This window comes from Dendrobates tinctorius, unplaced genomic scaffold, assembly GCF_039654945.1.
Source record: "Dendrobates tinctorius isolate UK_male_01 unplaced genomic scaffold, ASM3965494v1 ptg000138l, whole genome shotgun sequence".
NCBI lineage: Eukaryota > Metazoa > Chordata > Amphibia > Anura > Dendrobatidae > Dendrobates > Dendrobates tinctorius.
Genome location: NW_027361806.1, coordinates 14,460,805 through 14,532,893, shown reverse-complemented (window position 1 = coordinate 14,532,893; position 72,089 = coordinate 14,460,805). Strand labels below are relative to the sequence as shown.

General features: G+C 46.1%; 1 protein-coding gene across 2 annotated transcripts; it reads right to left on the bottom strand.

Annotated features, from left to right (window-relative positions):
• Positions 1-16,366: 16,366 nt before the first annotated feature.
• On the bottom strand, positions 16,367-64,073 carry ALG6 (ALG6 alpha-1,3-glucosyltransferase). Of its 2 annotated transcripts, none has more exons than XM_073544669.1 (14): positions 63,888-64,073; positions 49,327-49,411; positions 48,245-48,334; positions 47,358-47,446; positions 45,897-45,979; positions 39,166-39,230; positions 38,523-38,693; positions 36,542-36,677; positions 32,392-32,477; positions 29,632-29,716; positions 29,387-29,457; positions 25,379-25,447; positions 25,102-25,300; positions 16,367-18,979 (listed from the first exon to the last, which is right to left on the bottom strand). In XM_073544669.1, the coding sequence occupies exons 1-14, from the start codon at positions 63,964-63,966 to the stop codon at positions 18,782-18,784; spliced, it is 1,506 nt and encodes a 501-aa protein (XP_073400770.1). In that variant the 5' UTR covers positions 63,967-64,073; the 3' UTR covers positions 16,367-18,781. The 2 variants fall into 2 exon arrangements, with proteins under 2 accessions (XP_073400770.1, XP_073400769.1); XM_073544668.1 differs by having other exon boundaries at positions 38,523-38,708; positions 63,888-64,072.
• Between the last annotated feature and the right edge of the window lie 8,016 nt (positions 64,074-72,089).

Here is a 72,089-nt window from a genome sequence, read left to right as displayed (position 1 = left end):
CAGCATTCAGGACACATTGGAGAGGGGAGAGTTTGGTAAGAGGGAGACCGATTAGAAGGGAGTTACAATAGTCGAGACGAGAATGAATAAGAGAAACAGTAAGAGTTTTTGCAGAGTCGAAAGTAAGAAAAGGTCGAATTCTAGAAATGTTTTTGAGGTGCAGATAACAAGAGCGAGCAAGTGATCGAATGTGGGGGCAAAGGAAATCTAGGAATCAAGTATAACCCCAAGACAGCGGGCATGTTGCTGGGGAGTAATAGTGGAACCACACACAGAGATGGCAATGTTGGGCATAGGTAGGTTAGTAGAGGGAGGAAACACAAGGAGTTCAGTTTTTGACAGGCTCAGTTTCAGATAGAGGGAGGACATGATGTTAGAGACAGCGGTAAGACAATCTATATTTCTAGCTGTAAAATGAGTTAACTGAGTATTGGACCATGAGCTCATTCCGACAATACTTTGCTTTGTTTAACTTGCTCAACTTCTCTCTGCTGCTTTATAATCCCATGAAAGTTCAGCTTTCCTCAAATGTTATGTTCACAAATCAGAGAGAGAGAGACGAGCACAGCAAAAGACAGATAATAGAGTTAAAAACTCTCTGTCTGTAGGAGCTCACTGACTTGACAACCATTAACCATGAGTGGAGAAAAAGTTTTGGTGTTATCATTCATATTCTTGGAAAAAAAGGCCAAGAAAGCAAAAATTCTGCCTGGGGATATAAACTTTTGAGCACAACTGTATTCTTTTAGCCATATAATGTCTATATGTCTATTAAATCTTCACCAATATTTTGCCAGCTCAGCATTTTACATCATATACCCATTGTTTTAGTGGTTGGAGCCCCCCTCCCTCTCGCTCGTTACTTTGTATCAATTACAGAAATCTATTATTTTACAAATCCCCCAGCACCAGTGAATCATGCCCAATTTTAATATCTGCTGCATGGTACACAAGCGCCCACACGTCCCCTGTGGAATAATGGGCACGATTGTAGATGAAAGCCGGCCAGTGGGAGCCCAGGACGAAAGTGCTGAGGGTTTGTAGAATAGACATTTCTTTTTGGGCGAAGCGATGAAAACACATGGGTCCTGGTGTCTCCAAAAGGCCTGACTCTGAGATCACACATCCCACGTTTCGGGTGTTTATGTACATTCGGCTACAAGAACCTTATTATTGTGGCAGATTAAACAATTGTCTTTATGCTTCTTGTAGTAACAATACGTTTGTTGTTGGGCGGCTGGAGGTGTCTGTACACAGGGACTACCAGAAGCATGAAAAACAGTTGACTTTAGTGAAATCGGCCACCCAAAGAACCGGGATAAGACATCTTCTGGAGCCAGTGAGACCTTTCCCGGCTCTTGCTGCTGCAGGAAATTAAAGCACATCCTATCCACAGATAATACAACCCCCTGCCACACTCATTAACGACCCTATATAGAAAAGTAGTGACAAAAATTACATAATATTGAAGAACACTAATTCTGGCCATTATATGACTTTTATCCTGCATTTTCAAGAATTTTCCGCTCTGGAGCCTCTAGCTCTAATTCTCAGTTGCCTCCAAGCCAATGTGTGGAGATTAGCTGCTATGATGTTTCCCATACACATACATAAGAGCGTTCTGCTCCCATCTATATGTAGCACATATTCAGAAGCAGCATAGAGGACACTGTTCAACACTACCGAATAATGTAGGTGTGAATCCAGCTCTGGAATTAAACACTATAAATTACCACTATGTTGGACATTCTACAGTTGAACTGATCAGTGTAGCTGTGAATCCAACACTGGGATGAGATAAAAACACTTGTTACAAAGCAGCAGCATGGAGGATATTATACAAAAGTACTGAGTCATGTAGATGTGAATCCATCTCTGGAATGAAATAAAACACTACTTACTAGAAATTAGCACTATGGAGGACATTATATAGCAAAACTCAGAAGCATAGCTGTAAATCCAACATTGGGGAGAGATAAAACACTTACTACAAAGCAGCAGCATGGAGGATATTATACAGTAGGAGTGAGCTGTCAGTACAGCACTGGATTGAGTGAAAGAGCTGCTGCATAGATCTGTCTGTGCATTTTTCTTTCACTCTCCTTTTCTTAAGGCCCCGTCTCACTAAGCAATCTCGGTAGCGAGATCGCTGCTGAGTCACAACTTTTGTGACATAACAGCGATCTCACCAGCGAGATCGCTGTGTGTGACAGCGATCAGCCCCCCTGCCGGTATCGCTGATCGCTGGAAGAAACCTCTGGACATTTCTTTGGTCGCTGGTCTCCCGCTGGCCAGCACGCATCGCTGCGTGTGACAGGCGGGAGACCAACGATCAGGTGTAAAAAATAATTAAAAAAATATAGTTATTCTCACCTTCCGACGTCGCGTTCAGCCATCCCGCCTCTCTCCACGCTCCGGTCCCAGTGATCCTTTGCACGAATGACCGCGAGACTGTGACATCTCGCGGTCATTCTCGCAAAGGATCACTGGGACCGGAGCGTGGAGAGAGGCAGGATGGCTGAACAGGACGTCGGAAGGTGAGAATAACTATATTTTTTATTTTGATTCTATTTTTTACAGGGATGGCCAGCGATGCCGGGCACTCGGCATCGCTGTGCTGATCGCTGGTGAAGCTGTCTGTGTGACAGCTCACCAGCGATCACATAGCGATTTACCAGCGATCCTGACACCTTCATATCGGTGTCGGGATCGCTGGTAAGTCGCTTAGTGTGACGGGGCCTTTAGCCTCTCCATAGACATTAATAGGCAGCTGCAATCTGATCCTTCATTGAGCTTGGAGTCAGTCTTGTGAACGATGGATTTTAGATGGTTTTCAATGTGAATTATGAGTGCAAGAGGCATGGGCGGTGGGGGTGAGCGGCACACAAGTGGAGAAAAAATATACACTGCTGAAAAAATAGACACTAAAATATCACATCCTAGATATCACTGAATGAAATATTCTAGTTGCAAATCTGTATTCATTACATAGTGGAATGCGTTGAGAACAATAAATCATAAAAATGATCAATGTAAATCTAAAATTAATATCCCATGGAGGTCTGGATTTGGAATGATACTCAAAATCAAAATGGAAAATCAAATTACAGGCTGATCCAACTTCAGCAGAAATGCCTCAAGATAAGGAAATTATGCTCAGTAGTGTGTGTGGCCTTCACACATCTGTATGACCTTCCTACAATGCCTGGGCATGCTCCTGATGATGCGGCGGATGTTCTGAGAGATCTCCTCCCAGACCTGGATTACAGCATTAGTCAACTCCTGGATAGTCTGTGGTGCAATGAGGCTTTGGTGGATGAAATGAGACATGATGTCCCGGATGTCCTCGATTGGATTCAAGTCTGGGGAATGGGAAGGCCAGTCCATAGCATCAATGCCTTTATCATGCAGAAGCTGCTGACACTTCAGCCACATGAGGCCTAGCATTGTCTTACATAAGAAGGAACCCAGGGTCCAGTGCACCTGCATATGGTCTAACAATGGGTCTGAGGATCTCATCCTGGTACCTAGTGGCAGTGTCAGGGTACCTTTGTCTAGCTCATGTAGGACTGTGCGGCCACTGCACACCATTACTGACCTCCTGCCAAATCGGTTATGCCGGAGGATGTTGCAGGCAGTAGAATGTTCTTCGCCGCGTCTCCAGACTCCATCACGTCTGTTACATGTTGTCGGTGTGAACCTGCTCTCATCCGTGAAGAACAGAGGGTGCCAGTGTCGAATCTGCCAATTTTGATGTTCTTTGCAAATGCCAATCACCCTGCATGTTGTTGGGCTGTAAGCACAACACCCACTTGTTGACATCGGGCCCTCATACCACCCTCAAAGAGGCGGTTTCTGACAGTTTGAGCAGACAAATGGATGTTAGTGGCCTACTGGAAGTAACTTGGCAGGGTTTTGGAATTGCTCCTCCCCTTGCACAAAGGAGAAGGTAGAGGTCCTGCTGCTGGGCTGTTACCCTCCAACGGCCCCCTACAATTCTGTTGTAATGGCCTGATTCCTGGTATCTGCTCCATGCTCCAAAACAACAGCCAAAAAGGGTGAGAGCAGAGAAATGGTCTGTGGTCACCCCCTGCAGAACCACTCCTTTATAGGCGTCGTCTTGCTAATTGCCGATCATTTCTACCTGTTGTCAGTTCCTTTTGCACAACAGCAGGAGACATTGATTCACAATCGGTGTTGCTTCATAACTGGACAGATTGATTTCACAAAAGTGTGATTGACTTAAAGTGATATTGTTTAGGTGTTCCCTTTATTTTTTTGAACAGGATATATAATGTTTCTTAAATTCGCTTGTTTTATGCATGTCTTTTTTTTTTTTTTTTTTAAACATCAGCGACCAGTTGCCATGTACTCGTGGTTGGAATCTGCTCCATTTATGTAGTGCTATACAATACACTTTTGCTTTGTGATTATTGTGATTATTACACTTTTCTTGGTTTCTAATTGGTTAATATGTTTACTGTAAAATGGTAAGAACAGTCCACACTCTGCAAACCAAAGATTGGATCAAGTGTAATGGTCCCATCACATTTACCGATGCACCAGTGATCTCGACCACGATACGACCCGGTCAGGATCGCTGGTGCATCGCTAAATGGTCACTAGTGAGCTGCCAAACAGGCAGATCTCACCAGCGACGCAGCAGCGGTCGGCGGTCGTTACTTACCTGTCAGACGCGGCGATGAAGACGTCCACGCGTCGCTCGTTGGCGCCAGCAGGAAGCGGCCGACGAGAAACGGTCCAGGAAGATCTCGCGCGATCAGCGATAGACAGCAGAGGAGCCAGTCGGAGGTAAGTATCACACATAGCGATGTCGCTAGCAATATCACTGCTGCGTCACAAAATCGGTGACGCTTTAGCGATATCGCTAGCGATCTCGCTTAGTGTGACTGGGCCTTAAGATTGTATCACATGTGCGCCCACATAGGCAGACTGATCTGCACAGTCAGACATGTTTCTACGAAAGGGAGGAGATCACAGCTGGAATGAATACCCCAAACATCATTGTTTTGTCTTTTTATTTTTATAAATTATATATATATATAGGGAAACGAGCATGACTGCACCCGAGGTCACTTGAGCCTTCTTTGGCTTATGCAATCTTCTGCAATGTAAAAAAATGTCAGTGACCATTTTTGACAATTCATGCAAATCAAATCGCAAGTATTTAGTGGATTCCGAAACATGTGACTTGTATGAAATCCTTCGCTCACCGCTTAATTACAATAGATATAGAATAATGACTTTGGTGCACCTCTATTTTTTGCTTTGCAGCATTTTTAATTTTTTGCCATTTTTCAGCCTCGGTCCCATTTTCTGTGTAACCTGTGACATAAGCGCTGATATTGATAAGTACGTGACGTTCTGCTGCCGCCAGAAGATGATTAGATCAGCACGAGCCTCGTACACGCGAGGGTTATTACGACAGCGGCCTTGGAGATTTCAGATGTACAATACAGAGGCGCCGTATGGGACGTGATAAATGACCATGTACATTCATACCACTGACAATAGGAGTGGATGCAAGTAGAAATGAAGGTGATCCGACGCCGGAATTTAACATGTGGAATAGAAAAAAAAAAATCGGATACATAAAATAGAAAAAGTACAATAAGCGGAATACAGGGTGACCCCCAGAAATCGCTTGTAATCGATGGAAGAACCCGGCAGCAAGAGTTTGATTTCCCTGCAGCGCCACCACAGTGGAAATGAGGAATTACACAGTTTTAATAGAAAATAAAGCTCTGTCTGTGCAACGTATGGGCAGGAGGAGCCCTCCAGAGCAACAAAAAAAAAAAAGTCTGCAACAACAAAACACCCAGATACACCAATGACCGTGGGCTAGAGAAAATTTTTGCTCCCCTATTCAGCATAATTTTTAATTTTATTTCTCCTGAAAATTATTCTCATTTTTTTTTCTCTTTGAGTTAACGAGATTTTAACCAAAACACTTTAGGAAAAGTTGCTCAGGAAATTTAAAATAAATTTATGCTCAACTATTCTAAATGACCAAGTCCTCTTCTCTTTTACGCACAGGCTCCACAATGTAGTGACGCCGCCATTGTGTTATCCGGATCCCTTAAAGTTGCATTATATTATATTGCTCTGTATTGTACCGGACATTATGCATTATTGTTGTGTGGATGCTAAAAAGACACAAGAAAAAAAAAAGAATCTACAAATAAAAAAAAGTTTTTAGTTTTTTTATTATTTCTGTAATACGTGACAAAATAAGCGACCCTGATAAACGCACAGAACATTATCCTCTAATAAGACATAACGAGGCCATAACAGATGAAGACGACGAATTCTACTAAATGTATTTCAGCAATAAACCCGCAGCGACATCTGTCCCATGTGACTGCGGCGTCCGTGATCAATATCCAGTCCAATGTGAAGATGGTCACACTACATTAGGAATTGCAATATGATCTGCGGCTCGTTCTGCGGGAAGGACGATACTGTCAGCTATGTAGGTGAACCTCGTGTATATATACATACATTCATAACAGATTAATGCAAGGCAGCCACCGGCACCCGTCTGCAATGCGGATGAGCACTCGCAGCAAGTAACGTCAATCCCAGAGCTATAACTTTTTTATTTTTCCGTCAATGTGGCCGTATGAGGACTCGTTTTTGTGGGACAAGTTGAACTTTTGAATGACAGCTTTGATTTTACCATATAGGCTATGTGCGCACGTTGTGGATTTGCTTGCGGAAATTTCTGCATCTCTTGGCAGAAAACGCAGCAGAAATTCCGCACGGTTTTTTTGCAGATTTTATGCGCTTTTGATGCAGATTTACATGCGGTGTTGTTTGCGGATTTGTTAGCTAAATAAAGATACATTATTTAAAAAAAAAAAAATTGTGATGTCATTTCCTTGTCCAACCTCCATTGTTGATGTGCTTCAACCAAGATGGGCAATATTCTAGATTCTCCGCCCACACACTCTTCCTCCTCTGACATCATTTCCTTTGACAAATCTGCAGCGTTTTTAGCACCAAATCCGCAATCCTTTTTACACCTGCGTTTTTTCTGCAGATTTGAGTGACTCAATGGAAGTCAATGGGTAAAAAAACATTGCAGAACCGCAAAAAGAATTGACATGCTGCAGAAAATAAAACGCTGCGAATAAGGATGGAAATTTCCAGATCATGTGCACAACATTGATTAACCTTGCTTTAGTAGTCCTTTGTGTTTTTGGAGCATTTCCACGCAGAAAAAAAAAACGCTGAGGAAACGCAACAAATCCGCATCGTGTGCATATAGCCATAATGTACTGCAAAAAAATTCTAAGTGCGATAAAAAAGTGCAATTCCACCATTGCTTTTTGAGGGTTTTAAAATTTACCATGTTGAATATATGGTAAAATTGACCAGGAAATATGATTCCCCAGATCAGTATGAGTATGCAGATACCAAACATGTAAAGGTTCTTATTTTATTTAAGTGGTGAAAAAAACAAAATCCCAAATTTGTAAGAGCATTTTCTTTTCACGAGTCAGCGTTCGCAGTGACAGGCACAGGGGACTTCTGCAGACTCCAGTCTGCCATAACAACCTATCGGCACCCCGCGATCATGTAACAGGGCGCCATTGGGTGAGATTTGTGATGCGCTTCCAGGCCAGTGATTGACAGCGCGATTTAACAGGTTAACAGGCCTGGGCAGAGCACTGCTCCATCTGCGGCTGGTAACCCCTTCAAGACATATAACGTATAGGTATGTTGTCATGCGCCAATACCGGTTGCGGGTGTAATCACGATCCACTTGCAGCTACTGACATGTTAAATACCGCTGTCAATCACTGACAGCGGCATTTAACATGCTCGTTCCAGAAGACCATCACTAAACCCCACACATCGCCTTTGTCACATGATCATGGGGAGCTGATGGATTGGCATGACAACGAGGGGTCTGCAAAAGACCACCCCCGTGTTTGTCATTAGCAGATAAACATTTCTGCTACACAAAGCAGGCCTGAAGAAGACACAGCTTCAAGTTTCCTAAGGAGACTATTGAAGCCAGAATAAAAGTAGAAAAAAAATGTTTTTAAAAATATTTAATAAAATATAAAAATTCAAATCGCCCCCCCCCCCTTTTGCCCCATTCAAAATAAAACAATAAAAAAAATAAAAATACATATATTTGGCATCACTGAGTTCAGAAATGCCTGATCTATCAAAATATAAGAATCTGATCAGTAAACGAGAAAAAAAATTCAAATCTCCAGAATTATATTTTTTTTCGCTGCCGCAACATTGCAGTAACGGGATATCAAAACATCATATCTACCCCAAAATAGTATCAATAAAAGCATCAGTTCAGCGCGTAAAAAATAAGCCCCAGATCCTAAAAAATTGAGATGCTACTTGTCTCGGAAAATTGCGTTTTTGTTTTTTGTTTGTTTGTTTTTTTTACAAACTTTGTATTTTTTTTTCACTACTCAAATAGAAAAGAACCTATATATACACAGTTGTGGCCAAAAGTATTGACACCCCTACAATTTTGTCAGATAATACTCAGTTTCTTCCTGAAAATGATTGCAAACACAAATTCTTTGGTATTATTATCTTCATTTAATTTGTCTTAAATGAAAAAACACAAAAGAGAATGAAGCTAAAAGCAAAACATTGATCATTTCACACAAAACTCCAAAAATGGGCCAGACAAAAGTATTGGCACCCTCAGCCTAATACTTGGTTGCACAACCTTTAGCCAAAATAACTGCGACCAACCGCTTCCGGTAACCATCAATGAGTTTCTTACAATGCTCTGCTGGAATTTTAGACCATTCTTCTTTGGCAAACTGCTCCAGGTCCCTGATATTAGAAGGGTGCCTTCTCCAAACTGCCATTTTTAGATCTCTCCACAGGTGTTCTATGGGATTCAGGTCTGGACTCATTGCTGGCCACCTTAGAAGTCTCCAGTGCTTTCTCTCAAACCATTTTCTAGTGCTTTTTGAAGTGTTTTGGGTCATTGTCCTGCTGGAAGACCCATGACCTTTGAGGGAGACCCAGCTTTCTCACACTGGGCCCTACATTATGCTGCAAAATTTGTTGGTAGTCTTCAGACTTCATAAAGCCATGCACACTGTCAAGCAGTCCAGTGCCAGAGGCAGCAAAGCAACCCCAAAACATCAGGGAACCTCCACCATGTTTGACTGTAGGGCCCGTGTTGTTTTCTTTGAATGCCTCTTTTTTTCTCCTGTAAACTCTATGTTGATGCCTTTGCCCAAAAAGCTCTACTTTTGTCTCATCTGACCAGAGAACATTCTTCCAAAACGTTTTAGGCTTTTTCAAGTAAGTTTTGGCAAACTCCAGCCTGCCTTTTTTATGTCTCGAGGTAAGAAGTGGGGTCTTCCTTGGTCTCCTACCATACAGTCCCTTTTCATTCAGACGCCAACGGATAGTACGGATTGACACTGTTGTACCCTCAGACTGCAGGGCAGCTTGAACTTGTTTGGATTTTAGTCGAGGTTCTTTATCCAACATCCGCACAATCTTGCGTTGAAATCTCTTGTCAATTTTTCTTTTCCGTCCACATCTAGGGAGGTTAGCCACAGTGCAATGGGCTTTAAACTTCTTGATGACACAGCGCACGGTAGACACAGGAACATTCAGGTCTTTGGAGATGAACTTGTAGCCTTGAGATTGCTCATGCTTCCTCACAATTTGGTTTCTCAAGTCCTCAGACAGTTCTTCGGTCTTCTTTCTTTTCTCCATGCTCAATGTGGTACACACAAGGACACAGGACAGAGGTTGAGTCAAACTTTAATCCATGTCAACTGGCTGCAAGTGTGATTTAGTTATTGCCAACACCTGTTAGGTGCCACAGGTAAGTTACAGGTGCTGTTAATTACACAAATTAGAGAAGCATCACATGATTTTTCAAACAGTGCCAATACTTTTGTCCACCCTCTTTTTTATGTTTGGTGTAGAATTATATCCAATTTCGCTTTAGGACAATTCTTTTTGTGTTTTTCCATTTAAGACAAATTAAATGAAGATAATAATACCAAAGAATTTGTGTTTGCAATCATTTTCAGGAAGAAACTGAGTATTATCTGACAAAATTGCAGGGGTGTCAATACTTTTGGCCACAACTGTATATTTGCTATCTGCGGACTCGTAATGACAGGTCAGTTTTAGCATTTAGTGAACATGCTAAATAAAACCACAATTGTGAAATTGCACTTTTTCGCAAATTTCACCGCACTTGGAGTTTTTTTTGCGTCATCCAGCAGAAGATATAGCAAAATCAATGGCGTTGTTCAAAAGCACAATTCATCCCGCAAACAAGCCCTAACACGGACATATTAACGTAAAAATAAAAAAGGTAGGGATCTGGGAGGAAGGGGAGCAAAAAACAAAAATAGCCTGAGGGTGAAGGGGTTAAAGCCACTTGATGGCTGATCAAATCAGTCATCATCTGCAGGGAAAGATGCGGGTTCAACATTGAAGCCCACATCAAAGGTAGGGACATAACCTTTGACGTACCAATACGTCAAAGGTCGTGAAGGGGTTCAATTTTGAGGGTGCACCAAAGGTTCAAATTCCTTAATTAGGAATGGGAAAGAAATGCTAGGGTTGGTCAGATACAAAAGATCATCTGCATAAAGACCTAATTTAAAAAGTGTTTCCTTCCAATCCTTAGACCCCAGATGGCAGTAGCATTACGAATGCAGATGCCAGATGTTCCATAACTATAACGTAATGTGGGGGGACAGAGGACCACCCTGTCTTGTCCCGTTAGCAATTTGGAAAGGTGAGGAGAGGATGCTATTAATGCGTATGTGGGCTGTGGAGTTGTGGTAAAAGAAAATTCTTCCCATCATGCAATGTTTAGGGCTGAATCAAGAAAGGTCCAATTAACCCAATGGAACGCTATCTCAGCGTCAATCGAGTGTATACAGGCAGTTGTTCCAAGTCTATGTCTGAAGGAAGTGAAGAGAAAGGACATTGATATTTTCAGGAGTTTCTCTATGTTGGACAAACCCTGCTTGGTCGGTGTGAATAGATTGGGGACCCAAGCAATTAGCAATGAGGTTGGTAAAGACTGATGTCTACATCAATTATGGAGATAGGACGATAATTAGAACATAGCGGTGTGCATCTTTCCCGGGTTTAGGGATGACCGAGACTGTGGTAGATCATTAGTAGGAAAGCCATTTGGTCCGGGGTGTCTTCAATTGGGCGAATTTCCATTGGGCGAGGCATTTATACTTGCTAGAACCTCTTGTTTTGTGAAAAGTTCATCTAAGTAGGAGAACTCCCGGTCAGAGGGAAAGGAAGGGGAGTTATTGCGATGTATGAATCAACCCTTGTCTGAAAGTTCAGAGGGGATATATCAGACAATGGTCCCCTTAAATTGTATAGGGATTTGTAGTAACTGTGGAAGGGACCAACAGTTTCCTGGGGTTTATGGAGGGGGGTTTAATTGTAGGATGAAGGTGGAGGATGGAGAAATCAAGCCAGACCATTTCCAGGTTTTTTTGAGAATGCATAGCAGAATTTCCGTGTGTGATCGCGATGGCGGGTGGTGGCCAAATCCAACAGGGACCTAAGTTCTGTTCTTGCATTTAATAGCTCAGGAAGAGTTTGAGCGTCTCGGTTTTGTTTGTGGTCCAGTTCTAAACGATGAATGAGGGATATTAAGTGTACTATTTTGAAAGCTCTGTCTTTTTTGATCCTTGAACCCTGCTTACTAAGCATCCCCCTGATAACACTTGCTTCCCACTGGGAGAGGAGGAGTATCTTTGCTGTGGTGAAGTATGAACTCTGAAATGGCTGATTTTGTCCAAGAACAATGTCAGCAGTCTTGGCCAGCAGGGCATGCGATGCAAATACTGCCCTCATGCAGGAGGGGGCCCCAGGCAAGCTGAAAAGTAGCCTAGAAGTCTATGCTCTACCCCATGAATCTGCGTCAGGCCTCCGGTGGCATGGCCTTTTTCCATCATCTGCAGATAAAATGGCCTAGTGCTGGCACAGACTAGGGAGTCTTTCAGTTTCCTGAACGAGTTGAAGACTGCTTTAGGACCGAGGCATCAGGGATCCAAGTTCTGCAATACTAAAATAGGCTAATGAAGGCCTGCAGTGTCTTTGGAGTTGTTGGGGGAGCCATCTTCTCCACAGTGGTCTTCGGGTCATCTGTCAGGTGTTTCGTCTGGTGAGCAATACAGTTTCCCAGGAACGTAACTCGCTTCTGACATCACTGGACTTTGGTTTTCGAGACCTTGCATTGCTGCTCCGCCAGGTAGAGTAGGAGAGACAAGGAATGGGCTGCGCAGGTATCAACGTCAGCTGCACAAAGGAGAAGCTTAACCACGCACTGTAGGAGAGTGACCTCTGCACGTTCTGCAATATAGTTGACAAGGATGGAGGATATGGCTTTGGTGAACTGTGAAGAACTGTTCTGGGCCCCCTGGGGCATCCCTGTCCATGTGTACTGCGCCCCCACTGGTGCGTGAAGGCACACAGGTACTGGTCGTCCAGGTGAAGGGGAACACTGAAGAAAGCATTGGCCAGATCGACCACTGTGAGCACTGTTGCTGTGGCTGGCACATTTGAGAGCAGAGTATGCGGATTTGGTACAATTGGGGTTTCAAATACCGTAGCCTCATTCATGGCCCTCAGGTCATGCACCATTCTGAACTTGGCTGGTTCTCCTTTTACAGTCCTTTTCTTGACCGGGAAAAGTGGGGTATTGCAAGGTGTTGTGTAGGGAATAATGATTCCTATGTCCAGGTAAACCTTCAGTTGGTCAGAGACAGATTGACTTTGGGCGATGGACAGGGGATACTGGGCCTTACGAGGGTACGGGGTTCCTGGATTCAGTGACACCCGTACTGGGGCAAATTGAAGTTTTCTCAAGTCTTGGGGTCCCTTGGACCATAGACATTCTGGTACTATGTCCAGTACTTCCTTGGGTAGGCTTGCATCGGTTGTTTCAGGTTCTTGTAGGGCCGCCAGCAAGATTGATTCTTCTTGGGTCAGGGGTGAAGAAAGTGTCATGGTCCCAGCTTCCTGGAACACTATGGTCACCTTCAGCTTCTGCAGTAGGTCCGCTCTCAGCAGGTTGAGTGGACAGGTCCTTGACACTATGACCTGGGACAGAATAGTGTGTCCTGGCTGAGTCCACACGCTCAGGGGCTTTGTAAGTTGGCAATGTCTGACTTAACCATCAATCCCCATGCAAGACACAGGGGATTCTGATAGGTAGGTGGGGTCAGGGAGTTCGTCATATCTCATCACACCTCTGGACGCACCAGTGTCCACAAGAAGAGATCTGACAACCCCATCCACTTTCAGGGCAATTTGAGGTATTGGTCCCACTGGTGGGGTTTCGCATGTTAGGAGCATGGTGTCTTGTGGACCTGGCTTGCCCCTGTCCTATGGGCGGAGCTCTTCCCTGCTTTGTTTCTTCTTGACCTGTTCCTCTGGGCAAGCTCTCGGGTTGTATGGGTGCTCTGCACTGGTTCTGTTAATGGCCAAACTTGCCACAGTTGTAACACTTGACATTTCTTCTGTCTTTGAGGGGTGGTTGCTCTTCCAAGTCAGTGGTCACCATAAGAGGGGTTGTCTTCCACACTCCTGGTTGGGATTCAATCCCTTGGGCTACTGTGAAAAAGGTGCCCATTACTATTGACTTGTACTCGGGTCAATCAGTGGTTTCCTGATTGGTTCTCTTAGTCCATAAACAAAGGCCTGTGCCAACATTTGTCTGTGTATCTGATTAGGAATAGTGAAGCCAAAATCTTGGAAAACTTGCGTTACTCTGCCATGAAACTTCTCTACAGACTCTGTCTTGTCTTATGTCATGTAAGCTGAGAGCTTGCCCTGCCAATTTGCCCTTGGCCCACTCTCTGAGCTGCTCAATTAGCTTTTGTCCTAACTCCCTAGCGTTCACATCTAATTCTGCTGGAAGTTTGAAGTGTTCCTTCATGATTGGCCAGAATGCATCACCTGCTTTTATTTCCATTACGGCTCAGAGATCATTCCAGGTTGCTGCATATGTTCGCTGGTTCTGCTGCATTCTTCAGTAAAATGGCATAGGATGCATCTCTGGGTCTGGCAGATTATTCAGAATACTGGTCACCTGACTTGGGGGTGAAGTGCACATAGTGTAAGGGTGGTGCCTCTATCTTCCCCTGCCTTATTGGTGCCTTTGGGTTTCTTTTCCTAGTACTAATCAGAGTAGTTGTGATATTTGGACTTAGAGATTGCCTTTTTGTGTGAGGATGTCCCCTCCTCCATGAGGCTGCGGTGGATTAGGATTATACTTCCATGATGGTATAAATGTTGGCGGCTCTGTCCGGTACTGAGGTTCCACATTTTCAGATGCTGCTGCATCCCCCTTGCACCCCGGGCTGTGCTCTCTGCTATGTCTGGGGGCTACTTGCAGCACTATGTGTAGGGAGAATTTCACCTCCCGATATCATAACTGGCAATGTTTGTAGTGTGCCCGGGAATTAGAAGGTGCCTTGTGCTGTAAGCACTGGATACAGGGACACCACACTGTTTGGATTAGGCGTTGGCCCAGCTGGTAACGAAAAAGGAAAATGAGAAGGGAGGTTTAAAGAAGGAGAGGGGTGTGAGGGTATTGACAGAGGAGGAGGAGAGAGGTGTGGCAGAGAAGGAGGAGAGGTGTGAAGGAGAGAGGTGTGGAAGAGGAGGAGGAGAGAAGTGTGGAAGAGAAGGAGGAAGAGGAGGAGAAAGAAGTGAGGAAGGAGAGAGGTGTGGCAAAACGAGGAGAAAGGAGAGAAGGAGATGTGACAGAGGAAGAGAAAGGTCTTTCAGAAGGAGGAGAAAAGGAGAGAGGAGGGGGAGGAGAAAACTCCTCCCCCTCTTGTACAGCCTGAGATGGCATGGTCGGAACAATGGTGCCTCCACCTTTAGGGAGAAGCAAGGAGGAGGACATCATCGTATGAAGATGGGAGGCGCCAGATGGGAGGGCGAAACCCATCGGACCGGACCAAACACCGGGGTGAGTATAACCTAACTCTTTTTTCTTATCTTTCAGGTTACATCAGAGGCTGATCTACAGCATTACAGAATGCTGTAGATAAGCCCCTGATGGCGGTGCCGGCAGCTGATAGGGCTAAAATGGGGTGACAGATCCCCTTTAACATCAACTACCGTAACTTTTTTCCTTACATCACACCATTCTGCAGCTTGAAGTCTGCCATTCTCGTGGACTTCACATACTTTAATCAACCAACTAAAATTCTTCACATACTTAACCTTCTTATTCACCTACTGTGCCTATTCCAAAAACTTCAAAAAAGTTGATACAGCTTCTAACACTTTGTGCTCAGACACACTCATACAATCACTTCCTCTTTTTCACTGCTGGTGTATCTATAGTCCCTCAAGTCACGTATCTAAAAACAGGTATCACACAGCACAGTCACAGATACAGCTCAGTTTCAGTTCCTCAAAATTTCTATGCTACACTACAGCTAAAAATTATCTCAGAATACAAAAACAGTAAGTAGAGCAAAAAAACAGATGTGACAGTGTGCTAACAGCCAAGGGGAAGTGCAAAAAATGCTTTCTATTTTTACAACTATAAAAATTTAAAGCGACAGTATGTTACATTACAAACATGAATAGACATCCGGGAGAAATCAAAGCCCTCTTTATTATTCTGTGACACGTACAAGCCATTCTGGTAACCGACAACTGCCAATCGCACAGGGCACTCAGGTGCCCGGAAGAATCACCCTCCACTCCGGTCGTCCTGCCTGGCTCTCCGGCTACGGGAATCTGTGATATCCCTCTAAGTTATCATCATCTGTACCTGGAAATCTGGGAGCACCTGCCCCTCCGGTGCACGGGAACCTGTGATAAATTAGCAAGTGATTTGACTTCCTGTTATTGATTTCACAGCAACCACAAGCAAAATCAGTCACTGTTCCAACTATCTCCCGGATCTACACAGACATAAAACACATACACGGCACACAGCAGACACCTTGGCTTATATCCCAGGGTTTGGATAAAGGCATGGACTTTTTACACTACCTGGGAATGCGATGGTGACCACACCTGACCGGCAAGAGGTATAGATCCGGACTGGGCACAGGGGACATTCAGGTAAGATGAAAGAATTTTCTTACCTTACTTATGGAGCTGCGCAGTCTCCGTCCCGTGAGCCAAGGACGAGGCCAGCACCCCCATCTCTCCGGTCAGCAGGGTCCCTGTGCATTTCGTCCACTGCCCCACGTTGGGCGCCAGATGTTATGGAAATTTGGTTAGGATAAATCTATCCTTGTGTGCGCTGCGGCCGTTCCCAATCAGAGTATTTTGAGCGCTCAAGAATCAAGAAAGACACGGTACACCAAGGTGACAGAATAACATTCCATCACTACTGATGGTTTATTGTACATACTTGGTTTTATAATTGCGTATAGGAAGGGGTGGTTAGTTAAATACCATATGGTCAAGCTCCTTTGTTATTGGCTATCTAAATATATGGATGGAATATATCGTGATTAATGCATGGCAAGATGCTGATTAAGTAACTAAAGTGTAACGGTCGCCTTTTGGAACCAGGACAAAGTTCAGACATCTACTCATCACTTTAGCACATCCGGTGTCGTTCCTCTTTTCTTATCTTGGAAAGCCCCAAAGAGCTGTCTGGTTCATGGCAGCCATTTTAAAGCAGTGGATTATAGTGTATATATTAGCAATGATTATATATGAGTATATATGCAAGTGAGATGTACATTATATATATATATATATATATATATATATATATATACACACACACATTATATATATATATATATATATATATATATATATATATATATATATTATATATATATATATACACACATATACATACATACATACATACACACACACTCTGTGTTCCAAATTATTATGCAAAAAGTTCAGGCAGTGATAAGGTTAGAATTTGTTTGTCATTTAAACTCATTGATGGTGATGTGTGTCAGGGCTCTTTATATCACTGAAAGCAATTGCAGATACTTGTGCAAATTAGTTTGGCAGGTGTGTCCAAATAAAGGCAAGACTACTTAAGAAGGCTGTTCCACATTATTAAGCAGCCTACATTTTTTGCCAAAATGGGAAAGAAAAAGGATGTGTCGGTTGCGGAGAAGCAACAAATTGTGGAGTATTTAGGTCAAGGCATGACTACAAGCAGCATTGCCAAGACACTTCATCGTGATCATCGCACAATCAAGAAGTATGTAGCTGATTCCCAGCACACATGTGTACTTGCTGATAAGGAAAAATTGAGGACTCTTTCCAACAGGCAATTGCGTCAGGTTAAAAGAGCAGCTGCAAAAATGCCTTGTCATAGCAGCAAAGTTTTTGAAGCTGCTGGTGCCTCCAACGTCCCCCGAACAACAAGATGCAGGGTCCTTCAGAGGTTTGCAGCTGTGTGTAAGCCATCCTGTCGACCACCTCTATCCACTGCACACAAGCAGAAACGGCTCCAGTAGGCCAAACGATACATGAAGACTGACTTCCAAACTGTTTTGTTCACCGATGAGTGCCGTGCAACGCTCGATGGTCCAGATGGATGGAGTGGAGGATGGCTGGTTGATGGACACCACATGAAAACACGGCTAAGGCGCCAACAAGGAGGAGGTGGAGTAATGTTTTGGGCTGGAATCATGGGGAGAGAGATTGTCGGCCCCTTTAGGATCCCTGAAGGGGTAAAGATGAACGCCATAATCTATGTGGAGTTTCTAAAACAGCACTTCCTGCCATGGTTCAAGAGGAAGAAACGTGCTTTCCGCAGCAAGATCATTTTCATGCATGATAATGCACCGTCTCATGCTGCAAATAACACATCTGCATCTCTGGCTGCTATGGCATAAAAGAGGACAAACTTATGGTGTGGCCACCATCTTCCCCTGATCTCAACCCCATTGAGAACCTCTGGAGCATCATCAAAAGGAGTGTCTATGATGGCGGGAGGCAGTTCACTTCTAAGCAACAGCTCTGGGAGGGTATTCTGTCCACATGCAAAACAATTGAAGCACAAACCATCCAAAAACTGACAACTTCAATGGACGAGAGAGTTCAGAAGCTTCTTTCGAACAAGGGGTCCTATGTGCAAATCTAACATCACCTAGAATAAAGTTTTGACTTGAAACCTGTTTGATTTCATTTTGTAATAAGCTGATAATGCTTATAATTTCACAATTGACCATTTTTTTGTTCAAAATCAAAATAAAAAGGTTGAAAACTCTGCTGTGCATAATAATTTGGAACATGTATTTTGAGTGTTTCTTATTTTTAAAAATACACTAGGCAGTTTGTTCAAAAACATTGCAATTATACTAGAATATTAGATGACTGGAAAATAACAATGAATGCAATTCATATAGGTAATTTAGAGAAAATATGAGGAAATATTTTTTGCATAATAATTTGGAACACAGTGTATATTTCCATCACATCATATACCATATATTTAAGTAAAAAATATCCTTTTTTTCAAAGACATAAAAACTATAAATAACCCATTTATAATATCTGATAGCAAAAATATTCAAAATTCATTATCAAACATTTTAAAAATATATATTTCTTGGTCCTTATAAGTATGAATGTCTTGTCCCTTTGTAAATATCAATACTTTTTTCTTAAAGAAAAAAAAAATATTGCTCTAGGAGGAGTTGTGAATCCATATTCTTTATACAGAAAAAATAGTTTTCTTGGTCATTACAAATATACAAATGAAAATAAAAAATATATCTATAAAAACGCCCTCCAAAGACTAAGACACTTTTTTCTTATTTTTTGCATCCACACTGTCCCAAATGTGAATGATATTGAAGTAGAAAAAGAATACAAGGAAGTGACTGCAGGAAACAAAGGATATCAGGACTGGAAAGAGGTCGGGGAGTGCAGGCGGCGGAGCCAAGGCACCAGCGGCGGTCGTCAACACTGCCATCGTCAGCAAGGATGAGAAGAACTGCAAGGACAGAAGGTCTTATTAGCTTTAGTGCTGCAATGTGCTGCTAAATAGATGACAAATTAGCTTAATAGCCGGCGACTGTAGTGAAAGGGTTAAGCCCAGGGCATTTCCACATCACACATAGTTTTGATGTAAATATATAGTGCTCCAGAGGCAGATTTAGCCTCTCATGTGCCGTTCTCCAGTGACCTCCAAGCATTTCACACATCATCCAAGAAGCATCTCAGGGGCCGGGATGATTTACTACAGCGTCTTGTCTTGTAGGATCACTGGATCTTACACACCGCCAGGTTTTAAAATACACAGAAATTGGAGAGTCGACGGCAAATGATATCTAATGTTCCAACGTGTCGGAATAATCAACGCAGGCAAGTGGTCTGCTGTGTAGCATCGGGGTCACGGGTTCAGTGGTGACCAGGTCATTAGTACAGAAAAGTTAGGGTACCGTTACACTTAGCGACGCATCAGCGATCCCGACAACGATACGACCTGGTAAGGATCGCTGGTGCATGGTCGCTGTCAAATAGTCAGATTTACCAAACGACGCAGCAACGATCCGTATAACGACCTCGGCAGTCGTTCGGACCTTACCACACAGCAGCATTTCTGATGACTCCCGCCTGCGTCCATGATTTCTGAGTCGATAATGAGGTCGCTCGTCGGTGTCAAACACAGCGATGCGCGCTGACCAGCAGGACACCAGCGATCAAAAAGTGGCCCAGGACATTCGAGCACGATCAGCGACATCGCAGCGGGGGCCTGGTCGCTGCTAAGTGTTACACGTAACAAGATCGCTGGCGAGGTCGCTGGTGCGTCACAAAATCGGTGACACTTCGGCGATCTCGCTATGTGAGACGGGACCTTATGATTCCTTTCTTTTCCACCGTAAGCACATAATCCTATACTGAAGGAGGTGTAGTGCTTGGAAGGTACTGGGTCTCATTGAGGAGATACAACTGAATTACAGGCAATGCTTCCTGGGAAAGTTATGCAAATTACCTCTCTCCAAGCAGGAAGGAATTTCTCTATTGGCAGCTACCCTGCTAGTCAATGTGCAACCCATGAAAGAGATTTGAATCGTGACCGTGAGAGTCCATTCTAGACTTTTTGCTTCTCATCAGGGTTGTGGTTCACTGGGTGAGACACAGCTTTTGGAAGGTTCTGGTTCTCCCTGTGGAGATCCATCTGGATATACAAAGTAACAACCGGGCATTTTCTGTGGTGTGACATGATAGGATGCATGAGAGAGTCTGAGAACGTCTGCACATGGGCACCGGATATGCTGCAGTAATGAGGTCTACCGAATCGCATTCTCAGGTCCCGATACCATGAGGGTCTTGCAAGCTATTAATGGTCAACTCGCACGGCCAATATCCACAGACCAGTTATGCTAGACTAATGCTGGCCACAAACGTTAGGTTCGGTGGGATCCACTGACAAAGAACCTATGGGATCTGATAGCTATAGAGGCGGATAGACCTTCTCTGGGATGTCAGATCTACTAGTCACAAAAATAAGGACTCAGTTGTGGATTTACTGTGGATAAGGAGGTGCATGAGAAATGCTTACTTTTTAAATTTTAGCTTATAATTTTGTGTATACAGCTCCTATACAGATCTATGTGTCGCCATGGTAATAGACTACAAATCTGACCATTCACATTCTGTCACATGAATTTTTTACACTTCTCCCCTGTAAATGACCAAAAAGAAAAGGCAGAAAGAGTGGAGTAACAGAAAAGACTGCAGGATCAGACCATACACAGTTTGTTGTAGTCTATAGCCCTGGAGACACATAGGACTGCAAGGGAGCTCTGTACATAAATACCTTTTATATATTGGTTCAGATGTATGTAAACTGCCACTGTCCGGTCCACTGGGCGGGGCTTATTCACCTGCTCCCCCCCTCCCTGTCTTGCTCTATGCATTTCTTCTTGCGTAGAGCAAGACAGGGAGGGGGGAGCAGTTGAAAAAGCCCCGCCCATCGGACCGGACAGCGGCAGTTTACATACATCTGAACCGATATAAAAAAGGTATTTCTGCATGAAAGCTCTCCTGCTCTCCTGCTGTCTGTCTATGAAGGACACACAGTGCATCACCCAGCTTTGCACATAGACTTGCCTCTGCACCTAGCATTCACATGGTATGTCCATCCACCCAGCTCTCCTGCTCTCCTGCTGTCTGTCTATGAAGGACACACAGTGCATCACCCAGCTTTGCACATAGACTTGCCTCTGCACCTAGCATTCACATGGTATGCCTTTCAGCTAACCCCAGCTTACCCCAGTGGTATTTATGACCTTGTTTACTCTGGCTTGATCATATACATCTGGTCCACTCTTAATTGTCTGGCCAAGATGAGCAGAGACCACTCCTCTCTGCTTCACACCTGACTGCACTTAGTTGTACATATATTGCAGAGCACAAGTCTGCATAGACTTCAGTCTGCATTGTGATTGCTATAAGTGTGTGCTAGAAGTGTGAAGATTAATTTAAGAATTAAAACCAGAAGTGAACCAGAAGGGAACTGAAGGTAACTGTACAGTCACTGTAAACAATGTTTCTGTTTGTTATCACTTTCACCCCAATAATCCTTCACTTTCTGCTAATTCCCCTAATCCCTACTCCTAGTAAGGAACTGTTCATCTCTTCTTCAATCCTCCCCATCCACCTCACCTCCGCCTCAAAACTGTTCCTTAACATACAATCCTCTGTCTCCAAACACAGACAGCCCCCTCATGCCCTCTCCTGCTCCCACCTGCTAACACTTTCTCTGCTCCTTCTCACTGCTGGTGATATCTCTCCAAATCCTGGTCCTCCTCACCACATTCCCACAGTCATTTCTACCTCCCATCCACGCTCTATCACAACCTTCCGTAACCTCTCCAACCTTATACCCATTCACCCAGCCCCCGCTTCCCCAGTCCCACTAACAGGAGCTCTGTGGAACGCTCGCTCTGTCTGCAACAAGCTTTCCTACATCCATGATCTTTTTGTTACTACCAAACTCTCCTTCCTCGCCATCACCGAAACCTGGCTCACCCCTTCTGACACAGCCTCTCCTGCTGCACTTTCGTATGGTGGCTTCCACCTTTCTCACACCCCCCGCCCCAGCAGCAAACATGGTGGAGGAGTTGGTTTTCTCCTGTCAGATACCTGCTCCTTCACCCCAATCCCACTGCCACCCTCTGTTACCCTCCCCTCCTTTGAGGTGCACTCTGTGCGCATCTACTCCCCCTCCAACCTCCAACTGGCTGTCATCTACCGCCCCCCAGGGCCAGCCACCACCTTCTTTGACCACTTCACCACCTGGTTACTTCATTTCCTTTCCGCGGACATCCCTACCATCATCATGGGCGACTTCAACATCCCCATTGACACTTCCCTCTCAGCTGCCACTAAACTTCTATCTCTCACTTCCTCCTTCGGCCTCACTCAATGGTCTTCTACAGCCACCCACAAAGATGGCCACACACTGGACCTCATCTTCACCCGCCTCTGCTCCCTATCTAACCTCTCTAACTCACCTCTTCCTCTCTCTGACCACAACCTGCTCACATTCTCTTCCCTCTTCACTCCATGTCTACAATCCTCACCCCACAAACTTTCACACCCTCGCAGGAATCTTAAACACCTTGACCTACACTCATTCTCTGAATCCCTCCTCCCTCTCACAGATATAAGTTCCTTACACAATGCGGATGACGCTGCCGCTCTATATAACACCACAATAGCTGTAGCTTTGGAATCCGCTGCCCCACTTTCACATACCAAAACTCGCAAAATCAACAGACAGCCCTGGCACACCAGCCTGACCAAAGAGCTGAGGCGAGCTTCCAGGGCTGCTGAGCGCAGATGGAAAAGATCCCACTCCAACGAGCACTTCATCGCATTCAAACAGTCCCTCACTACTTTCAAGACCACACTCGCCACAGCTAAACAAACCTACTTCTCATCTCTCATATCCTCCCTGTCTCACAACCCTAAACAGTTATTCAACACCTTCAATTCTCTCCTCCGCCCCCCAGCACCTCCTCCCTCCCCACTCATCTCAGCTGAAGACTTTGCCTCATTTTTCAAGCAGAAAATTGATAACATCAGGGACAGTTTTGGTCAACAACCCCCAGAGCCCTTCCTCCCGACTTCCCAGCCCTCCACCTTCAAAACCAACTTCTCCACCATTACAGAAGATCGACTCTCCACTCTACTCTCAAGATCACATCTCACCACCTGTGCACTCGACCCGATCCCATCCCACTTCATCCCAAACCTCACCACAGTCTTCATCCCAACCCTAACCCATCTCTTCAACCTATCACTAACAACTGGTGTTTTCCCCTCAAGCTTTAAACATGCCTCCATCACACCTATCCTCAAAAAGCCCTCTCTTGACCCATCCTCTGTATCTAGCTATCGCCCTATATCACTTCTCCCATACGCCTCCAAGCTACTGGAACAACACGTCTACCTTGAACTGTCCTCCCATCTCTCTTCTTGCTCCCTCTTCGACCGCTTACAATCTGGCCTCCGGTCACACCACTCCACTGAAACAGCCCTTACTAAGGTCACCAATGACCTCTTAACTGCCAAGAGCAAGCGACACTACTCTGTCCTCCTCCTCCTGGACCTGTCGGCTGCCTTTGACACAGTGGACCATTCCCTATTATTACAGACCCTCTCATCCCTCGGCATCACAGACTTGGCCCTCTCCTGGATCTCATCATACCTAACAGACCGGACATTCAGCGTCTCCCACTCACACACCACCTCCTCACCTCGCCCCCTATCTGTCGGAGTCCCACAAGGTTCAGTCCTTGGGCCCCTGCTGTTCTCTATTTACACCTTTGGCCTGGGACAGCTCATAGAATCTCATGGCTTTCAGTATCATCTTTATGCTGATGACACACAGATCTACATCTCTGGACCAGATATCACCTCCCTACTAACCAGAATCCCTCAATGTCTGTCCACTATTTCATCCTTCTTCTCCACTAGATATCTGAAACTCAACATGGACAAAACAGAATTCATCATCTTTCCCCCATCTCACGTGACCCCCCCCTACGAACCTATCAATTACAGTAAATGACTGCCCACTCTCCCCAGTCCCACAAGCTCGCTGCCTCGGAGTAATCCTTGACGCTGATCTCTCCTTCAAACCACATATCCAAACCCTTTCCACTTCATGCCGACTTCAACTCAAAAATATTTCACGCATCCGTTCATTCCTCACCCAAGAATCTGCAAAAACCCTAGTCCATGCCCTCATCATCTCTCGCCTTGACTACTGCAACCTCATGCTCTGTGGCCTCCCCTCAAACACTCTCGCACCCCTCCAATCTATTCTAAACTCTGCTGCCCGACTAATCCACCTGTCCCCCCGCTATTCCCCAGCTTCTCCCCTCTGTCAATCCCTTCACTGGCTCCCAATTGCCCAGAGACTCCATTACAAAACCCTAACCATGACATACAAAGCCATCCACAACTTGTCTCCTCCATACATCTGTGACCTCGTCTCCCGGTACTTTCCTGCACGCAACCTCCGATCCTCACAAGATCTCCTTCTCTACTCCCCTCTTATCTCCTCTTCCCACAATCGCATACAAGATTTCTCTCGCGCATCACCCCTACTCTGGAACTCTCTACCACAACATATCAGACTCTCACCTACCATCGAAACCTTCAAAAAGAGCCTGAAGACCCACCTCTTCCGACAAGCCTATAACCTGCAGTAACCACCGATCGACCAAACCGCTGCACGACCAGCTCTACCCTCGCCTACTGTATTACCACCCATCCCTTGAAGATTGTGAGCCCTCGCGGGCAGGGTCCTCTCTCCTCCTGTACCAGTTATGACTTGTATTGTTTAAGATTATTGTACTTGTTTTTATGTATACCCCTCCTCACATGTAAAGCGCCATGGAATAAATGGCGCTATAACAATAAATAATAATAATAATAATAATGATGATGAAAGGTGCGGGGTCAGGGTGAAGCAAAAGTACTAAGAGAATCCTTATGTGACACACAATTGAATGATATCATTATATGATATCTCAAAAAAGGGGTGACAGATTTCCTTTAAGCAGTTAAGGGCAGGACTCGGCCAGGATTACATACCAGCAATTTCACCATCTTGTCATGAAGTCTAAACCAGGAGATGCGTCTTCTTATAGACGAACAGAATGGCTTAATCCTAAGCGAATCTTCAGATGTCTTCTGGTGAAACGACGAGGAGGCCGCGCTGACCAAGAGGAAGACGAGAGTTGTGATCACGTACGCCATCAGCAGCCCATCCTTCTGTAAGAGAGGCAACATGCTGTGCGGGGGCACAAAGTCATGGTCAGACCTCTGAGGACGAGGGTGGGAGGAATTCATTAAAGAAACGAGAATTTACCTGAATGTCGATGTCAGCAGAAACCAGGTCGCCATCAGAGGAACCTCTCCGAGGAGTAAACAGGCCGGCCTAGAAAACGAGACATCAAGTTACTGCTCGTACCAGGATCATCCAGGATCCCTGTGGGTGGGTCTGTCACTTGGATTTGTTGGATGTGGTTCCCTTATGGGTTCCCTTCTGATAGGTCTGGGGGGCGGGAGTGTGTGGCCATCAGGTTCCGCTCCCCACTGACTCTCCTATTTTGGCATGAGAGTCGACAGGTTCCCAGCTCTCGCTTGGTTGACAGCCTGGGCAGAAGCTGGGAGCGCGACTGTGGCTGCTTCGGCTGAGGGAAACGACTTAAGGCCCCGTCTCACATAGCAAGATCGCTAGCAAGATCACTAAAGCGTCACCGATTTTAAGACGCAACAACGATCTCGCTACATGTGACATATAGCGGCGACCGGCCCCCCGCTGGATATTGCTGATCGTGCTCGAATGTCCTGGGCCATTTTTTCATTGTCGGCGTCCCGCTGGCCAGCGCGCATTGCTGTGTTTAATGCCGACGAGCGACCTTGTTGGCGACGCAGAACTCAGGGACGCAGCGTGAGTCGTCAGAAAAGCTGCTGTGTGACAAGGTACCAACGACCGCCGAGGTCGTTATACGGATCGCCGTCGGATTGCTGCATCGTTGAAGAGATCTGCCTGTTTGGCAGCTTATTAGCGATCATGTAGCGATGCACAAGCGATCCTTACCAGGTCGTATCGTTGTCGGGATCGCTGGTGCGTTGCTATGTGAAACGGGACCCTTAGTCCCTGACCCTCACTGTGGCCTTCTGGCTCGGAGGGACAAGGATTGGTATTGGGGACCCTTCTCCTGTTGGAGAGGGTTTTAAGAGACCAGCATCCAACTGCACTTTTTTGTGGAACCTTTAGTAACTTTTGTAGCACACTCGGGAGGAGAGCACAATCTCGGGATTTAAAAAAAAAAAAAAAAAAAAAAAAACACGTGGGACATCTCTGCAACTCACTGGCCCCAGAGAAATGCTTTGTCCTGGCATTGTCAGATCTTGCCTATGTTTTTTGTTCTTTTTGGGACGTCACATTATGATTTGAAATTCTTTCTACAGCTCTTATCACTTTTGGTCTATTGATATGACACTCGTGTTTTCGGACATATCTGTTTGCGTAATAAGGGACATCAATTGTGGAATAGTTTACAACACTTCGTTAGGACGTTATTGGATATTACTATTGTTGAGGGAGAATTTGTGTATACAGGGATCTAAAATAGGGTGTGGAAACTATTAGCGAATTACTAGGGTCCTCAGAAGATTATGGATGGGGTCAATAACAAATAATGAAGTAATTCTAATTGTCCTTTTGGCATTGCATTTCTGTAATCCATCTTTTTCTAAAGTAAAGCTCGTTTTCTCTTGTCCATGGTTGGTTCTTCCCGATGCAGCACTCCTGATAAAGCCATAACACCAATGCAGCTAGTTTCCATTTTTAATATATATCGCCAGGATATGCCGTCACTTTTATGATCAGTGGTGGTCCAACCGCTACACCACCATCTGATACTGAGAATGAAGGAAGATAAAACAGATTTTTCCATTCTCAGAAACCCATTTAAATATCCTCTGCATTATGTTGGTGCTTGTAGTCCTACGACAGTTTGAGAGCTACAGGTTACTAGGAAATCTGAGGTCAATTTCCTCAGCACAACAAAGCCAGGTATCACTTCCTCCTGGGTCCTCGGCCTCCTGCTTTGTGGTCATCTAGCCTGTGAAGAGTTGTGTACACAGGGTTCTGCACAATTAATGGAGGATTAGCAGAGATTAGGCCGTTCACATCTCAATGATAACATGTCACTGAAACTCAGCAGTGGTCTGCAAGAAAACCCTCCCTGGTCACTTGCACATCCTCACACAGCTCATTTCAATAACAAACCTGTGAAAAAAAAAGTGGACAAATATTTGCAGAGCAGGTTTCCTCTGAGAAGCAGAGCAGCCACACTCCCCATCCAAAGGCTGGAGGCTCGGACCTCTGAATGTCAGACTTGCATGCAGCCCCCTCTGCACAAATGGACACTGTCATTTACACAATATAGGATATTTGCAGGATCACGGGAAACTGATGTGTTGCAGAAAATCATGAGGGTTAGGGTACGGATTTTGCAAAAAGCGGTCATTTGGAAATGCGTGTGTGCTCCCTTGCCATTCAGCGATAAAGTGTCTGCTGAAACCTGTGATTGGCTGCAGCGGTCAAATTATCATTGTTGGAAGCCTATGATACAAAGGATCAGCTGAGGACCAAACAATCATCACCCAGGGAGTGTAACAGGGAGTATAACACTTTTTCATCCTGAAGGCTAGGCTATAACATAGACCATAAATCCCACCCTTCCTGGGAATATGGCATGTAGGAGTGCTGGCGTGCTACTTCCATATCTTCAGTCACATCAACAATGAATAAAGTGATGTCCACTGAGACATTTCAGAGATCTATTCTCAGGGTCAGGGGCACCCCCAGTAATCAGCAAGTGACTGTGACTATCCTGTGACTGACATAACTTGCCAAGTTGTGAATATCCCTTTATGGCTTCCTTCACACACAGGGGACAATTCATCAGACACTTTATGCAAAAAAAAAAAAAAAAACCCTGCAAATAAAGTCACAAATGTTTGCACAAGTATACAATTTGGGGACTTTTAACATTTTTTCACCAGCTTTGACACGTTACTATAAAGGAGCGGAGTCTAGCAGCGTGCCCTAGAGTAGTACAACTGAGTCTCCATAAGTGGAGGAAATTATACACTACTCACAAAACGTCAGGGATATTTGGCTTTTGGGTGAAATTTATGGAAAACGTAAAAAGTTCACACTACAGTGATATTTTCTCACGAACAGTACGGTACTTAAATGCCCTACTACTGTTAGATGTCGTCTTGGTCTCATGATGTCATTATGTGAACAGCATGAAGAGGAGGAATGTTTAATACCAATTCTAAGTTAATGTATTGGCCGATTCATCAATCAAACACCTGTTATGAATTTTGCCATTAACATGCTTGTTAGAGAACAGCAAGTTGTGCAGAGTCCTGAGACATTGAACAGTTGGACATGTGCAGTCAGAAGATTGGAGATGTCACATTAAGTACACCTGAAAAGGTTACAGGGCATCTTAGGATCATCCTGAAATTTCCCCTGAAAGCCAAATATCTTTAACTTTTTGTGAGTAGTGCATTAGACTTTTTTTTTGTTATAAAGAATGGCATATTAGGCCCCATTCAGAAGCCCATATCTCACCTGTCCTATCCGGGGTTCTCATAACTGTGTACCTCTAGGGTACCTGTTCACATGTCTGCTTTTTTTTTTTTGTTTTTTTAGGAGGAACAGACCACAAAAAAAAAACAAAAAAAAAAAAACGGCACCTATTCTTTCTTGATCAAACTTGCATATGAATTTTGCCCGTGCAAGTGCATTGGTCTGTTGAAATAACAGAGCAGTCAGATCCATCCATGTGTCATCTGTGTGCAGTAATGAAAAAAAAAATGAATGAAAATTGCAAAAAATAAAAAAAGGATATCTGAACTAAGCCTAAAATGGCAGGCTTCATGAATTACCCCAGTTTTAGTTTTTATTCTGTTTCATGTGTAATCAACGAGGTCCTGAGATGTCAGTATCAGGCAGGAGCCCGACCAACCCCAACATATTCATCATGGCCAAACTTTACACACTGATGTAGACTGGACGATCAGCTCAACACTTCCAGAAAAGCACCTCCACTGAGTGATCGTATGGGAATGTGAGCTAAAAAAAAGATACTGCATGATGCAATGCTTTCAAAAACAAAAGGATCTTTGATGTGCAAAATCGTAAAAAACAAAACAAAGTAATCATCCAGATGATGAAATGCTGGATTGTGGGACCTTCTCTACTATCTTTGTATACACGTATATGTGTAGAAATATTTTTTTTTACGTCCATATTATAGACACATGAATTACAGCAGACGATACTTACAATGACACCAGGAGGATGGATTTTTCATGGACTTGAAAGGAGAACAAGAAAAAAGATAAAGAACAGGTTACCTTAAAAAAAAAAAAGATAAAGCAATAATGTGATAAGCTAGAAGGGCTGTGCCCCTCCCACTAACAGAGCAAGAGGGGCTGCATACCCCCATACACACAGCAAAAAGGGTTGGCTTCTCCAAGAGCGAGAAGGGCCGCTCTGCACCCCCCCAAAGCGAGCAAGGTTGATCTTACCAAGGCAAGCTTAAACCCTCTGATTGTCGGGTGAGTGGTGACCTTGACGCAGGATGGCAGCACGCCCAGCACAGTACAGGCAAAGCTGAGAAAATAAAAGATGAGATAAGAAAACAGAAACATTTGCCTTTACTGTCACTTTACATAGATCTGTATTGAGGGTTTGGCAGCAGCAAGTGGATTTCTACATCTAATCTGCCACGTGTGGATTCATCCTCATTGTGAAGTTCTCTGTAAGAAGAAGAAGGGTGCCTCCCTATCCACATGTTCCCTGCAACGAGCTCTTTATACTGACACCAGTTCACTTTCTGTGCAATTGCAGCTGCTCATCTCTGGTTCACATCGCAAACTCGACTTCTCCAGTGATGCTCTAGGAGTGCTGAACGCTTATGGAGGAAAACTCGCACACCAGAAGACTTCATCCACTTCAAAGTCATGTTAAGAACCTTTAATTCGGCCCTTCACCTTGCAAAACAGACCTACTTCACCACCCTGATCTCCTCACTATACAAACAACCCAAAGAAACTTTTTGATACCTTTCACTCATTCCTCAGGCTGAAAGCACAAGCCCCTATCACAGACATTTGTGCCGATCACCTGGCCTCCCACTTTATAGAGAAAATAGATAATATCCGTCAGGAAATCCGCACTCCCAGCCACCAGGTGCCGTGACTCTCATCCCTCCCTGCATCTCTCCTGGCTCACTCTCCATATTTGATCCCATCACAGAAGAAGTCTCCAGGCTCCTCTCTTCTTCTCGTCCGACTACATGCACTACTGACCCCATTCCCTCACATCTCCTCCAGTCTCTCTCTCTCCATTCGTCACAACTCACCTAACTACAATCTTTAATCTCTCCCTCTCCTCGGGCATTTTCCCTCCTCCTTCAAACACTATCATTACTCCATTATTAAAGAAACCCGCTCTCGACCCATGCTGCACAAACAACTACAGACCAGTCTTCAATCTACCCTTCATCTCAACTTTTGGAGCGACTGGTGTACTCCTGCCTTACCCGTTACCTCTCCACTCACTCCCTCCTAGACCCATTACAGTCCGGTTTCTGCCCCCTACAATCGACAGAAACTGCACTCAAAGTGACCAATGACCTTCTGACAGCAAAATGTAACAGTGACCACTCTCTGCTCATTCTCCTCGACCTTTCTGCTGCTTTCAACACTGTTGACCACCGTCTCCTATTCTCTAGGCTCCAGTCACTAGGCATTAAGGACACTGCTCTCGCCTGGTTCTCTTCCTATCTTTCTGACCGCTCCTTCAGTGTTTTGTTCGCTGGCTCCACTTCATCTCCTCTTCCTCTCGCTGTTGGGGCACCTCAGGGCTCAGTCCTCGGCCCCCTTCTCTTATCTCTCCACACAGCCCCAATTGAACAGACCATCAGCAGATTTGGCTTTCAGCATCATCTTTATGCTGATGACACACAACTATACACATCTTTCCCCGACCTTACCCCCGGTGTACTATACCTTGCTAGTGTGTTCCCTATTGTTATTTCCAGTTCCTGAGCCTCTTACATAGCCCTTGGACGTGATTACCTTGTATATACATGGGGTCTCGGGTATACGGTTATACTGGGGATGCTTGCTGGGAGGTGTTCCATCTTGGTGAGAGGAGTCGGTGATACTTGGGTTTATGTTATCTGCATTGTTTGACTGGCACTATTACTAATGTAAGTTACCTGTAGCACTTTTTTTTAATAAAGTTTTGATATTTTTAATATGCAAATTACCACATGCTCTAGTTTTTTCTCCTGGATTTAATAGCTTGTTTCGAGCTTGTGCATTCGGTACTGGAGTTTGGGTTGCTCTCCCCTACCTCCATTGTACCACATAATGTTTATGGGGCTCTTGTTGCCTGATCCACTCCCGCCTGGACTACTGTAATGCTCTATTAATTGGCCTCCCCATCTATCGACTTTCCCCTCTCCAGTCCATCTTTAATGCTGCAGCCAGGGTCATCCATCTGGCTAATCGGGACTCGGACGCGTCCGCTCTTCACCAGTCGCTACATTGGCTGCGCATTCATTATAGGATCCAATTCAAAATACTTATTCTCACCCACAAAGCTCTCCACGGTGCAGCACCCCATTACATCTACTCCCTCATTTCTGTCTATCAGCCCAACCGACCGCTGCGCTCTGCAAACGACTTTCGACTAACCTCTGCACTAATCCGTACCTCCCACTCCCGACTCCATGACTTCTCCCGCGCTGTGCCAATCCTCTGGAATGCTCTAACCCAAGAAATTAGAACCAGCCACATCTTGCACAGTTTTAGGAGCTCCCTCAAAACACATTTGTTCAGAGCAGCCTATCACATTCCCTAATCAGTCATTCTAAGTGTAAGTGTGCGTGTGTAGCCCATTCACTATCCCCATCTATCCCCCACTCGCTCAAGATGGCTGGACCATCATTGTAAATACATCACTGTAAATACACACCTGTACTTTGTTTCTCCCCCCCACCTCATTGTAGATTGTAAGCTCTCACGAGCAGGGACGTCTTATTTTGCTCTAATCATTGTATTATTGCTAAAGTTGTTACTTTTGACTGTTATGTTTGAAACTGTTAAATTGTAAAGCGCTGCGGAATATGTTGGCACTATATAAAGATTATTATTATTAAATGTCCCGGCGGTGTGAAGCGCATACATTTGTGCATACATATACCCCTGTGCGCATCCTACCATGAATACATTTGTGAACACTCTGGCATCGTCCTAGGAATGAGATGAAAGATTTACCTGAGCCGTAATTGTGCTTCTGGAGATAAAACGTTTTTGATTTTGTATAAAACGCTGAGGCTGCACCAAATATTCGCAACTTTATCCTGGAAGCAAAAAAGAGAAACTGTATGGATTAATGGAGACTGGCTGCCATGATGTCTCCCATACACAACACACCCAGACATGAGGGATTCCTGCTCTCCTGTCTCTATGTAACTCATGTGCAGAAGCAACAGCAGCATAATGAAAGATATTATACAGCAGTACAGAGCAGTGGAGCTGCGAATCCAACATTGGGCTCAGATAAAATACTTACTAGAAAAAAGCAGCATGGAAGATATTATACAGCGGTACTGAGCAGTGTAGCTGTGAATCTAGCTCTGGAGTGAGAGCAATACTTACTAGAAAGCAGCACCTCTGTCTATGGGTATGTACATGAAAAAGCGCTGAAAACCTGCCATAAAAAAAATTACTATAATGCACCGGAATGTAAAAACGACACTGCTGTGTACATGGCCAGCCTTTTTTTGTTACTTCTGTTAGCCACTTCAGGATTAGTTATAGGTTTAGCTGTAGAAAAAAAAAGCTGCCACTGCATAAACAACAGCGAAGCTGTCAGCAACTTTGGTTCAGGAAAAAAAGACAGTAACCTTTTTCTAGAAGTGGCTTAGCCTAGGGAAACCTCGGTGTTGTTTCGGGTACACATACCCTATGGGAGTCTCTGCACTTCTATCTTTCACGCTTCGAAAAGACAGATTTTAGCAGATATTCAGAGTGAAAGATGAGATCAGGAAGAAGGGGTAGGAGAAGTGGCTCATAAGTGAAGAAATACCGTATTTTTCGCTTTATAAGACGCTCCGGATTATAAGACGCACCCCAAATTTTGAGGAGAAAAATAGGAAAAAAATTTTTTTTAATAAAATGGTGGTGCTTCTAATAATCCAGGTTGCTGCTGGAAGAGGTAGGAGTGAAACGTTGCTACTAGGATGAGGGGGTGTATTGATGTGCAGGTGTCTGATGCTGCCGCTGTGCTATGTCCCCAGTGTTGCCGTCATCATGCTATGTACCTGGTGCTACCGCCCGCTCTGTCCCCCGATGCTGTCACCGCGCTCTACCTGGTGCTGCCGCCCGCTCTGTCCCCCGGTGCTGCCACCGCGCTCTGTACCGGGTGCTGCCGCCGCCGAGCTCTGTCCCGAGATTTCAGTACCGAGATCTCCATCTGCGCTTGCGTGGCGGCCATTTTCCCGGAAGAAATCCACCACACAGTGCATTGCAAGCATGGATGGAACGGCAGAGCCCCCCACGCAGCACGGGACAGAGTGCAGCGGCAAGCACCGGGGGACAGAGCACGGCGGAGGCAGCACCCAGCCGCACTGGGGGACAGAGCTCGGCGGCGGCAAGCACCGGACACCCGCAGCGGCAGCACAAAAAAGGTATAGCTGCATTGTAAGACGCACCCCTATTTTCCCCCCAAATTTGGGGGAAAAAAAGTGCGTCTTACAAAGCAAAAAATACGGTAAGCAGGTTTCAAAGATCTATTACAAAGTTTCCTATATGAGTTGTACTATTGATTTTTGGTAAAGTGTGTATAGAAGACAACGACCTTGTAAACTACTTTTACTATAATTTTACTTATTATTATTATTTCTTAACTGTAAAGGGCAGGTCAGTGACAACATCTTACGACAGCAGGGACTGGAGTAGTATTTGTGCCGAGGTGCACGTCACTTCACACCTCTCTTGATACATTAAGAGACGTGCACACTCCACCCTGTCCCCTAATTAAGACCTTGGTTTGATGAGTCGGGGTCAATATATCCATTTTTCTTGCTGAGAAGGTCGGCCCATCAGCAGCCAATATATTTCATTCTTATGATTGGTGGAGGCCCAAGCAGTCAAACCTCCAAAAGAAAAAATATAACAATACCACATCCTGTGCAAGCTATTGATCCCTGTTATCAAACATTTCAGTCTAACTATAGTGTCCAATTCCTGCCCCCAGAAATAACCAGTCCGTATCACCCATCTTCAGCGCTGAGTACGTGTTAATCTACATGTGTGACTGATATCTTAACCGCCGCTGCACTATTCTATCTTGCTGGCTTTTGGTGTACTGGCTCTTTAAAATGTTAATGCCAATAATAAATAAAAAGACTTGGACTAAAGACTTGTGCTGAACGATCATCATTTTCCGGTAAGACCCTGCATGGCTTCCTCTCTTACAGTGTCACATACCCGGCTGCGCTCCCTGCTTGGTAGCGACAGGGTTAACAAGTCATAAATCAGGAGCGGTAAAGACATTAGCAGTTGTGCTAGGATCGCTTTCAAAATTAAATTCGTAACCACAGAGATAGTGTCAGCAAAACACTCATCCGTCAGGCAGCTGCTAATTCACAGCTGTGTGGACATGGGCAGAGAACCAACCGAGGTGGCAGCACTGCGGAAGTGGCACGCACGAACACACACACGTACAGTCACCAACGCACATGTACAGTCACCCGTGCGCACAGTCGCCCACACACACACACACATGCAGTCACCCCCGCAGTTTCACACACACACACACACACACACACACACACACAGCCGTCCACGCAGGCGCCTGCACACACACATGCAGTCACCTGTGCACACAGTTGCCCGCAGACACATGAATTGTCACCCATGCACACACATGCAGTCACCCATGCACACACAGACCCACGCACATGCATGCAGTCACCCACGCGCACACAAATGCACACTCATAGGATCGCGCGCGCAGTCGCCCACACACACACACACAATCAACAGCCTCGCAGAATCTCCCACCTGCTGTCTCACACGTACACTCAGTCGCCCATCCAACCACATACACCCATGCACACTCACCCACACAAAGTCGCCCGGGCACACAGTCACCCACGCACAATTGTCCGCACTCACATATGCACAATCACCTGCACACACACTCACAGTCGCCCACCCGTACACACAATCACCAGCCCTGGCAGAGTTGCCCACCACCTCTGTCACACACCCACTCAGTCAGTCACTCGCCCGCAGACACAATCACTAGCCCTTGCAAATACATTGACAGTAGCCCGCGTACACAGTCACCGGTACCCCCACAGTCACTCCCAGTTGCCCACGCACGCAATCGCCTCTACATACACAATCATCAACACTCACACAGTTACCCTTCGCTCACACAGTTGCTCCCAGTCACCAGCGCACACACACATACAGTCGCCCACGCACACAGCTGGAAGTCACTACGTTTTTTCCCTTCCGGCCCCTCTTGCTGACGGCAATTTTTTTTGTGTATCAGCGAAGAAAAAGGGCCAACAGACGCCTGTCAGTGAATGACGCATCAGCTTGAAGTACTGAACGGCAGAGGGGTTTATGCTGCAGCTGTTTTGTGCTCACAGGGGGATTTCCTGCACTGATACATTGTAACAAACCAGCTGTGTGAGCAGAACCATAGCAGAAGAGATTCACTGACAGAAAGCAGTGATATTAAATATGTGGACATCTGACGTATGAGGAGCCTCTACATACTAGAGATTATTGGCGGCACAGTGTTTTCAAAAGAAACTCCAGAGATAGATAATTCTGAATTAAGGAGTTTTTCCAGTAGATATATATGGATTTAAATCTTCTAGCCGGCCATTTTTGCGGCAGCCGCCTTCCTCCCGGCCTTTATCCGCCTCTGTCACTTTACAACCCTGACAAGAGAAAGCAGATTGCAGCCAAGACGGACAACAGGGAAAAAAATGAAATTGCAAATCAATTTTTCTAGAAAATAATTGAAGCATTAAAGCGGCAGAATGATTCCGATAAAAAATAATTATGGCTTTAAAAAGGCAAACAATTAGCACTGCACATTACAGGCCCAAGAAAAGCGAGCGGCTAATGGCTGCTGCGTTTACGAGGCCTCGCTGGCACACGCCGCACCGCGGTGTCCATCTCGCTGGAGAAAATCTCTGAGAGGAACGCGCCTTTAATGATGCCGTGAGCAAAGCACGTTGGCAGAAGACTCACAGCCCGACGTTAATCACAAAGCAGAGGGCTGGCAAGTGAGATGTGACGGACCCCGGGCTACTTATTACTGGGCCCCCCAGTCCTGCAGCCGAATCCCTAGAGGTCACTGGTGTATGTGAAACAAAACAGAAAGCACTTCACCGACCTCAAAGAGTCCACGGCCCACAGGGAAAACTCTTCTGAGGACTTGAAGGATTTGTTCTGTGTCTGTCAAGAAGGGGATCCAGCAGAGGCTGAAGGCGGCAATTACCGTCAGCCCGATCTTCAGCAGCAGAAGGAGCCTGTGACGACAAAAAGTGGCCTGTCTGAGATAAGTCGAGGAGGACGGAGAGCTCTGCTCATTTCAGGTGACAAAACACGACACGGTGTCAGGAGTAAGTGGACGAGGAACAGTCCGAGGAGCGTCCTGGGACAAGATCTGAGGGTCCTACAAAACTCTAATGACAAAGAAAAAAACTTAAAAATTGAGCTTGCTTTGAGTTGGTACACATACAGCATATAAATGCATGTTTACATGGCCAAAAAGCATACAAAACCTACAAAAGACAGAATGAAAAAAACCTGCTATAATTAAATAAGTAAAAAGCAAAAGTGCATTTAAATCATACAGAGTTCTTAGTAATACTGTATTTGATCAAACATAGCATAAAAGCCGTCCCATCATCGACAAGGTTACTCTGTGGTTGGGGCGGTCCTACACTGTCTAGTATTAATAACCTTATCATGTGTCAAAGTTGACGTCTGTGTGAATAAGGGTAGACAAGGACCGGGTCCCAACCACTGGACACCAGTCAGGGGAGGCCTTTTGTAGGTTTTGAAAACTCTAATGACAATAAAGGGGGTTTCAGGACCTCGTATCATATTTCCAGTATCTATACAACTTCCCAAATGTTTTCTTGTTTTGTTTTTTACCACTTGTGTCTGGGTTCTTACATTTACCTACTCTCACCGCTGTGTACCCGCTTCTTTACAAGGTGCGAGTCCCTACAGTTGTACAAGATAAAGTACAGAAAAGTTTGAGTAGTTCTGGACAGCCCTTTTAAAAGGGTTATTCCCATCTCGGTTAATGGATGAGATGGAAATTTCCGTGAAGCTGTGAGAAACCGCACTGTTTTCGTAACTCCCATAGAAATTAATGGAGCAGCACTTGATCCACTACCAGGTCTCCATATCTCCCATTCATACCTGTGGGGAATATACAGCTGCTCTTGACTCTGTACCCGGTGCTTTGTCTCATCTGTAGATGGCTGATGTAGGAACAACCCTTTAATTTTTGTGCATTCACAAAGCTTACATATTGGTGAGGATCTATCAAAATATTCCACTCAAAGAAAAATTTGGTCAAAAAGTTGAAGGATTTTTAATGTTTTTTTTATTTTTAGGAGGTCACCTGTCAGCACCCCCACAGAATTATCTTCGTAGATGGAACAATTAAGCGTCTGAGCGAATGCATCTAGGACACAACTGACCATAGAAGGTGCTGATACCGGCCAGCGCAGAGCATAGAAGGTGCTGATACCAGCCAGCATCGAGCATAGAAGGTGATGATGCCGGTAAGCGCCCGGACGTATACAGGAATCAGGAGCGTCAAGCTATGTATTTTTTTTTTGGTGTCTGAATTATTTTAAGAGCTGTAGGACTGACAAAAATGAGGGGCACGGTGTAAGGTTTCATTGAAACGTTAGTCTGTGATGGGAACGAATTAGGAGTCTTGGTCTTCATTTTGTGGGATAACAACACTTGAAGCAAATAATTCTACAGAGTCCGCACAATGGCAACAAGGAGACATCATCATTGTCAAGAGTGCAGCTCGGTCCTCCAGGTACACGGACTCTCCTTAGTAAAACTAGTCCAGTTCCCGTGTCATAGAGGATCGTCTAGGATGGATACAATTGTAACAAACCCTCAAATGTATTAAAAGACAAATAAGATCTGATCAGGTTTTCTCATGAACGGCAAGAAGAGATTTTGTTAATGGTGAAGAACTGAAATTATATTGCACAAAAATGCAGAACTTTTCATCCGATAATTCGGAATGCTCCTCGGTGATATTGGAATAAAGGAACTCTACTGGACGAGAACCTGACGTTACCTGTATGCATTCGTCCCACTGGGCACTCACTTACCCCCGGCCTGTGATTCCTTGCTTGATGCATTTTCCTAGTAGGAAACAGAAGAATGGGAGCGAGTGGTAAAGCTCCATTTGTTTATAGTTCAGGGCCAAGCAAAATGCCAGCGACCCTAAAGCCTCGTAGCCACGAGAGAGCGCGATGATGCCCCAGAGAGCGAACCCCAGGCTGACAGAGTTGTATGTGTGTCTGTGTTAAGGGCAACATCATTCTCCGGTATGTTGGAAATAAAAAATAAAAAAATAAACAAGCATGGATGAGCATGATAAGAGTCATGCTGTGACGACAGCACTGCAGCCAATGCCCAACATCAAGTGTAGCAGCAGAGATTTGCAGGTGGCCAGGAGAAGGAGTGTACAGCATGATTTGTTTTTGTTATTTTTTTTAAAAAGTCCATGTCAAAATTATCAGTGTGAACATATCCTGAAAAACACAACGTTTTTGGCATTTTTTTGGTGCACTAATAGGTTGTGTTTTTTGCCTCATTTATGTGGCAAAAAACGCATCAAAGACACGAAAAAACTGCAAAATAAAATAAAAATAATAAAACAAGCATTTTTCATCAGTTTACGAAAGGAAAACGCAAAAAATATTGACATGGTTTTTTTCTCCTAAGAAAAAAACACAGCAAAAAGGATACTGAAAATGTCCATAGTCGATCAGGATGAGTCCTGGATAAAGCAAAATGCAGAGCAAAGACAGCACCTAAAAGGATGAAAAAGATTTTCAAGGTGTTACACAGTGATCCTACATGACATTCAGAAATGAGCGCTCTTGTCCAGGATTGTAAATCATGACAGCTGTATTTCAGAAACAGCACCAACCCTGCTTGCAGGAGTTGTCTGGTATTGCCACTCAGGTCTGCACAAGTGACTATGGACAGTGATACAATATCACACAAAGCCTGTGGACAGAGGGGGCACTGTTGTTGTGGAAAAATAAAACAGTAATGTTCTCTAATCTCAGAGACCCCTTTAACACAAGTCAGAAGGGAGTGACGAACGCCCCCTTAGTGATCACCCCCAGTTGGTCGGATCTAGTATGTAGGTATCGCATGAAAGAAATCAGATGCTGGCTGACAGGAAGGATCCTGAAAGGCTCCCACTCTAAGATGTCGGCTATCTGCTTTATAAAAGGGACATGGACATATCATTAAAGTAAACAGCAGGAAAACAGGATTTTTTGGGTTGCTTACCGTAAAATCTGTTTCTCGGAGCCTTCATTGGGGGACACAGAGACCATGGGTGTATGCTGCTCCCACTAGGAGGCTGACACTATGCACAAAAAAAGGTTAGCTCCTCGTCCGCAGTGTACACCCCACCGACCGGCAGGGAATTCCTCAGTTAGTGAGAAAGCAGTAGGAGAAGTAACAGAATAGATTGAAAACAGGACAACTCAACTGTAAACAACCAACAAACATAACAACAGGAGTTGTAGAAGATGGGAGGGTGCTGTGTCCCCCAATGAAGGCTCCGAGAAACAGATTTTACGGTAAGCAAACCAAAAAATCCTGTTTTCTCGTTCGCCTTATTGGGGGACACAGAGACCATGGGACGTCCCAAAGCAGTAACTGGGGTGGGAAAACAAACTTCCATCAGGCCAGCGGACTCACCACTGCAGCCTGCAGAATCCTCCTACCTAGGCTGGCGTCCGCCGAAGCGTAGGTGTGGACTTTGTAGAATTTCACAAACGTGTGAACCGAAGACCAGGTCACAGCTTTGCAACGCTGCAGCGCGGAAGCCCTGTGGCGTACCGCCCAGGAGGCACTCACTGCCCGGGTAGAGTGCGCTCTGATCCTTGGAGGAGCCACTCGATGCTTAACTCGGTAGGCCTCCAAAATTGCCGATCTGATCCAGCGAGCAATAGTGGCCTTTGAAGCTGGGTGACCTTTCCGCGCCCAATCTGGAATGATGAAAAGAGACTCTGTCTTTCGCAAGGAAGTCGTCCTAGATAGATAGACTCTCATCGCCCTGACCACATCCAGCTTGTTCAAGGACCGCTCCCGAGGAGGAGTTGGACTCGGACAGAAGGACGGAAGAACAATATCCTCATTGAGGTGGAAAGAGGACACCACCTTAGGCACTAAAGAGGGTGGAAGCCGCAGAACTACCTTATCCTGGTGGAGTACCAAAAAAGGGGAATGGCAAGAAAGAGCCGCCAATTCCGAAATGCGCCGGATGGAAGTGATGGCCAACAGAAAGGCTACCTTCCAAGAAAGGAGAGAAAGAGAAACATCCCTGAGAGGTTCAAAAGGAGGACCTTGCAGAACCTCGAGAACCAGATTAAAATCCCATGGATCTACGGGCGCTCGGAACGGAGGAGTCGTGTGAGCCACGCCTTGAAGAAAGGTTTTGACCTGAGGACGGGAGGCCAACGTCTTCTGAAATAAAATGGACAGCGCCGAAACTTGACCCTTCAAAGAGCTGAGGGCAAGCCCCGCATCCAGCCCTGCCTGAAGAAACGCCAGAACCGAAGGGAGCGAAAAGCACATGGGCGCGATGTCATTGGCCTCGCACCAAGTGAAATAGGCCTTCCGGACACGACAATAAATTTTGGAAGATGATGGCTTTATGGCTCGGATCATGGTATGAATTACTCGATCGGAAAATCCTGCCCGTTTCAAAACCTCGGTCTCAACAGCCACGCCGTTAAATTGAGCGACCGAGAATTGGGGTGGCTAATCGGGCCTTGAGACAGCAGATCTGCCCTGTCTGGAAGCTTCCAGGGGGCATCCGCGAGAAGATTGACAATGTCCACGAACCAAGACCTTCTGGGCCAATTCGGGGCGATGAGAATGACTTGGATTCCTTCTGCTTTGATCTTCTTCAACAGTTTGGGAAGAAGAGGCAGGGGAAGAAACAGGTAGGGGAGTTCGAACTGCGACCAAGGAACGGCCAGAGCGTCGGCGCCCACTGCCATAGGGTCTCAAGACCTGGATACAAACTGTGGGACTTTCCTGTTGAGGCGAGACGCCAGCAGGTCTACGTCCGGGGTTCCCCATCGACGGCAGAGCAGATGAAACACCTCCGGATGTAGGGACCACTCTCCTGCCGCGAGACCCTCGCGGCTGAGAAAATCGGCGGTCCAGTTGTCTACGCCGGGAATGTGTACCGCGGAAATTGTCGGCACGGAAACCTCTGCCCAATGAAGAATCTTGGACATTTCTGCTAGGGCTGAGACACTCCGTGTCCCTCCTTGGCGGTTGACATATGCCACCGCTGTGGCATTGTCTGTCTGAATCCGGACAGGCAGGCCCCTGAGGAGCCCCTCCCAGTGAACGAGAGCCAGATGAATCGCTCATATCTCTAGGACGTTGATCGGCAGAGCGGATTCCTGAGACGACCATCGACCCTGAACAGTGTGATTGCGGAACACTGCCCCCCAGCCGAGGAGGCTGGCATCCGTTGTTACAATCTGCCAGTGAATGGGAAGAAATGACCGTCCCAAGGAAATGAGAGGTGACGTCAACCACCAGTTGAGTGACCGTTTGATCCGGCGTGAAAGACGAACAGGACGATCCAGGGACAGAGCCGACCTGTTCCACCTCGACAGGATGGCGTGTTGGAGAGGTCTGGCGTGAAATTTGGCAAAGGGAACTGCCTCTATCGCCGCCACCATCTTTCCCAGAACCCTCATGGTTGTTCGGAGGGATGGAAATCGTGTGATCTGCAGCGATCGTACATCCTGCTGCAAGGAAAGAATCTTCTCTTGTGGGAGAAAGACCCTTGCCTGACGAGTGTCGAACAGTAGGCCCAGAAACACAAGACGGTGAGTAGGAACCAGACAGGACTTTTTCCTGTTGACGATCCACCCGAAATTGGAAAGGGTGTCTAAGACGATCGTCAGACTTAGGCGAGCCTGTTAAAAAGAGGAAGCTTTGATCAGAATGTCGTCGAGGTACGGAAAAAGCAAGAGACCTCTGATCCTCAACAAGGCCATCAACGCAGCCATGATCTTCGTGAATACTCTGGGTGCGGTGGCGAGACCGAAGGGCAGCGCGTCGAACTGGTAATGTTCCTGGCGAATCGCAAAACGCAGGAACTTCTGATGTCCGGAGAATATGGGAACATGTAGATAGGCATCTTGGATGTCTATTGAACACATGAATTCCTGCTCCTCCATGGAAGCGATTACTGAACGAACCGACTCCATCCGGAAGTGGCGGAGGCGGACTCTTTTGTTGAGTAGCTTTAGATCCAAGATGGGTCGGACCGCCCCGTCTTTTTTCGCCACCACAAATAGGTTCGAATAAAACCCTGTGAAACACTCCGCCTCGGGAACGGGCACAATCACCCCGGAACTGAGGAGAGAGGCGATGGCCGTAAAGAACCCCGGGATCAAGGCTGGATCTTTTGGAGGGCGGGATTCGAAGAAACGATCTCGCGGACGAGAAACTAACTCTATCTTGTATCCTGACGATACAACCTCCCTGACCCAAGCGTCCTCCACTGAGGCCAGCCAGGCGTCCCTGAAGAAAAGGAGTCGACCTCCCAATTGGAAGGGACCCTCAGAAGTCCGACGATAGTCATGCTGATGTGGACCGTCCAGATCTGGATCTGGATGGTCTGCCCTGGGAAGAGTGTGATCGCCAGGAGGGGGTGGGTCTGAAGGAAACTTTATTTCTATCCTGGCGTGCCTGCGGTCTTTGTTGGAAGGGTTCTCCGCCGTATTGAAACGGCGGAAAGCCCAAAAGGGACGAAACTGACAACTTAGTGGGGGTCTGCGAGGCTTCAACTGAGGGAGGAGGGAACTCGTGCCTCCGGTGGAGTCCTTAATAATCTGATCCAATTGGGATCCAAAGAGGCGCACTCCCTGAAAAGACAGATTAGTAAGAGACTTCTTAGAAGACAAGTCCGCCTGCCAGGCCTTGAGCCAAATCGTACGTCGGATTGCCACTACGTTGCTTGACGCCTGAACTGCGCAGGATGCGGCATCCAAAGAAGCAGAAAGCAGATAATCCCCCGTATGGGAGATCTGATTGGCGAGATCGGCCAATCGCTCTGGTTGTGCTTTATCTAGGATGCCCTTACGAAGAGCCTCTGCCCAAGTAGATATGGCCTTTGCTGCCCAAGATGAAGCAAAGATTGGACATACCGCCACAGAAGCCGCTTCGAATGCAGACTTTGCTAGGGATTCTATAATCCTATCATTAGAATCCTTTAAAGACACCACACCTGAAAGCGGGAGAACCGTGTTATTAGAAAGTCTGGGCACGGGTGTGTCCACCGAGGGAGAAACAGACCAGTTGTCCGTAAGCTCTTTGGCAAACGGGTACAGCACGCCGAGACGCTTTCCTCTTTGAAAGCGTCTGGTCGGATCTTCTCTTTCCTTGGTAAAAATCTTTCCAAACTCGGAATGGAAAGGAAATACCCTGGAGGGTGTTTCCGCCCATCTGAACGAAACCTCCTGATCTGAGGATTTCGCAGGGGAGTCAGCAATGTCGAAGGTATGGTGAATCGCTGCAATGAGGTCCTGCACCGTAACCTTCATATTGGCATCCTGGTCCGAATCCAGCTCTAAAATCCCCTCAGATGACCTGTCCGAGAACGCTTCACCTGACTCGGGAGAGGAGGCCCGGGAAGGAGGCTGCTGAGAAGGGCTATGTGGTGAGATGGGACAAGGAGAGGATTCCGGCTGGAGATCCTACCTGGGTCTTTTGCGACTAACACTGGCTGGCTCAAATGGAATCTCTTGAGACCTGCTGGACCCTGCAGAAGTGTCCAGGGGCAACTTATCAAGAACGGCTACTAGGGACTGAGACACCCTGGTGAGGTCTGCCCCTGATTGTGATAGAGACGAAGCCCAGCCAGGCATGGGGGGTTCACTCTCACATGGGGCCATAGATGGCTCCTGAGCGGCGTCAGGCTGAATTGGATTGCTGCAGTCTAGGCAGAGGGGAGTGGACTGACCTGAGGGAAGTTTGCAATTGCAAGAAGAACATGCAAAGAACTTGACTAAAGTGCATGAGGGAGCCGTAGGGCGGGAACGATCAGATTTAGAGTTAGACATAGTGAGTAACTGAGGTAGTGCCGGGAGGTTGGGGGACAGAAGGCAGAGAAGGGTGTCAGTCTGCAGATGCAGAGCTACTCACGGTCCGGTGACCCCAGAGACGTTGCTATCCGACTTGTCTGCAGATGCAGGTTATAGCGAAATCCGGCTGACAGGCCAAGAGAGCGATATCCGGCTGACAGGCCAAGAGAACCGTGTCTGGCTGACAGGCTGAGAAGATGGCGACCGCCTGAGAGGAACGGAGAAGATGCGCGCTTCCAGGGGAAGAAGGGCGGAGCTAACCGCCGGGCTGAAATAGGCACCGCCCGCTGGCCAAGAACAGGCTGGGGTGCAAGAGAGAGAGGCGGTGGGAGGACCTGGAACGGGCGGGAGAGAAGCCCGCTTAGTAGAAAGGGGCGGGAGGCGTGGCCGCGATGCTGAAGTAGGCCCGATTTGAAGCCGGGGCCTAAATTAATAGCGGCGGCCGCCTGTCAGCACGGGGTCGGCGTGGAGGTGCCGCAGTATGAGCGCTGCCGCAAAAAAAACCTGCCAGGAGAGAAGGGAACGGCTGTAAGAGAGAGCGGAGGCTGCCTGTAGGCGCAGGATGGCCGCAGGTGTCCGCAGCGCTACCGCATCCCTACTCCAAGGGGAACGCTGCAACCGTGCCGACTGAGGGGGAGGCGAATGGGCCCCAATACTTACCCGTCCTGGGCCCGGATTCCTGTCGAATAAAGGTACCTTGTCCCTGAAGAGTGTCTGTGTCTCGTCCAACCGACAGGCTCTGGTAGGCGAGTGGGTGGGAGACGGACGACAAGGACCCTTTGAATCGCTGACACGTCTTCGTGTTGGCGTCCGCCAGGAAGGCTGCTGGTCCTGCCACGGAGAGCTGCGAGGATACGGGGTGGCAGTACACGCCGTACTCACAGACTCCTTGTGGGAGTACAGATGTGACTATTCACTCTGTATCCCTCCGGAAAAAACCTGAAAAGAAACGACGCACAACGAGGTAGATATGGGTCTAATCAAAGACCCCTGTCCACCTCCTACTGACACTAAGCTAAACTAAGGAATTCCCTGCCGGTCGGTGGGGTGTACACTGCGGACGAGGAGCTAACCTTTTTTTGTGCATAGTGTCAGCCTCCTAGTGGCAGCAGCATACACCCATGGTCTCTGTGTCCCCCAATAAGGCGAACGAGAAAATGGATATTCTGTCAGACCAGGGGGCACGGACCATGACACATGGGGGTCCATGTTCCACCCCCTTACACAGATTATCAATTTTAAGGCAATATATTGTATTAACCCATTCATTTTCAGTAATACACCTCCATCACTGCCCCCCGCCTAGAAGCAGAATTTCTAATAATCCGGGTCAACACTTACCTTTCTGTTTGCCGATGGTCCTTGCAGGAGGGAACAGTACAAGATGACTGCGGGGATGTAAACCATCAGGTCTGCAACCAAAACTACAAAAATGACGCCTATTAATATTGCACAGGCATCATCTGTATACGTATCACATCACTCATGGCGGCCGGCAGCAATTAATGGGTGGTGAGCATCACCTCGCAAGGAGTCACCTTAGATGTTAGGAAGCTAAATGCATTCATATTTCATCAAAAATAATTAGAAGCCTTCACATTGATGGCGGTGGGACGACGTGTCAGGCGGAGTCGTAAAATCCTGAGTGATAGGAGAGATCTTCCGAAATAAATCAGGCGGACGATAGGTGGTCCACGACTTATTGTTTTCCTGAAGAACATCCGATATGAAGGGAGGACTGAGCACTGTTAAAGTGGGACTCAACCTTTCACAATGTTTCAAGGCAACTCCTTAAGTAGCAGCTCCCAATAGCACCTTATACCTTCAACTATCTAAAAACACAGACCTCATGGTGCGGCCGCCATTGTTGTTGTGTTGCCACGGCAGTGGGTTAGTGCAACTCAGAGCCAAGGGGGCTTAGTCTGGCAGCAGAGGTGCTGTTGGCTGCGGGTTCGCTCCTCCAGAATTTGTCATGTTGTGCTGCACACAGCCGAAAGAGGTCAAGTGGGCTGATGTGATAGTTGTGAGAGGTCTGTGCCTTTGTGTGTGTGGGTGGGACCACTCAGTGGTCATACCGCATCAATATCTTCATTCCCATATATTGTGCACACTTTTTCATTGCTAGCAAAATGTAACCATGTATACAGTCATCATTGATCCACTACTGTACATTTTTATGACAATTATATTTTGCATATTTTTGTTATATGCAATGAAATTAATATTTTTATTCTCAAATAGGTTTCTATTATTTTGTCTTAGCGTTTTGGGCTCAATCACTCCCTTTTCTCTGTAGGATTTATTCAATTAGGAGTTCCCTAGTAATTGAGGGACCATGGACCCATTTATTGTCCATAGTTTTGGTGTTCTTGAAATTTATCGTATATAAATCTGTACAGTCTAGTAGTCTCTGACTTTTCTTCTGCAGATGCACAAGTCCCATTCAGTTGCGGATTTTGCACATTCACATGACAACTAGCCAGACATCTAAAGTAGAAGGATGGTCTGTGAGCAGTTATAGAGAACCAGTCATCTTGGTTATGCTGCTCTGCAAAATTTACATATAAAAAATGCTGATTTATAATTAAAAAAAAAACAAAACTGAGCTCTAGATCATTCTCCTGAGTTCCAGTGCTGGCTATTTCCATTACTCTACTCTTTGCTGATCGCTGACATTACACCGACAGCGCTGCAGCCCATCACTGAGCACAGTGGCCCCTGCTGATACAAACGGCACGAGCCACCAAGCATATCAGGATGATGAAATTCACACACAATGCTTTACTCTCTAAACACATGTACCTGTTGCCCGCATGAACAGCTTGTGGTGATGGCTCTCATATCCACGTGACGAGGACAGCGCCACCCAGTCCGGATCGATCATTCGAGCTCTACAGCAGAATATGGAAGGACATGTCAATAGTCTGAAAATTGTGCATCTATGGTACACAACAAAATCAGACCTGGAAAAAATACCAGATAGTCGTGCGCCAGCATTTTAACGGGATCATAGACAGCTTGTGATGGTCGGAGGCTGGGGTGTGGGGTCTTTATGTGGGATGTCTGCACTGCAAAGGGACACTTATAGAAATATACACATGGCTTAACTTCAGTTTAGGATTTCCAATAATCCGGCAGCTCAGTAATGCCAGATTATCAAATTTTAAATGCAAATGGGCTGGAAAGGAACATATATGAATTGGTCAATCAACCTATAACCCCACCAGGTGGATCTGGAGAAAGTCATGAAGTCTCTACGGGGCAAATGCCATTTGCCCCATAAAAGGGAGGGGAATTCCTTCCAAAATTTTGAAGAATCCTAGAAGCAAAGTTCCATCTCCAGAAACTAGCACTCATAACCTTTTTATAAGGTAAGGTCAAAGTTTGAAAAAAAAAAAAAAACTCTTCACATGCCATAAAGACACGTCAGAGGTTTTGCTTAGTAGGGGGCCGTTCGTGTGTGGAGAGTGCTGCTCTCCTGACTCTAAAATGGAAAGTCTGTGAAGTCAGTCTCAAGGGAGAGCAGCGCTCAGATAAGCATTTCAGCACGCGGCAGGACTCCACCAATAAAAAAGACTGACGGAAGAAAATGGTTGAGCAGTGTAAGTATTATATTGTGTGTGGACCTCATAGATATCAAATGGCCACCAATCCAAGATAAAATAATCAGAAAATTATGTTATACTTACATGTAACCGCAAAGAAGACTGTGATAGGCGGTCAGAGGGGGGTAATCAAGACCCCAGTAGAGCAAATCGTTGTCAGAGGAATTGAAGTACCTGGGTAAGAAGATAAAAAAAGAAAGAAAATGAGAAGCTTGGCACCTGGATGCCCACTGCAAAAAAAAAAAAGTGTCCGTATTGGTAGCAGACCCCCATTAATCAGTGCATTTATTAGCTTAATGTTATGTTCCAGCTGCATGAAGGGATCATGCAGCACCTTTGCCAAAACAGTTCAGAAGCAGTTGGCTTGTTTTTATAAGGACGTGTCCATACACATTAGAAGAAAGTTACCCAAACCTGCAAAAGCGTGAACATTTGACTGTGTATTGCAATGTCCCGATTTTTAAATGATGGCTCAGGTCAGTTTAGCAGGATCGAGAACGGTAATATACAATCCTGTGTACCTGTCGGAGATAAGCAGCTCCAAGGCAAGGACTGAAACATCATAGTCAATGGGCCAAATGCTTCCAGCACCTACAGCCAAGGAGCCGGCTTCTCTGTAGAAGTTTAGCCAATCCCAGGCAGCTGCCCAACTAGGAGAAAGCTTAAAGGAATTGTCTGGTGAAAAGATGTTCTGAACTATCCTAACTTTTAAGTCTGTGTTAAATCGCCAGAACAGGGCACAAGATGTGCACTGTCGCTCCATTCATTCTCTACGTGGACTGTGAAGAATAGAGAATGGCTGCGCTCAACAGCTCCATATAGAAAGCATAAAGGGCCGGGCGAGCGTGCGCACTGCTGCTCCATTCCAACTGGGCATAAAAGTGCACGGTTCTGTAAATCGATGCAGATCCCAGCGGTCAGATCACCAACAATCCATATGTTATCACCCTTCCTGTGGATATGCAATAACTTCTCTTCACCGGACATCCCCTATATTTCTGCAGAGAAACTGCTCAGAAAGCAGACCCCCTTGCTGACCACATGCTGGCAGTTTGATCGATACGAGATTTCAGACATGCCAACATTACAAAAACAGTGACTAAACATGGTAAAAAAAATCCATTGTAGGTAAAAGTGAAAAATCTATAGAACATTTTTGTACAAACCATTGCTTCACCGGGAGGTTGAGAGTCACTTCTTGCCAATGCCTTTGGGCCTCGTAGTCTCCAAACATGGGTGGTTTCCGGGCTCCTGGTAGACATTAGAAAAGATGGTAAGCGATCGTTTCACTGTAGGGTGGAATTATTTCCTATATTCTTTAAAAAAGCAAATCCTCAAAGAATCTGGAATTCCCATTTCAGCAATTCCCTCCCAAGTCTATAGCTGGTATCACCTTTTAGAGGGAATATGACAACTCTGCCGGGCATGTCTATTTCTTGCTTGTGGATATTTTGGGACTATCTGAAAATTCTTCGGAGCTGTAAATCTGAATGTTTCTAACCTTCTTCCCTCTGTGGTGCCTGCTCAGAAATAGTAACGCAGCCCCCCCTCCTGTGGTCACAATACATTGGGTGGTCTTTGGTTTGGCAGTCTGCAGGATTTCCCCTAGCGTTACATACATTGTGCATTATCCCATCTGTACAGTGACAGTGCAACCTTTATTAGGCTCCTACAGAGCCAGGCTAAAAATTTCATTTGCCCTGCTGCAGTCAGTGGCAGTAAATCATGTATTCCGGGGGAATGCAGCCTTGCAGCCGAGGAGAGCACCGGGGGCAGCACCTGTTCCACCAGAAAGTAGAAGTCCCTGTGACCACCAAGTATTACACAGCTCACAGGAATAGCCACCTCGTCCGCCTGATAAATCTCTCTGACCCTGAAAGCAGTCTCCGCTCTCTGAGATCCAGAGGGAGAGATGCAGCGTGAGAGCAGGTATCTAACTGCATCAATGTATCTAAGCCATATGCAAACCCAAGCGTCTCTATGGGTCAGGAATAAATGGCAGTGCATGAACGTCAGCAGAAGACCTGCTATTAGTAAAGGATTCGTATACTGTGTGCTCTAATTTCTCACTACTTGCAAGATCTTTGCTTCATGTCATTTCGTCTTCTCTCTGGATGTGTGACCTACATGTAGGTGCACTGCTGACGTGTCTCTGTAACCTGGTTCATCTTGAATGACAGCAAGCAGAAATATTACAAAAGTTAACGAAACGATAAAGAGAATATATTGGAATATTGCAGAACCTTACATTAAAGAAAAAACAGGATTTTTTAGTTGCTTACCGTAAAATCTGTTTCTCTGAGCCTTCATTGGGGGACACAGAAACCATGGGTGTATGCTGCTGCCACTAGGAGGCTGACACTATGCAGAAAAAAAGTTAGCTCCTCCTCCACAGTGTACACCCCTCCGACAGGAAGTAGGATGTTCAGTTAGTAAGAAAGCAGTAGGAGAAGCAATCTGTGAACTAGACAGAAACCACAGAAAACACAAACTCAAACTGTAACACGATAATACAGTAAAAGGCTGTTCAACTTGGGAGGGTGCTGTGTCCCCCAATAAAGGCTCAGAGAAACAGATTTTACGGTAAGCAACTAAAAAATCCTGTTTTCTCTATCGCCTTATTGGGGGACACAGAAACCATGGGACGTCCCAAAGCAGTCCCCAAGGGGAGGGAACAGCGGACAACTCCCATCAGGACGAGGGCCTCGCCATCATCCCTTGCAAGGTCAACCTGCAAGATCTTTTTAAGCTCGGCATGGGCTCTGAAAAGCCTCGTGGACCTATGGAGGACATATCCTCTGTAAAGGTGTCGGGCGAAGACCGAAAGAGCACCGCCAGGAGGACAAACACTGCCCGGGTAGGGTGTGTCGCATACAGAGAAACGCAGTCTTTCCTGACCAGGTGATCTCACCATGCCAACCGGATTCAGCGATCAGTCGCTGACCAGGAGGTCGGAAGACCTCTACGCTTCAAGTCCAAACCTGGTAAGAACCGTTGTTCTGGCTAGATAGCCTGATGAGAGGGCGTCATGAAGGGTAAGTCCGAGGACACTGAATCCTTGATCCACCGGAAGTGCACCCCAGCTGCTACAAACTCTCTGAGACCTCAGGAGTAGTTGAAAGTCTGAAAGGGAAGGCTACCAAATGAACAAGAAGATAATGAACCCGTCTGTTTTGAAAAAAACAAAACCGAAATTTCCGAAGTTCTGAATAAATCAGGACCTGGATAAAGGTTTCATGGAGCAAAGTAAAAATCTTGCGTTTCTCAGAAGGCGAATGTTGAACGCAAAAGAATTTTCCTGACCAAAAAAACAAGGATGGACTCAATCCCAGATCCTCAGCGAGCCATGTTGAGGAAATGCACTGCAGAGCAACGAGGTTAGCCCGGGGAAAGGGGACAGCTCACCCTTCTGGAGGCCTACTTAAACATTTGGTCTGGAGGAGCCAAACCGAAGGAACGGCAAGTTGGCGAGGGACATCTTTGGGGATAATTTCGTTTGTGAAACCGTAAGCCAAAAAAGGACCCTTAGATGGGAACGAGTCTGATGGACTCGGGAAGGTGTAAAACCATGTCCTCATTGCAAGAAAAAAAGGTGTTTTTTTTTGGACAGAGAGAACGGCCAATTCTTCCAACCGGTCTCCAGAGAGAATGCTCTGATGAGCAAACTCGGCCACTCGAATATAGAACTTTGCAACCCGGTGGAGACGGGGCTAGGACAAGATATAGCGGCGGGTGCTTCCAAGGTTGAGCTTGGCAACTGCTGTGTGAGCTTGCCGTTGGTATCCCTGAGGGATGCCCGTCTAGGGGAGGAAGACCCGTAGTGGAGGTAACTGGAACCGGAGGGCTTGTAGTCGCAGACGTAGTGAACTCTGCGAAACTCTCCGGAGTGAAAGGATGTATTGAGGAGCCCCTTTGTTTAGAAACGGCTGGTCAGTTCTGCAGACTGAGATCAAAAGAAAAAAAATGAACAGTCTAGCAAGGAAAGTCCCTGAAAAAAATATGGAGTATGTCAACTGCAAAGAAAGCTTGTTCTAGGTAGATCACTTACACACTAGAAGACAACTAGGCTGATGAAACGAAGATGAATCCGTCTGACGATGTAAATGAACAAATCCATCCTTGGTCCTCTGGAACCGGGAAGGAATTGCAGTGTGTAGACCCGTTTGCGGAGTCTAGGACAACACGCACAAGAGAATAACAGTGAAAGGATACGGTTCCAGCGGAAGGGAGAAACTTGTTATCACTAGATTCTCTATTAGATCCCGGACTGGATCAGGTTTCTACCCTGGTCGATGCTTGCGCAGAGTCAGATCCCCTTCCTGTCTGAGGTGGGATACTTGTTCCCGTCACAGTTGGAAGTCCCATCTCTGAGCTGCTGTAGGCTTTATCCAGGTGTCTGTAAAAAAGGATAGGTAAGTATCGACAATAAGGGGCTCAAGTATTGTGGTAGCTCAAGGCCCTCAGTATATACCAGAACCTAAAAGGTACTATTGGCCAATCATTAATAAGTATAACACACCAGGCAGTAAAGATGGCCTGCGGAAAGTACTGTAAATTGACCAATTGAGTAGTTAGGAAAAGAATAATCAGAACGTGTGGACAAAACTCCTGCGGAGCAATTCACACTTAGGGTCCGAAGCATGCCGCAGTAAACTGCGACGATCCGTACCGGACACAAGAGTGTCTAACCTACCTGAAGGTGGAGTATCTACTTATGCTGCTGCTGAGATCCGCTCCGCCTGTACGCAGTAGGGCCTAAATTTTAACTGATAACAACCCCCAGATGTTATAGGCTATGGAATATGTAGATGACAGGTGTCCTTGACTCACCTGCAAGCGGTCTGTACCGCAGCTGCAGTCCACCAGAAGTAATACATACCGTCACCTTCCCCTGAGTGGCGATTAGACGGGAGCTTAGGCAGAAGTTGTAAAAGACCCTGAGGGGGGCGAGAGAAGGCGCCTGTGACTCACCTGACAATGGGACAGAAGAGCCGGACCGGTGGAGCCGATCAACCTCGGGTATGGTTGAGTTACCGGAAAGACGGCAAGTATCGAACAAAACACGTCTGGAAGAGGTGTATGCACGTGCTCGATAGGAACCGAACACTGCTGCACTGGGATGTGAAGAACCTGAAGGCTGGAGCGTCTGACTTACCTGAATATGGTACAGAACACCAGTACCACTGCAGCGGTCAGCGAAGCCACGTCTCCCCTGAAGCACAACACTTTCAACCACTGTACCTGGTAGATGGTGCGTCTGAAGCCTTGGTAGCGGATAGCACCCAGCTGCAATCTGCCCCTATCATCTTGAGAGAGAACCCGAACAAGGGTATAGGAACGAGCCAATTTTCGTTGCGTGAAGGTCTGAATACCTGACGACATTAGGCAGAATCACAGCCTCTGGGATGCGGTCTAGGCCTGAATACCTGACGACATTAGGCAGGATAACAGTAATACGTGTAGTGTGCCACACCACGAAGACTGTCCTGAGGTATAACTTGACCAGTCCGTTCTTTTGACTGTAGAACAGTATGCCTAGAATCAGAGGGAGACTAAACTCTACTCTCTGTTGTGCGCCTTGGTCGCAACCTCTGGATCTGCTGGTTGTGGTCAGCATCTTACTACACTGACGCACAGCAGACAATTGCAGGGTAACACGGACTTGTATGAAGCTGAAAGTCCGGCCCAAACACAGCAGACGTGAAGGGGTAGAGGCAGGCCTTTATACTGCTTAGAGCAGAGCAAAGTCAACGTCCGGAGGGCAGGAAAATGAAGGACTAATGCTTGGGTGCAGGAGATATGGACGCAGTTGTTATGCCGGGGCACCAGCATCCCTATGTGTGTCTGCCCATCATTCCAGTGAATGTACGGCTCTGGATTATTATTGAACCAGGATTGCACTGCTGTAGATTATTACTGGTTATAGGTAACTAACAAGACAGTGACTAAACGGCTTCAGAGCACTGTACGGTTTCATATTACCCTTACGTCTGTGACTGTCCGGCTCCAGGGTACTCTTAAGACCGTAACTATACGGCTCAGAGTACCATTTCCGTCAAACTGTGCGACTGCAGAGTACCATTGCGAGACTGTATGGTTGCAGAGTACTATTACGTCAGTGACTGTAACGCTCCCGAGTATTATTACATCAGTAACTGTTCAGCTGCAGAGAACCATTACGTGACAGAATGGCTGCAGAGTACTATTACGTCTGTGCCTGTAACGCTCCTGAGTATCAATACGTCAGTAACTGTGCGGCTGCAAAGTACCATACAAGACTGTATGGCTGCAGAGTACTATTACGTCAGTGACTGTAACGCTCCCGAGTATCATTACATCAGTAACTGTTCGGCTGCAGAGAACCATTACGTGACTGAATGGCTGCAGAGTACTATTACGTCTGTGCCTGTAACGCTCCTGAGTATCAATACGTCAGTAACTGTGTGGCTGCAAAGTACCATTATGTGACTGTATGGCTGCAGAGTACTATTACGACTGCAGAGTACTATTACGTCAGGGACTGTAAGGCTCCGGAATATCATTACGTGAGTAACTGGGCACTGTAACGCTAGAGCCACTATTGATTGTACGGCCCAGGAGAAGTTATTACGCCAATTACTGTTGTGCTCTAGAGGATCTAATACCCGAGAGACTGTATCACTATAACACATAGCAGAGGAGCCAATACCAAGGATAATCTGCCACATCTCTGGACCTGCCGATAGCGTGGGGTTGCTTAAATTTTACTGCAAGGGACTTGTGGTGACAAGGTCCGCGCTGCCCGCAGGCAGGAATCATTACAGCAGGAAGATGGCGGCGATGGTCTTCACTGTGCGCCGCAAGGGAGCCAGACATAGGGCGGAGTTTGCGCCGGGAGCTGAAGAGAGACGGGCGGGAAAAAAGCCCGCCAGATACGAGAGAATGGGGGGGGCGGAGCTACCAAAGACTAGGCCGGGGACTGAAGCCGGGGACTAGATTAGACACAGGAGACCGCCGACGAAGGGAGGGTGGCGTGGAGGCCCGAAAAACCAGAAAAACCTAGAGCTATCGCCTGGATCCTACCGGAAAGGTCAGGTGCGGGGGGAAGCGGCGGGGCATGAGGCCCGCGCTGAGGAGAGCAGGCTGCTGCCCACCGTCACCTATTCTGCTGAATAGGGTACGAGCTGGGGGAAGCCTGAAGTGATCTGCCGGCAGGAGATAAGCTCTTCACATGTGCGGCAGGAGAGCGGCCAGATGAGGTGAGGACTAGCCAAGACTAAAAGGGGTTTCCTCTTCTTTATCCTATCTTCTTATGCGAAGTTCTTTCCTAGGAAAAAATGGTACCTTTTCTCCCTGTGGTGTCCGACGTCCGGAAAAAGGTTTCAGGACGTCACGTCTCATCCAACAAACAGGCTCTGGTGGGCGAGTAGGTGGGAGACGAAGGGCCAGGACCGGGTCTGCCTCACCAAAACACGCTTCTGTGCTAGGGGTCTGGGTCCTGCCGGCTAGACGTAAGAGGATACGGGGTGGCAGTACACGCCGTACTCATAGTCTCTTGTGGGAGTATAGATGTGACCTTTCACACTGTATCCCTCCTGTACCTGAAAAGGAACGATGCACATTGAGGTAGATAAGGGTCTAATGAAAGACCCGTGTCCACCTCCTACTGACACTAAGCTAAACATCCTACTTCCTGTCGGAGGGGTGTACACTGTGGAGGAGGAGCTAACTTTTTTTCTGCATAGTGTTAGCCTCCTAGTGGCAGCAGCATACACCCATGGTTTCTGTGTCCCCCAATAAGGCGATAGAGAAAAACAAATTATTGTTCACTGTTCTTGTTCATTTCCACAGGACGTTTTGCTGCTACGACCACCTTGGGATTTGAAGGGGTTCAACAACAGGGACCCCCCACTGAAAGTAAGGGAACAAATTCTTATTTAGTACTGCATCCCTTCCATTTCAGTGCACCCTCCTCCTCCAGTTTTGTAAATCCTGCTGTTCCTCAGCAATAGTTTGTTTCAAAAATAAATAAATACATAGTTGTTCTTTATTCACCCTCCTCAGGTCCACCAACAAGTCTCCACCCCTGCTCCCAGTATCTGTTACTGTCCGCAACACTGACGTCACATCGCCAGCGCTGCAGCCAATCAGTGATTTCATCGGCACTAAGCGTCTCGTGCCGTCTACTAGAAACACTAATTTTTATCTGCAATCTAAAAACCTAAGGCTGAGTTCACACGTGGCGTTTTTTTCGTGTTTCCGCGGCTGTTTTAACCGCGCGATTTTGCCGCGAAAACGCAAAAAATAAGCATCCCATGCATTCCTATGGGATTCCGCAATGCTGTGCTAATGCTGCGGTTTTTACCGCGGCGGAATCGCTTCGCGGTAAAAACCGCAGCATGCTCATTAATTTGCGGAATCGCGGCGATCCCGCACCCATAGGAATGCATTGTTCCGCTTACTTCCCGCATGTGGCTGTGCACACCATGCGGAAAGTAAGCAGAACAATTGCGGATGGTACCCATGGTCCGGAGGAGAGGAGACTATCCTTCGGGCTTTGGGTACCATACCCCTGTAAAAAATAGAATTTAAAAATAAAAAATATTGTTATTCTCACCCTCCGACGTCCCGCGCAGTCTTTCCGCTTCTCTTCACGCTCCCGTTCCTTTGCGAAAATGCCCGCGATGGCGTTCGTTCTCGCGGGATCGCGAAGTCTCGCGGTCATTCACGCGACGTCATTGCGAATAACCGCGAGACGTCGCGATCCCGCGAGAACTGACGTCATCGCGGGCATTTTCGCAAAGGATTACTGGGAACGGATGCGCGGGACGTCGGAGGGTAAGAATAACACCATTTTTTATTTTTTTTTACATTTTATCTTTCACTACTGATGCCGCATAGGCAGCCTCAGTAGTAAAAAGTTGGTCACACTCGTCAAACACTATGTTTGACGAGTGTGACCAACCTGTCAATCAGTTCTCCAAGCGATGCTACAGATCGCTTGGAGAACGCTAGCATTTTGCAAGCTAAATACGCTTGCAAAATGCTAGTTTTTCCGCGGGAAAATCGCGGGAATTTAAAATGCGATTTTCCCGCGGACTGGAATTCCGGAACTCTTGCGGTAATTTCCGCGAGAGTTCCGGTATGTGTGCACTTAGCCTAACGTATTGCAAATTGGACACGTGCTGTCATTCATTGGGGATTAGCCTGTGCTTTTTTTGTGCAAATTTAATGCCACTTTTTGTCCGCTGAGCAGCCAAAAACATAGAAACCGTATTCACATGTATGGATTGCAAAGCCACCATCAGATGTGACAAGTCTGACGCCTCGTACTTCCCACAGATGGTGATTTGTTACAACTATGTCCAGTCACACATCAGAAGCGCAAGGTTATGTGCACACAATCAGTAATTGCTGCAGGTTTGACGCTGCGTACTTATGTAGTGTCAAATCCACAGCGGCCAGATGTTACAGCATAGTGGGCAGCACGGTGGCTCAGTGGTTAGCACTGCAGCCTTACAGCGCTGGAGTCCTGGGTTCGAATCCTACCAAGGATAACATCTGCAAGGAGTTTGTATGTTCTACCCGTGTTTGCGTGGGTTTCCTCCGAGTACTCCAGTTTCCTCCCACATTCCAAAAAGGAATAGGGAATTTAGATTGTGAGCCCCATCGGGACAGTGATGATAATGTGTGCAAACTGTAAAGCGCTGCGGAATTTGTTAGCGCTATATAAAAATAAAGATTGTTATTATTTAAAGAAACCTCTCAGCTGCGGAGACTGACATGCGGCGCGTCTTTCCAGACCAATTTCTCTTGCAAATGTATTGAAAGTTCAATATATGGCAGTGCTCTGTACGCTGCGAACATATGCTACATCCGAACGCTGCTACTTCTGGATCATGTGCTAAATGTCTCCTGTCCTGACAGATTGCTACAATGTAGCACTGCCACAAGTGGAGGAAACACTGAGCTGTGGGATAGGACTTATCCAGGTCTTGCACTATCCCATTCTTGGACTTACATTCCCATTTAGCAGAAATAAGAGCATATCTATAGGAGTAGATATGAAGAAAAAAAAGCGCAAAAGTAACATGATGGAAGCTTAAATGTCTGATGGGTTTTCAAAAGTAGCAGAAAAGGCCAGATGGAAATAAGAGTATTCTACATTGCAAATGGTGAAGTCTAGAGAATCCACACGCTAGGCTCATATTCTGGTATTTGATGAAACATTTTAAACATAACTGCTCTCAAATCCTCCTTAAACTGCATTAAAAACTTCATTCACTTCAATGGAAAATCCACACTGCTGAGTTCATATGGCCAGTTTGTTGAGAGTTTTCTCCTACTCGAAACTTGACAATGTAAAGTAAAACAGCTGCCAAACACAGTGAGAGGAGACATACTCTTCAAAAGTCTCTACAGAAAAGAGAAAAAAAAAAAGCTTCCAAATGCATTAAAAAAGCAGTTTATTGCAGAGGACTACTTCTGAAAAATTTGTCAGATTTTTCCACCTTCAAAAACACACATTGTGTGAAGCTACTATAATGCTAGTGCATCCACTGTGGAATAATTCCACAGTTTCTGAATTTGCCCCAAGAGATCGTCCACATGGGTCTGATGCATAGTGAATTTTCCGGGTAGAAAATCTGCTGTAAATCACAGAATCAACAATGGGGAAGCGAGTGTACAATATGTCACCCACGTGCTGCGAATTGGAAGTTGATCAGCGCTGTCTATCTGTCCTGTGCTACAAGTCAATTTATGCTCTGGATTTTCATTCTGTACAAAACAGTGATCGGGAATACGGTATAGGGCCCCCAGAGTCCAAAAATCTCCAGAGTCTCCAGGGCCAGGAGTAGGTGATCAGGGCTGGATTTTCCGGTCACTGATCACATAATCACCGTTATTCAATGAAAAACGGCGAACACGTAACAAAAAAAAAAAAAAAAAAGAGCTATTAAAATCATTTCTCTCTCTTCTGACAAGATATAATGTCAGAAAAGAGAGAAATGAGACCCCAAAGCCCTTCCTCTGGTACCTTCGCCATCCCCTGGCCCACCGCCTACTCTTCCTAAAAAAAAAAAAAGTGGCAGGCGCATGCCCAGTGCGCCCGCTGAGATCTGCTGGCCGGCACCAGGAAACAACAGGGATTTTTTGTATTGGTTCCTTTTGATCACTGTGATAGACCCCATCACAGTGATCAAAATCCAATAATTAGTATGTCATCCCCTTAAAAATTATAAATTACTTCTTTCATTCATTGCTGTTAGGGTTGTTTTAAAAGTAAAAAAAAAAAAATAAGACTATATGACGACTAGATAGTGTTGAGCACAAGTGCTCGCTACTCGAGGTTGCTTTGAGGTGCTCGTGTATGCACCAAGTATCGCAAGTGCTCGAATGACATGCTCGCGTCTCTGCCCAGCATGTTTCACAGCTGTTAGACAGCAAAAAAAATGTGGGGATTGACTGCCATACATGGGCAATCCCCAAATGTTTATTTTGGGGTGCCTAACAACACTAATGACGACACATTCAATATGGCGACCTAATGTTACCAAATTTTGCCTTGCACCTTTGGGTTCAAAATCTTTACATCCCTTGTATCTTCCTTTTCCCACAACCCCAAACAGTTGTTCAATACTTTTAAATCCCTCCTCCGCCCACCACTGCCCCCTCCGACTTCCCTAATCTCGGCCGAGGACTTTGCCGCACACTTCAAAAACAAGATTGGCCAAACACAGCAAGTCTTTATTGCTGAACCACCACAACCCCTTTGCACACCAGCCCAATGCCCAAACCCCATAACCTCCCTATTTAACATCACTGAAGGGGAGCTTGCTCATCTTCTCTCCAAATCACACCTCACCACTTGTGCACTTGACCCTATCCCATCCCACCTCCTCCCCAACATCACCACCACTCTTATCCCATCTCTAACCCACCTCTTCAACCTATCACTAACTTCTGGTACCTTCCCTTCTGCTTTCAAACATACCACAATCACATCTATACTTAAAAAGCCAACCCTCGATCCAACCGCTATGTCCAGCTATCGACCAATATCGCTGCTCCCATTCGCTTCTAAACTCCTGGAGCAGCACGTCCACGCTGAACTTTCCTCCCACCCATCATAGAACTTGCTCTTTAACAATCTACAATCTGGTTTCCATCCTCATCATTCCACTGAGACAGCCTACTTACAGCAAAAGCTAACGGACAATACTCTATACTACTCCTCCTAGACCTGTCCTCTGCCTTTGACACAGTTTGACCATTGCCTCCTACTACAGATCCTCTACTCCATTGGCATCAAAGAACTCGCCCTATCCTGGATCTCTTCATACCTCTCCAACCGCACATTCAGCGTCTCCCACTCCCACACTACCTCCTCATCCCACCCTCTCTCTGTTGGAGTCCCCCAAGGCTCTGTTCTAGGATCCCTACTCTTCTCAATCTATACACTTGGCCTGGGGCAACTCAAAGTCCCATGGATTCCAGTACCACTTTCATGCCGATGATACTCAGATCTACCTCTCTGGCCCAGACGTCACCTCTCTGCTGTCCAGAATCCCGGAGTGTCTATCAGCCATATCCTCCTTCTTCTCTCGCTTCCTCAAGCTTCCCCTGACGAAGCTGCAGTCAGCAGCGATAACGCGTAGGGCTCCCCACATCATCTTTGGTCCTGGGACCACTGTCCCATTTGCCTTGCTATCCCCGATGCCCTGACATGTGCTCTCCTGATTGGTGACTTGCTGGCTATTTTAGCCCTAAGCCTTACCTTGGTGCTTTCTTCTATGCAGGTTATTTTCATTTTAGGGGGTACTCCCTTTTCATAGGGGCACCATCTTTACAGGTATCTCATGCAAATATTCTGATCTCATACAGGGCTCTGTCTTTCTTTTTTTGCCTTCTGGGGATGCCCAGATTGGCACTATTGCTGCAAGTATTCAGGATTCATATATATATATACTACTTTGTCTTGGGAATTCTTGTTTCACCCATATTATATTGTGGTGTGCTATATTGCTGCTTTATGGGGCCTATGTGATGTGTTTTGTCTTTTTAATTGATTTTATTGTGGTTTGTTTTGTCTACTAATAAAAATTGTTTATACACTTTCTTACGTATCATGGTCTATACATATTTTTACTCATGGGTGTGCGCTTTTTTGTGCATGGATCTTTTTCTCTAATTTCTCTAATTCCTCAAGCTCAATGTGGACAAATATGAACTGATAATCTTTCCCCCATCTCTCAGATCTTCCTTATCCGACCTAACTATAACAATTGACGACATCACGCTTTCCCCCGTACTGGAGGTCCTCTGCCTCGGAGTAATCCTTGACTCTGCCCTGTCCTTCAAACTGCACATCCAATCTCTCTCCACCTCCTGTCGCCTCCAGCTCAAAAATATTTCCAGAATCCATCCCTTCCTCAACCCTCATTTCTACTAAAATGCTTGTACATGCCCTCATCATCTCCTGCCTCGACTACTGCAACATCCTTTTCTGTAGCCTCCCTGCTAACACCCTCGCACCTCTCCAGTCCATCCTTAACTCTGCTGCCAGACTAATTCATCTCTCTCCTCACTACTCCTCCACTTCTCCCCTCTGCAAATCTCTTCACTGGCTCCCATTCCCTCAGCGAATCCAGTTCAAATTACTAATACTGACTTACAAGGCCATCTATAACCTGTCTCCTCCATATGTCTCTGAACTAATCTCCTGATTTCTTCCCTCACGTAATCTCCAATCCACCCAAGACCACCTCCTCTCCTCCACACTTATTCGCTCCTCATCCAACCGCCTCCAAGACTTCTCCCGAATAGCCCCCATCCTCTGGAATTCCCTGCCCCAACATGTCCGACTATCAACCACACTCGGATCCTTCAGACGGAACCTAAAAACCCACCTCTTCAAGAAAGCCTACAGCCTGCAATGACCCCCGCTGCCTCCTCACCACTACCGGAGATATCATCTCAACCAACACCGGGACTGCTGTAACCCCCCCAACCTACTGTCTCCTTCCCCACCATCCTGTAGAATGTAAGCCCGAAAGGGCAGGGTCCTCTCTCCCCTCTGTATCAGTCTGTGATTGTTAGTTTGTTTACTGTAAGTGATATCTGTACTTTGTATGTAACCCCCCTTCTCATGTACAGCACCATGGAACCAATGGTGCTATATAAATAAATAATTATTATTATTATTGACTATGAACGTGGTAAAAACAAAACAATTGTGGAATTGCATTTTTTTTACACCATTTCAGCACACTTTTGTTCTATTATTTAGTAAAATGGACGGCGTCAATCAAAACGACAATTTTGTTCTGCAACATACAAGACACTGTGGCTCTTGGAAGAAGTGGAGTGAAATAAGACGAAAAAAAAATGAAAGCGCAAAAGTATGGAGGGAAGAGATTAAAGATTAAACTTTACATGACAGGAGAAAATCCCAGCTTGGACTTCAGTGCAGGACTGGAGGTTTATACTGGAGGATACAGGCGTGTATAAGATGGAGCTGGGAGAGTATTACCTCAGTACTACCTCGGCACGGCCATTACCTCAGTATTACCTCAGCATGACCGTTATCTCAGTATTAGCATTACCTCAATATTACCTCAGCATGACCATTACCTCAGTATTAGCATTACCTCAGTATGACCATTACCTCAGTATTAGCTCAGTATGACCATTACCTCAGCATGACCATTACCTCAGTATTAGCTCAGTATGACCATTACCTCAGTATTAGCATTACCTCAGTATGACCATTACCTCAGTATTAGCTCAGTATGACCATTACCTCAGTATGACCATTACCTCAGTATGACCATTACCTCAGTATTAGCATTACCTCAGTATTACCTCAGCATGACCATTACCTCAGTATGACCATTACCTCAGTATTAGCATTACCTCAGTATTACCTCAGTATGACCATTACCTCAGTATTAGCATTACCTCAGTATGACCGTTATCTCAGCATGACCATTACCTCAGCATGACCATTACCTCAGCATGACCATTACCTCAGCATGACCATTACCTCAGCATGACCATTACCTCAGCATGACCATTACCTCAGCATGACCATTACCTCAGTATTAGCATTACCTCAGTATGACCGTTATCTCAGCATTACCTTTACCACAGCGTTACCATTACCTCAGTATTACCTCGGAATGACCATTACCTTGGTATTATTAGCATTACCTCACTATGACCATTACCTCAGTATTAACATTACCTCAGTATTGCCATTACCTTAGTATGACCATTACCTCAGTATTACCTCGGTATTATTAGCATTACCTCAGTATCAGCATTACCTCAGTATCAGCATTACCTCAGTATCAGCATTACCTCAGTATTGCCATTACCTCAGTATTGCCATTACCTCAGTATGACCGCATTACCTCAGTATTACCTCGGTATTATTAGCATTACCTCAGTATTGCCATTACCTCAGTATGACCGCATTACCTCAGTATTACCTCGGTATTATTAGCATTACCTCAGTATCAGTATTACCTCGGTATTATTAGCATTACCTCAGTATCAGCATTACCTCAGTATTGCCATTACCTCAGTATGACCGCATTACCTCAGTATTACCTCGGTATTATTAGCATTACCTCAGTATCAGTATTACCTCGGTATTATCAGCATTACCTTAGTATTACCTCAGTATTGCCATTACCTGAGTATGACCATTACCTCAGTATTACCTCGGTATTATTAGCATTACCTGAGTACGGGTACAAGGACACGGCCCAGCGCACAGTCACAGCCAGCAGGACACTCAGCGCTGTCACAGAAGCCTCCATGGCCGCAGTACAGCTCAGCTCACCGGCTCCTACATCACTCACAGGCGACAGCGCGATATTTTCGCGTCACAGTCCTGCTGCTACATTCGCTTCCTGGTTACTACGACAACGACATACAAAGAAGAGAAGACGCCATTTTTGTTTTGGGAAAAGAGCTCGTTTTACCGAAAGAAGAATCAGGACTGCAGCGCTCTCCACAGTCTAATAACAAGGAAGAGGCGTGTAGCCTGTTTTATACATATTTAGTTTAAGAAATAAATATATAATAGAAGATGGCAAAGACGTTTGCCCTCAATAAACATGGCGGATGTCAGTGTAAATCTTAGCTCCTGACAGAAGCCGTCATTTTACTTTACTCTGTCTTCAGTAATATTTCAAACACAAAGTATGTGACAAAGTGCATGTGAAACTGTGCGACTGGTGCAATCATCGCATGCAGTACACGTCCATGAGCCGCGGTCTTACACAGTGAACGCGCCATACTGTCCAGCGCAGTTTTCTGCCCAACTACGTGCAGTTGCAATTTATGTCCAAAATCATACAGCCATCGATGCCAGACAATTATTTTTTCAGCGCTTTCGTTTTTTTCCTTCCAAAAACCATAACTATTTTACTACCTGTGGACGTCACTGGCTTGTTTTTTGCAGGACGAGTTGTAATTTTTAACCCTCCGTCAGGCGCAATATAGATTCTCCTCAGTTCATGCGCAATGTGCCTGACAAGCACAGGTCAGAAAACCACCTATAGTAGCTACATATTTCAATTTCAGGACTATAGAAGTAGTCAGTGACCTTCATAGGAATGTATTAAAAGAGATTACACCAAATCAGATGCAAAAAAAAAACATTTATTAACCATAAACTTATTAAAACTAAAAGTACCACTTTTCGGTAGTACCGCCAAATAGGCTCCAGTTATCTTTACTTAACTATTGCTTAAATATAAAATTATGGAAAAAAACTTAAAGGATATTGCACTTAGATGTTACTTAATTATTTTCTACTCATCTTCAGTGGTTTCAATTGCAGCAGAAGCAGCACAGGTACACTTAGAAAAGCAAGGCTGGCAGACGAAAGTTGCATGGGAAAGGCAGATTGATTCTTTACATATTTTGCAGTCATATTTAGAAAGCCTTCTGAAACCAGATACAAATGAGCAGGTAGTACAACTGCGTCTTTTAGAAGGTGGTAGAGTCGGTGTTTGTTCTGGAACGTCCTTGGGACGATATCTCTTCAACCGTGTTGCAGGGCAAGGAGCATTCCAACCGTCTTTGTACTTCTTAGGCTTAGCTCTCCACTCACCAGTTCATTAGCCAATTGTTTTAGGTACATTCTTCTGCGCATTTGTTTAAGTTCATTACCGAGGTAAATTACTTGTGAGTTGATGCCACCCACATTCAGCATTGTAAAGAAGATTACCATCGGCCAGCGTTTGGTATTTCGACTTACATTGAAATTGCCACACATTTGGTCAGCAGTGTCAACGCCGCTTTTGGTCAAATTATAAAAAGTTATGATTTCTGGTTTCCTTAGCTCCCCAGACTCTGGATCAATGGTGTAATCATTATGTAATGAAGAGACCAAAATCACATTTTTCCTCTCGCGTGGGATGTAAGAAACTAAAATCTTTCCATTACTGAACCCAAACATAGTGCTATACTGTTGTTTGCCTTTTGTATATAGAAAATCTGGCGGCAACTGCCTTTTGTTTTTTCTAACAGTTCCCACATATGACAGCTTTTTCGTTTTTAAAAAATCAATCAGATCAAAGTCAGTAAACCAGTTGTCAGCAGTGATATTTCGACCAGATCCAAACATTGGCTCAGCAATTCTCTTTACCACATCACTAGGCTTGTTGCTCACATTGAAAGGACCTGGTGGCTGTCTTCCACAATAAACTTCCATGTTCATAGTGTACATCATCCTTGCATCAACCATGGCAAAAATTTTAATTCCATATTTGTTTGGCTTTGATGGTATATATTGCCGAAAACCACATCTTCCACGGAAACCTGGAAGCATCTCATCAATAGTGAGGTTTTGCCCCGGGCAATAGCTTTTTTGACAATTCAAAATAAATTGTTGAAATATGTCCCGAATTGGTGCAAGCCGGTCATAACCTTTTCGTTCTGTCCGGGTACTTCGATCATCGAAACGGAGGCAACGGATCAGGACTTTGAATCGTTTCAGATTCATCACAAGGCTGAATTTTTCGATGCCATCACCGTCTGTCCCCCACAGCTCCTCCAAACTTTGCCTATTTGCTCTGAAAGCACCAGCTAGGTATAACAAGCCAATAAATGCCTTGAGTTCAATCACATCAGTGTTTTTGATGTCCCTCTCTCTGGAGAATTGCTCTTTGATTGTGTCAATATACTGGTTAGTGAACCGAACAATAGTTTCCAACATGCTATCTGTAATTAGATTACTCCAACATTCCACTGCAGTTTTAGCTTTTCTAGCACTTCCAATAACTCCAGGAAGGTGTGTAATAATATTGTGGGATTCTCTGCGCTGTTTGTTCTTGGGTGCCTTTTTGTTCCACTTTGTATTTTTATCTTTGCCCAAATAATAAGCTAGATCTGTGTCTGTTTCCTCTGTATCAGTGTCATCACCATCCTGCTCTGTTCCAGAATCAGTGTTACATTCTGCTACCTCATCTTCAGATGAAATGTCACTAGATTCCTCTAAATCCTCAGTTACTGCTGGTTCTTCCTCATCATCTTCTAACAAAAAAATCTTCATTTCTTCTAAATGAAGGGGTTTAGATGAATCATACTGTTTTCTGGCCATTGCAGCAGAAAATCTGAAGCAAGAGAGAAAGAGTATGTGTTAGGGCGCAATGTGCCTTAGAAGCCACGCTCCTTTTGTCTAAGAAAACAGTACTTATGTACACTAACTTAGCATTAATCCTTCATAAAACAAGCTAAATACACAATCGTGATGAATAAAAAAAGAAAATACTAACCTTTTAATTTGTGTTGAAATCAGGCACAATGTGCCTGAGAAGCCAAAGTGTTGATATCTGCTCACTAGAAGGTCTGCTGAGTCACTGTGATATCAGGTTTCACAGAGCCTGTAGAGTCAGGAGATAACTAGGAGGGGTGGGGTTTTCTGATAAGTGGGCAAGGAGAGAGAAGTGAAACTAATTACTGTGTGCCTGTCAGATCTATTGCGCCTGACGGAGGGTTGACACTGTTCACTGTACCGTATAATGTCCTGAAAAACGGGAAAAAAATATAAGTGAGGTGAAATGGTGAAGAATTATGTAATTCAACCATTGTTTTTTGGGGGTTTGCTCTTACTGTGGTCAATGTATGGTAAAAATGACCTTGGGACATGATTCTGCTGTCCAGTGCGATCACGTTTTGTGTCGCCATTTTGGAAACATTATTTTTCCCATTTGTGGAGCTGTGCGGAGGCTTGTTTTTTAGTTTCAGAGTTGTATCTTTCCTCGGTGCCATATTAGGGTTCATACAACGTTTTCATCACCTTGTATTTTTTTTTTTTAAGGGAAACTGACGCGACAAAAAAACAAACAGCGTTTCTGGCATTTCAATTATTTTTTCTTTATAGCGTTGCAATTTGTAATGCAAGTGATGAATACATGGATAGTTGGTGCTTGCAATCCAAAGGGATTGAACAAGAGAAACTAAAGGTGAAGGATGAGCAATGACAAACAGTAAATCGAAGAGTTGGGACCCCATAGCGAGGACGGAAATGGGTCCCTCATTATTGTGCAAGGCTTTGACTTCCAGAACAGAAGGACATGGTGGTTTTTGACAATTTTCCAACCAATACTAACAATACAGTCCCTTGAAAAAAATAGGAGTCCTGGTTAAGTTCTCGGACCCCTAATAACAGAGGAAATGAGACCAAACAGACCATGGCCCCTTCCTACAATGGGCTCTATGGTGGCCACGTCAGACTCTCCAGTATGTATGCCCATGAAGGTGGTAGTGCCAAGACAGAGACTGAAGTAAAGGTTATATTGTGCTCTGAACCATTGATGTGTGGCGTGACTTGTTGGCTGCCATCCCTGGCAGAATCTCCATCAATGTTCTTCTTTGGTTATCCTACAATATATTCGGTAATAAAGAGAACAGAAAGAAAATATACTTACAATACGCAAACCTTTCTTCCACCCACCCAATGGCGGATCTTAATAGGGGCGGATGGGGCGGTCGCCCCGGGCCCAAGGTTTTTTGGGGGCCCAGGGGCAGGGGCGGGCTGGGCCGGGTGGCAGAGAGGCAAATGCCCCCCGGACCGCTCCCCCAGCACCTGCACAGGGCCGGCCGTGCCCTGTGCTGTGACGCCGCCGGCAGCAGACAGCCGCCCGCGTCACATTCTATGAGGGGCCGGGAGCTGTGCACGGCCGTCACCTTGACGGCTGCTCAGCTCCGGCTCCCTCCGGCTGTACTTCCGGGTCAGATGTTGGGCGTGCGCAATGACGTCATTGTGCACGCGCCGACATGTCCCGGAGGATGCTGAAAGCAGAGGCGCTGCTGGGGAGCGAGCCGGCTGTGAGGTAAGTATGGGGAACTTTTTTTATTTTTTTTTATTTATAAAATGAATTAAATGGGGGAGGGGGTGAGTGGGGGCTGTACACAATGAAGGGGGGTGACTGGGGCCTGTATATGATGAAGGGGGGGTGACTGGGGCCTGTATATGATGAAGGGGGGGTGACTGGGGGCTGTATATGATGAAGGGGGGTGACTGGGGGCTGTATATGATGACGGGGGGGTGACTGGGGGCTGTATATGATGACGGGGGGTGACTGGGGGCTGTATATGATGACGGGGGGGTGACTGGGGGCTGTATATGATGAAGGGGGGTGACTGGGGGCTGTATATGATGAAGGGGGGTGACTGGGGGCTGTATATGATGACGGGGGGTGACTGGGGGCTGTATATGATGACGGGGGGTGACTGGGGGCTGTATAGGATGAAGGGGGGATGAGTGGGGGCTGTATAGGATGAAGGGGGGATGAGCGGGGGCTTCACAGGATGAAGGGGGGATGAGTGGGGGCTTCACATGATGAAGGGGGGTGAGTGGGGCTGCACATGATGAAGGGGGGGTGAGTGGGGCTGCACATGATGAAGGGGGGGTGAGTGGGGCTGCACATGATGAAGGGGGGGTGAGTGGGGCTGCATATGATGAAGGGGGGGTGAGTGGGGCTGCACATGATGAAGTGGGGGATAAGTGGGGCTGCACATGATGAAGTGGGGGATAAGGGGGACTGCACATGATGAATTAAGGGGTAAGTGGGACTGAACATGATGAATTAAGGGGTAAGTGGGACTGCACATGATGAATTAAGGGGTAAGTGGGACTGCACATGATGAATTGGGGGTAAGGGGAACTGCACATGATGAATTAAGGGGTAAGTGGAACTGAACATGATGAATTGGGGGTAAGAGGGACTGCACATGATGAATTGGGGGTAAGGGGGACTGCACATGATGAATTGGGGGTAAGGGGCACTGCACATGAAGTGGGGGTAAGGGGGACTGCACATGATGTGGGGGTAAAATTAACTGCACATGATGATGGGGGAGTGGGGCTGCACATGAAGTTGGGGGGAAGGGGACTGCACATGATGAAATGGAAGGGGGGATAAGGGGCTGCAAATGATGAAGCGGCACTGCAGATGAAGTGAGTGGGTGATAGGGGACTGCAATGGATGAAGTAAGGGGACTTCAAATTAAAGTGGGGACATTAAAGTGGATCCCCTATGGCCAGGATCACGTTGGGCGATTTTGTGCGTATTGGCCGTAGGCCTACAGCTTATGTGCAACGTCTTTTTAGGCCATGTCCACACGTGGTGGAATGGTGGCGGGTTTTCCGTATGGACCCGCAGCAAACCAAGTGCTGCGGTCCGTACGGCTGTCAATTCCCGCACGGGGACCGCAGCGCTCAGGTGGGAAGGGGGGTACAGGGGCCCAGGTTTTATGAACAGCCCCGGGCCCATAGTCCATTTAATCCGCCACTGCACCCACCAATAACATCCGTCACATACTAAACTCCTCCCTAATGTGGAATCATAGGATCGGACATTTCTGGTGACATGGATCATCAAAGCTGTCAGTCTGGATGAGCAGCTATCCTGCAGCACAGACAGATGGTGCTGGGGGACCAGGGAGATCCAGATGGAAAAATGGAAGAAACGACAACAGGAGTAATAGAGTAGTAACCCACAAGAAAGCAGAGGAGACTCAGTGATGAGGAACCAGAGGAGCATAGTCGAGTTACAAAATGATGTGGGATAGTTGGTACAGCAATATAGCAGAGCTGAGTTTGTCACAGAGTCCAATGCAGAGTTGGCAGTGGCGTAACTAGAGTCTGTTGAGTCCCAGTGTAAGATTTGGACCACCTCTCCCCCCATCCTGGTATCTATGTCCTTTACCTTGGGCCCCATCATGGTACATACAGTGGCTTGTAAAGGTTTGGGCACCCCTAGTCAAAATTACTGTTATTGTGAACAGTTAAGAAAATTGAAGACAAAATGATCTCTAGAAGGCCTAAAGGAATACATACATACGTTATATATATATATATATATATATATATATATATATATATATATATATATATATATATATATATATATTACAAAAAGGGAAATGGGTCGATGCAAAAGTTTGAGCACCTTTGGAGATTTGTGTGCTCAGATAACTTTGACCAAGTTTGCAGACCTTAATTTGCCCGTTAGCCATGCAGTGTCCTCTTCTGAAGCCGGCAGCTGACTTCAGCTACTGCAAGTGACAGGATCATATGACGTCGCTGCTCATGCACCCACAGTCACGTGCACGTCAACAGCTGCTCGCCTTTGATTGGCTGGCAGCATGTATTGCCACGCACGAACCCGCTGGGTCTGTGAGCTGCAAAACACCACCTGAGTGCATGAGTTTGTGCGGGTGTCGGCAGACCCCTCACCCTCATGGGCCCAGTTGCGACCACAGTCATTACGCCACTGACAGTGCTATAACCAAGTAGACTCAGCAATATGGCAGAGCTGAGTTTGTCTCAGAGTCTAATGTAGAGCTGACAGAGTTGACTCAGTAATATAGCAGGACTGAGTTGTCATTGAGTCTAATGCAGAGCTGACAGTAGTACAATCAGGGGTGGATTAAGGGTAGCCAGGGCCCGGGGCAGTTCAGACTCTGTGGGCCCCCCTCGTCATGTGACGGGGGTCACGAATCGTAGAGCCACACTCTACATAGAGAATAATGGGGCCTCCAGCACCGACCTCCACCCGCAGAGCCACACCCTACATAGAGAATAATGGGGCCTCCAGCACCGACCTCCACCCGCAGAGCCGCACTCCACATAGAGAATAATGGAGCCTCCAGCACCGACCTCCACCCGCAGAGCCGCACTCCACATAGAGAATAATGGAGCCTCCAGCACCGACCTCCACCCGCAGAGCCGCACTCCACATAGAGAATAATGGAGCCTCCAGCACCGACCTCCACCCGCAGAGCCGCACTCCACATAGAGAATAATGGAGCCTCCAGCACCGACCTCCACCCGCAGAGCCGCACTCCACATAGAGAATAATGGAGCCTCCAGCACCGACCTCCACCCGCAGAGCCGCACTCCACATAGAGAATAATGGAGCCTCCAGCACCGACCTCCACCCGCAGAGCCACACTCCACATAGAGAATAATGGAGCCTCCAGCACCGACCTCCACCCGCAGAGCCGCACTCCACATAGAGAATAATGGGGCCTCCAGCACCGACCTCCACCCGCAGAGCCGCACTCCACATAGAGAATAATGGAGCCTCCAGCACCGACCTCCACCCGCAGAGCCGCACTCCACATAGAGAATAATGGGGCCTCCAGCACCGACCTCCATCCACAGAGCCACACTCCACATAGAGAATAATAGGGCCTCCAGCACCGACCTCCACCCGCAGAGCCGCACTCCACATAGAGAATAATGGAGCCTCCAGCACCGACCTCCACCCGCAGAGCCGCACTCCACATAGAGAATAATGGAGCCTCCAGCACCGACCTCCACCCGCAGAGCCCCACTCCACATAGAGAATAATGGGGCCTCCAGCACCGACCTCCACACGCAGAGCCGCACTCCACATAGAGAATAATGGAGCCTCCAGCA

Coding starts and splice junctions, on each gene's coding strand:
- ALG6 (XM_073544668.1), bottom strand. CDS start 63,966: ATGGAGGCTTCTGTGACAGCGCTGAGTGTCCTGCTGGCTGTGACTGTG. Junction 39,231..45,896: donor GACCATCGGCAAACAGAAAG/GTAAGTGTTGAC, acceptor TCATCCTTTTAG/GTGCTGTCTTTGCTCTGCAT. Junction 25,301..25,378: donor CTGCTGACATCGACATTCAG/GTAAATTCTCGT, acceptor GCCCCCGCACAG/CATGTTGCCTCTCTTACAGA.